The 61,214-nt window shown below is 38.9% G+C and overlaps 2 protein-coding genes across 4 annotated transcripts; one reads left to right on the top strand and one right to left on the bottom strand.

The window, feature by feature from the left end:
• The first annotated feature begins 1,941 nt into the window (after positions 1 to 1,941).
• Positions 1,942 to 9,681, top strand: LOC140241577 (uncharacterized). The gene is made up of 5 exons (XM_072321311.1): positions 1,942 to 2,516; positions 4,379 to 5,532; positions 5,922 to 6,620; positions 7,072 to 7,166; positions 7,907 to 9,681. The coding sequence occupies exons 1-5, from the start codon at positions 2,203 to 2,205 to the stop codon at positions 8,540 to 8,542; spliced, it is 2,898 nt and encodes a 965-aa protein (XP_072177412.1). The 5' UTR covers positions 1,942 to 2,202; the 3' UTR covers positions 8,543 to 9,681.
• A 386-nt stretch (positions 9,682 to 10,067) lies between these two features.
• Positions 10,068 to 41,141, bottom strand: LOC140242119 (probable ATP-dependent RNA helicase DHX34). 3 transcript variants are annotated; one of them, XM_072321883.1, is made up of 28 exons: positions 41,031 to 41,141; positions 38,906 to 39,412; positions 37,529 to 37,668; positions 36,358 to 36,449; positions 35,608 to 35,754; positions 34,406 to 34,491; positions 31,992 to 32,129; positions 31,033 to 31,222; positions 29,981 to 30,198; positions 29,376 to 29,429; positions 28,585 to 28,812; positions 27,615 to 27,722; positions 27,079 to 27,175; positions 26,176 to 26,323; positions 24,735 to 24,909; positions 24,308 to 24,394; positions 23,449 to 23,523; positions 22,954 to 23,067; positions 22,012 to 22,164; positions 21,279 to 21,377; positions 19,189 to 19,335; positions 18,757 to 18,902; positions 18,072 to 18,182; positions 16,394 to 16,515; positions 15,311 to 15,472; positions 13,803 to 13,914; positions 12,785 to 12,939; positions 10,068 to 12,334 (listed from the first exon to the last, which is right to left on the bottom strand). In XM_072321883.1, the coding sequence occupies exons 2-28, from the start codon at positions 39,368 to 39,370 to the stop codon at positions 12,159 to 12,161; spliced, it is 3,945 nt and encodes a 1,314-aa protein (XP_072177984.1). In that variant the 5' UTR covers positions 39,371 to 39,412; positions 41,031 to 41,141; the 3' UTR covers positions 10,068 to 12,158. The 3 variants fall into 3 exon arrangements, with proteins under 3 accessions (XP_072177984.1, XP_072177983.1, XP_072177985.1); XM_072321882.1 differs by having other exon boundaries at positions 38,906 to 39,415; positions 41,010 to 41,100; XM_072321884.1 differs by having other exon boundaries at positions 41,010 to 41,059.
• Positions 41,142 to 61,214: the final 20,073 nt, after the last annotated feature.

Genomic DNA, 61,214 nt, shown 5'->3' with positions numbered 1-61,214 from the left:
ACGTTTTGTAACGTCCATTGACGTTTTTAAAACGTTTCCCAAATAACATGTGCTTTGCGGTAAATGCTAAGTCCCAACTTTGACGTTGTATGTAAGTTTTAAAAACGTCCACTTTATATGTAGACGTACGGACCTCAAAAACGTTTAGGAAACGTTCTGAAAACGTTATATGTTTGCTAGGAAAATATGGTAAAACCTACGAATTAAAGGTGAGGTTGATTACAGTGAATCTCTCGACAAACCACACCAGCTGTCGTTGACTCAGTGGACACGTTTTGTTCGGCTATAAAAATTCAGGACTCTATATTGTTTCGGGGCATAAGACTTAGACAAGAAATGCAATCTTTGAGTGGGAAAATGAAAGTCTTCCTTTAGTTCCAAGGAACTTCTGAAGTTCCTACTCCAACTTAGCTCTGAAGTTCAGAGCATACTAGTTGGAGTAGAAACGACAACCTTGGTTATTTTTAGAAATAAAGTGAAAACAAGTTATTGCATATGAAACATAAAATAAATCGAATCTTTTATGTTTCATATAGAATTGTTTCATTCTTATTTCAGCACGTGCCTAAGTACAGAAAATTATACAATAGTTACAGGTGTGAATCATTTATGAGTGTGATCGTACATACAATTAACATACACACACACACACACACAAACACACTCATGCTTGATGTTGTGAGTATTTATTATAAGTCTGTAATATAGGAGAGAGTGGGGTGACTGGGACACGGGAGAAGTGGGATACCTCTCATATCTCAAAAAGTTTTGAAGTAGTCGGATTTCAAGTCTTATCGCCTATAGGCATTTAGCATCACAGAAGGCCTACAAGCACATGGTAACTGCTTTTCAAGAACTCTGCGGGAAAGTTTAATTTCAAATTATATATATATATATATATTTTTTTTTTTTTTTTGTCGGACACTTTTTTGTATTTTTTTTTTGCATTTAGTGTAATGTAGTTTCTGAATTCATCGTACGGCTTTAGCAGGCATTTTTAGCATGGTAGGCCTTGAGTTCCAATAATTTGCATTAAAAGATTTTGCGAAAATTAGCTAAACTGTGATGTTACCATCACAATAATTGTGACCATCAATGGATATATCACGTTTTGAGATGAAACTTTTCATGTGTAAATATTCAAACACACACACACACACACACTTTATTATATGATATGTTTGTATTGTGTCTAGCCTATAGGCATAGTTACTGTTTGTACCTCTTCACCACAACCAATGTCCCACTTCTCCCCGTTCAGTGGGGGTTGTTTCATACAGCTGTTCGTAAAGTTACGAACGACTTACGAGCGACTGGTGATCAGTTCTTGTGCTGAATTATGGAAATTCTGATAAGTATAGCACATCAGAACTGATCACCAGTCGCTCGTAAGTTGTTCGTAACTTTACGAACAGCTTTATGAAACACCCCCCTGAAGCCTTATTTTAAATCAATTAGGTAGCCTACGACACAAAATAGGCCTTTCAGGAATATGAGGTATAATAACAACCCATCATGACTGGCCTAGACATCGGTAATCTTTGGGTCCGAGACATGAGTGCCCCATTCTTAATATCAGAAAATTCATACGACAAAATGCATCAAATTACAATTTTTGTTCCACTTCTCCCCACTCTATCCCCCACCACCCCCCCCCCCCGCCCTGCTCTCCCATAACAATTTGTGTTCAGTATACTATAAGGCTCATCCTGCTAACGATACGTACTCGACATGAAACTGACCCCATACTCAAGTACAATGGTGGTTATTTACATAGATGTGATGGAAATGTAGGTTAGGTCAATAATGCGTCAGTCATGGGTTGTACGCGTTGGTCAACAACCTAACTACGCGCATGCTTTTGTTGCTCCATTATTGCTGTGATCCCTACGTAGGTACCTTTGCGCGTATTCTATTGTTGCCATTGTATGGAAACGCAGACAACGACATGCATTTCATTATTTTGCTCACAATCTATCCGCAGCGAGTTGTAGGTCACTTGTAGACCTCGGTGTTACGGTGATCCAGATTCGGATGGCGACGGAAAAAGCTATAAAACGCACATCTTCCAAACCCATCAGCCGATAACATTGTTGGTCAAGATGAACTAACGATTTGTTAGAACTTCCAGTTCCGATTATCTTTATCAAAGCGCGTTCGCTTTGTAATCTTTGCTTTCAACTGACGTCCATAACTAACGTTATGCCTAACCGGAATATTGGATCGGCGAACGAGTCTCTGAAATCAAAAATCCTCAGAAGGGTTCAGGAAGAAAATGCACGAAGCCAGAGAGAGAGGATGAGGGCACGACAACGACTACGTCAGACGAATGTCGAGAACGTATCAAAATTAGACGTTGCTTCGCGGTCACTGCGACGTAACGTTAGAATTGCAACAACAAAATCACTGCCAACACTGGCAACAGCCAGAAAGAGATCTAACATTAGAAACCCACGGAAACGAAAGCTGAAGACAGTGAAGGGAAGCAATGAAGAGAACAGCGAGACTTGGTCGAGGTGAGTTTTACATTAGATCTAATGATTCTAACGTTTATAAAAACCTGTTAGTAAGATAAGCCTAACCGTTAGTAGAATATAGGCTAATAATAGGATTCTACCAGTGAAGGGTCATTAACGTCTTTCAAGATTTCGTAGAAGCGGGTCTCTGGAACTATTGTTAACGTTAGAAACACTAGGCCTATTGCCTAACTGTAGTTAGATCTAACGTTAACTGTTAATGTTAGACAGTGTAAGCGTTCTAGATCTAACGTTAGGGTATTTCTAACGTTACTGGGTCCTTCACAAAAATTCGGTTAGTGTTAGGATTTCTAGTTTACAGATGTTTTATGTTACGTTCAACAGGTCTAACGTTATACAGTAAAAAGATTGTAATTTCCAAATTGCATGTGCACGCAAAATTTCTTGGTTTATCGAAGACGTCTAATTTTTCTAAATTCTACATCGTATCAAATCTTTGGTCTGTAAGAAAATATTTTGAAGGGGATTTTGATCTGAACACCAAACAAACATTAAAACGAACAAGCCCAGATCAGATACGAGTAGGCCCTCTATCTAAACAGTTAGATCTATTTTTCTATAAGATTGTTCTAACGTTAGAACACATTTTGGGATGCCCTACTCAAATAATAACGCAAAGCACTCTAAGACTTTCAAATTATCGTATGGGCCGAGAACGAGAGTCATGTGCATATACTACTACTGTACTAGTAACATATAGAATCTAGACGCCCTCTAATTTCATCCGCTTTCAAAGGCAAGATAAGGGACGGTAATCGATATGATTTAGTTTACCCTTGTACTAAAGTTGTAGGGTCTATAAATCAGTCGATCCAATGGCAATAGCAACACGACGCCTAGACGGGCTATTTTCTTTCAAGTTGCATGGGTATCCCGAACATCTGGTTAACCTGAATAATCTGAATAAATTTAACTGAACTGAGCGCTCTTGGAACTGTGCGACTTGCATTGTAAAAGTCTCAAAACCTAAATTTACTTGTTTACGTATTGGAGTGATTGAGCCTTGCCCTAAAAAAAAAAAATAATAATAATAATGATAATAATAACAATAAAAAAAATCATTGTGTATCAGTGAGAGATATCTTAACTTTGGAAAGATCTGCTATGACCGCACAATGATAAAAATGATGGTATATCAATCGAACAGGCAGTACTATAAAGTGCTTCGGCCTAATGAGCAATTAACGTTTTTAAGATCCTAGTCGAAAATGTAGAGCAATAAAGAAGATAAGTATGATTTATTTAACAAAATACTATCAAAACACTTACTTTCATTTCCTGTTAGTCATCTTCTGACTCCTTCTGTTAATTCGCCCGTTGATTTCTTCTTTCTTCCTTTCCTTCTTTTTCTTGTGTAACCTTTTTTTATCCTCCCCTACCCTTTTCGTCTATGTCATCTTCAGGGATGCCAGTTTTCAGGCCCTGGTAGTGTCAAAGTTCAGGCCGCTTTCGTGTTCAAAGTACATGTAGCTTCATTTAAATGAATTTCAGGTCCTTCTCTTTCATTCTTACTAGCATCTCTACATTCTTTCGCTTCTACCTTTTCCTTTCAACTTAATCAAAAACTTTCACCTTTGAGAACTCCCAAAGTGATCTGAATCCACGCACTTCTGCACTGCGCTCTTTTGTTTTCATGTTGCCATGTGTATGCGTCTGCAATACAACAGAAACTCTTCATAATTTGATATTTTCACAAAAATGTTAATATCAGAGTAAAATCATACAGTAATTTCATATTCTCAGTTTTAAATTAGCTGATGTTCCTGGAATCACACACAAAAAGTCCAGACCGCTGTTACCTGAATTGATAACTCTTCTTTCACCTTTCACGTCTGTTAAAGGTCACAAGAGGAACGACCTTCTCCATTGCCTGCCAAGGTCTTCAAGACAAGAGACAGCTTGCCGAAAAGCTCTCGATCAAAAGAACACGAGCGATCTGTTCTGCCCACTAAACGCCGCCTGCGATCGGCAACTGCAGGGGTCCCATGCCGCCAACATCTTAAGAAAAGCGACAGTAAGAAAAAAATTCCGAAGAAGAAAGTAGATGCGGAAAAGGTTGCCATAGCATCCACCCCACCTAACGCATTACAGAAGGATATGACAGAGACGTCAAATAGCCCTAGTCGTTTGGTCATTAACGAAGAATTGCCCACCTTATCACCTGCAGTGATTGTGCCTGAACGAATTACCCAAGTAGCACGGGTGCAGAGTCGAAACGATGGGCCAAAGAAAATAGTCAAAGAATCTGCTAAAGAGACTCCTTCATGCAGCAAGATTTCGTCCGACGGGGCTGGTAGAGAGTCTGGCGCGCCGGTGCGTGAGCTACTCAACAAAAATGTCAAGGCAAAACTCAGGGAATCCCTACTCGGAAGAGATACCCTCGCGACTGTGACACAATCTTCTGGGACAGACGCTGCTCCAAATGAAGTCAGGATTGTCACAACACAAACAAAATCCTCATCGTTGGAAGAAACACCAAAACCTAAAGTTCAGGTGTCAGCCTGCGTCGCTCCCCTATCTGCGCCGATGACTGTGACCACGGGGGAAGCCGCACCAACCGCGAAAGCTGCTGTCGGAGTGGAGGCGTGCCAGGTTACTCCAGTTTCTGTTGCATCTGTCACAGTACTACCGCAACCTTCGGCAAGTATTACATCCACCTTGCCAACTTCTGTAACCTCTACGAAGCAGAATACACGAGTGACAGTATCTCAGGCAGCGACGGACGTAATCGAGGTGCCACCAACGCCTACCACCTCGTCGCAATGCGACAAAGAACCCGTAGGAGAGGGCGAGAAGATCAAGCGGCCGATGAATGCCTTCATGATCTGGTCGCGCGAGCAGCGCCTCATTCTCTCACGGCAGAACACGGGGATGACGAATGCAGAGATCAGCATCCAACTGGGGCACATGTGGAACGACCTTAGTTATGATGTCAAACAGAGATATTTTGACGAGGCAAACAAGCTGAAGGCCCAGCACAAGAAAGACTACCCAGGTAAGTGGAACATTTCTATATTCTATGCGTATTTGTCGTATACATCTGTTTTCGTTGTGTTTTGAATGTGTTCTCTGTGTATCGCTGTTATCATCGCTCTACTCGACACAGAACTTTTAATGGCAGTATTTTGCTTATATCACATTCAAGTATTTTTTTTTTTTTTTTTGCATACGCGATTCATAGTATGTGTGGCCATCCTTAAAGGCTTCGATATGTCTCATTTTCAGCAACATCATCATGCGTGTTCTGCCATGACAATGTACACTTTCGCTTATGTTGCTAAACGTGACCTGTACGTTTCTTGTATTATTCAGACATATATGATGGTGCTGAAGATTGCTTTATCATCCTTCGCCCATCTTTTATTTGTATTTTGTAAACCACAGATTGGACTTACCAGCCGCGACCAAACAAACGTCGCCACAAGCGAGAGACAACACTATCGACGTCACCACCAGGCCCCGCCACCCACATGCTGCTTGTGATGCCCGACGGCGAGCAGATACTGTGTCCTGCCATGCCCGTCACAAGCTGCCCAGCGATGTCCAATCCCAGTGGCCAATCAACGCTTATGCATACCAGCCAAACAATACCTACCCAGAATATCACGTCAGTTTCCGTCCAGAAAAACCAAGAAATTTCTCCCCAGAATAATCAAGCCATTTCTGACCAGAATAACCAGACCCTGTTTGCTCAAAATAACCGAGCAATTTCTGCCCAGGCGATGCCTGTCAAGAATGTCTCATTTGTATCACTCTTGAGTGACCAAGCGTTTCCTGTTCCGAATAATGCAGCTATGTCCGCCCAAAATGTCCAAACTATGTCGGCTGTAAAACTCCAGACGGTGCCAAGCCAAGATGTCCAGACGGTGTCGGCCCAGAGTGTCAAGACGGTTTCTGCCCTCAGTGACTCAACGATGCCCGGCCAAAGCAGCCAGACGACGCCTGTCCAGAGTGTCCAGACACTGTCCGCTACCAGCGGCCAAATGAAGTCTGTCGAAAAACAGAACGACTTAGCTAAGTCAGGGCAGAATCATCGAGCCAAGGCAAAAGTCAGCAAGAAAGCAACAACAGCACGCAAGACAGGTACAGTAATAAGAAAATCCCTCCCTGCTTCTATGTACAAAGCGTAGAAGACAGCTTTATCAACTGGTGGAGGGTTGTGTTTTGTTACCATGAAGCGTTCATATTATACACTTTACAAATGAATGTTACTTACATACGTCACTGATGAGTGGGGGAAACAACCCGAAACCATATTAAGATTTCAATACGAGGGTGTAAATTTGGTTAATGATGTACCGTTTAGGAATAAATATCAACGTCTAAAGAATCATAAAGTCGTCAAAATGCTCCAAAGTAGAAATCAAGGCCACCATTTTTCTTCTAATGCATGTAGAGCTGTCATGATGATGTTACCGATAAACTACACAATTGCCCATTACAGGCCCTATGTACACACATATAACAACACATACAACTCAAACGCCTTTCAATAGTTATCATAATTGTACGTTTGATGTCATTTTTCCCAAAGTCAAAGGGCAAAGACAGAACAGAACAGCTGTCGCTTCCACTGTGCCATCGATCAGTACACCACAAATTGGCATGGCGGGAAGCCCAGTAGAAACGGTAAGATTTCCGTCATTATTTCTACTTATCTGATCAAGTAATCCTTTTATTTTATTGTTAAAGTGACATTTCTTCTTGTCTTCAGGGGGGCATTTCATGAAGGAACTTGTCGGATAAAATGTCCGACAAGTCAATTATATCCGACAAGTCAATCAGACTAAAGAATTTCTCAAAACTTGTCGGATAAAAGAGACTTGTCAGATATTTTATCCGACAAGTTCCTTCATGAAATGCCCCCAGGTCGTTGATGAGGCTCGGTATGCAAGATCCAGTGACCAATTTTGAATAGTGTTTAAAACAGCATGCAGTACAACTGTGTCCTAGCAATTTGTTCTTGAACAGTATATGTTTTTCCAGGTTCGAAAATGGTACTTGACCATGTAGCGTGCAATGGGCCGTCAAGATTCAGTGACTGTTCTGAAACTAAAGATGGCCTACATTGTACACGTTTCCCATTCAAAGCCCTGCCACTTAAGATCTCATTGGTACATCCAGATGTGAACAGGCAGGATTCATAAGTGCAATTTGCCACGAGTGCGTCCCGATTCAGTAGCATTTTGGATGACTATTGAAACGCAGCCGAAAGAAATCGAATCTTTTTCTGGATATTGACATCAATTTCACGCCGTAAGATCTCACTGTATGGGATACACTGTACACACTACGTGTAGAGAACGTTACCTTCTAACTGCGTATGTATCACAAAGTGTCTATTTTTATGTTGATTACTGTGAACACAGGGTGGACAGATCTTGTATACCGTGAACCAGGTCCAGCAACAGGATGGAAGATACGTGTACCTCACGCCTGTCACCGTCGCACCACCAACGGCAATCATGCCTCAGCAGGTCTCTAGCCTTGCCTTGAACACCATCAACCTGCCGACTCAGTTCCAGCAGGCTTCCGGAGACAACGGCAAGACTCAGTCTACCATCACCACTCCTTCCCAGGGAGGGCAAATGGTGCAGCTGGATGGTAGTGTGATCAACACCTCCTTTCCGTTTTACTTCACCTCGATTCCATCCGCTCCGGAAGCGACCTCACGTCCACAGAGCGCGACGAGCTCTAAGAAGATGCAGGATGCAGCGCTGCTCAGCACCCCTGCCCCAACCTTTGGCGCACCCGGAGTGACCCCTGTCGACATTTCCCCGGCCGTCGGCGAGCCGCCAAAGGAGGCGCAGCATCATGCCGAAAAACAAGAAGCTTCCAAACCTCACGCCGAGCAGGCAGTGACAACGACGTGCGACATCAGCACGCCGGATCGACTCCTGGCGAGCTTGACGGTGCCGCCGTTGGACGACGACAGCGAGCGTCTGTTCGATCGAGTCATGAAGATTACGACTGAGCCGACACCTGTGAACTCCAACCCGTCCTAGAGAAATCTGAAGCGGGATAACATTCTGAAGTGGGATAACATAACAACCTGTAACTCGGCGTCTAGAACCTCTCCCTATACAGAAGCTTCTTGGCTGCCAATAGGATCACATGAATCAACCATGTTTGGCAGTCGTTATGCCAATTTGACACCTCTCATTCTAATGTTTGCCAAGCTGATTCCACGCGGCTGATTACAGCCAGCTTTGATTAGTATTTGCATTCCTTCTGACAAAATGTTGAAGCGTTACTTGTTGATGCTTGTTAATCACACATAATGATAATGCTGTTGTCTTTTTGTAAGATTTTTTCTTATTCTGTTGAAATGTATATACATTGTACCGTTTTTCTTGGAACTGAATTCCTCAGATGAAGTTCAAAGCTAGTCCAGTTTTTGAGTGCCTATATGGTTGCAAAGAAAAGTGCTGCTGCCAATCATTTTTTTTTCTTTTTTGAGTCCTCAAAGGACACATCTTGCATATTTGTGACCTTATGAGAATATTGTATAAGAATATGTAAATGTCTATATCATTAACAAGTTTATCTCCTTTACAAGAAGAAGAGTATGAAGTGCCAATGACGTTATCAATGTCAGGAAAAGGGGTGGGTAATAGGTGTAGTAAACAAAAAAAAAAAAGGCTTCTGACCATATACGTATGTAACTACACACATCAGCAGCAGAGTAATTTCAACTGGGGAAAGCGATGGCATAATATTATTATCCATTAGACTTGGAGAAAATAATATGTCCGACAGCGTGACGCAGGTGTTGGATAGCGCCGAATTATAAATCAATGCATTGTCTTTAAAAAAAGACTGTTGACTTTTGTTAAAGTTGACTGCATGTCAGTGAAAATAAGAAAGTTGAAATTTCTGTGTCTTTCATGCATTTCTCCTTTTATTTTGTTTTGCTAATTTGTTATTTTTCTCTTGATGTATACAAAATAATTCTTTGTGTTTGTGTTTTCCATGAAAAAAGGCATATTCAAACCTGATTTGCCAATGAAATACAAAATAATTGATTTGTGAACATTTAATCTTAATGTAATTGTAGCTGTGTTGCTTGAATAAATTGTACATGTTGTTGTTCAAACTTTGCATATGTACAATTGAAAATAAATGTTTTATTCCGATTCTCCCACATCTGGAAAAGTTTGTCATTCTTGCACTGAAAGCATACGCACTTAACTGTACTTTGGATGTTATAAGTAGCATTGGTAGGTTAAGGGAAGGGGATGCTTTGAACAATGCAAACTAGCAGAACAGCTGAAAAGAAATGTTTTTCACTTAGATTCTGTTGCATCTGGAAAGCTCTCTAGTCTTGAATTAGTTGTATACTTTGGCTGTAATAATTACTGTTGTAGATGAAGGAATGGGGCATTATAGATAACTATTCCCCCCCACCCCACATCATCAGCTAATAGCTAACATAATCATCTCAAACCTTCATGACAAATACAGACCCTGTACAAACAAAACAAAACATAACAGAAATCATTGAATTCCAGTATATTATTAAATAACTGAAGCTTTATTCAAGACGCATTTCATGTTTTTTATGCCTCCGCAACGAAGTGGCCGGAGGCATTATGTTTTCGGGTCGTCCGTCTGTCCGTATGTCCGTACGTATGTCCGTCCGTACGTCCGTCCGTCCGTCCCGTTTTGTTTTTGTCGATATCTCAAGAACCGTGTGGTGGTTTTACATCAAACTTGGTATGAGGGTATATCCTTGGGGGATAATACTTTGTGTGGATTTTAGGGTCACAGGGTCAAAGGTCAAAGGTCACAGGTTATTTTGTGAAAAAAAACATTGAAATTTCATGTTTTTCTCCATATCTCGCAAATGGTTCAAGGTATTCTCATGGAACTTAGTATATATGCTTGTACCGATGGGCAGTGATTATCTAGGGAAGTTGGGGGTCATGGGTCAAAGGTCAGGGGGTCAAAGGTCAAGGTCAACTCCTCAAAATATTACTACTTTCCTTCAAATGCAATATACCTGAAGGTTTTTTGTTTTTTAACTTGATGTATGGCATGTATTACCCAATATATATTTTTGGGGAAGTTTCTTGCCAAAACGTCAAAGGTCAAAAGGTAAAAGGTCAAGTGAAAGTGCTAAATTGCACTTTTTCCTCCATATCTCGAAAGTAACTCAAGGTATCATCATGAAACTTACATATTTATGCATGTTTAACCTAACAGTGATTCTCTTTGGAACTGTGAGGTCAAAGGTCAAAGGTCAGGTTTAGATAATGCTATTTTCCCATTTGATACTGAAATTATACTTTTTCTCAATACCTTGAAAATTACTCAATGCATAAACTTATAAAAGGGTCAAAAGTCAAGTAAAAATCATCAGTTCCCAAAAAATCTGCACTCTGACATTTTAATCATTCATCCAATTGAACCTAGTTCTAGGAAAGTGAACATTCAGCACATCTGTGTCAAACCTGTCATTTTAATACTTTGCCAATTGTGTGAAACTGTCATCACACATTGTCAAGATATTGTACTATAGACCTATTAGGAGAACCATGCATTATGGCGGAGGCATATCAGTAGCCGTAGCGATATATCTAGTTTTTCTATACAACGGTTACCACCTTTGAAGATCCCCCGAAAGAGCTGTATCCCATGGACTAATGAATGCAACAGTTGTTGTAATTCAGTGTATTCCATTGGACGGAGAGTGAAGTTTACATCACATGGTGTTCAAGTTAGGCTCTTTGAATCACTTTACTCATATTTTCTTAGTGTTTGAATGTGTGAGAACATTTTGCAAGCTGCACTGCAACTTCTTCATACTCTAGTACTGGTAAACTGATGTAGATCATGATTCATCCATTCGAAGCATAACCCCCAAAATTCTTTAAATGAATCAGAAAATTGGATCTGAACTTCCGTCATGTGATGCTTTGTTGAAAAAATAACAATCGGCTTCTTCTGGGGTCCTTCCATTGGAAGAATGGTCCTTGTATGCGAAATGTCGCATGATGTGAGTTCAGATCCAGTTTTTGATTCATAAGATTTTACTATAGGGTGTTCATCTGAACTAGTATCTTCTGTGAGACATATCTGTTATCGTAAACCTAGTTTCTCAAGATAGGCTGTCTCACATAATGTGAAGCTAGCTAGTGAGGTTTGTTTGAGGGGTGCACTTGAGGAAGAAGCGAGGCAGTGTCACATTACCATGGTAATTTTTTTCACATGTGAGGACACCAAGATATGCATACATTTGCTGTTGTTTTTACATATGATTGACATATTTTTTTAGCTTTAAAAATTGCACTTGAGAGATTAATACAATCGATCATACATCACTAAAACAGACTTCTAGGGAAGATTGCATTTGTGATTGTTAGCGCCATTACTACATGTATTTGGGGAAAATATGGAACTTCACAAATTCCACATATCTACATTTCCATTTTTTGATCAATTTTAACAAAACTTTTGCTGTCCTGATGGGTTCATTGCACTCTTATCAATGTCACTGTTAACAAGGGGTGGAGTCTCTTCCTTTTGTCAAGGTCAACTCAAACATGGAATGAGCCCCTCCTATGTCGACGTCAACTTGGTAAACATGTGCAGAGCCTCTCTTTTTTTTTTTCATGTCTCTCAGTCTGGTTCCTTTGTCTTCTCTTTGGCATGTGCTCTCCTGTGCTTCATGATCTCCGACGACGTGAAGGAGAACGTCTCGTTGCAGTCGGGACAGTCGTATTGTCGGCGCAGCGACTCCATCCCGACTTTGTTGCTGCTGCTGGGAGTGGCAAGCTGGAGTAGATTCTCTGAGTCTTTGTAATCACAGAACAGAGAGAAGAAGATAAAGACAAAAATTGTGGTTAATTGCTTGGAAATATTAGTCCTAAATAAATGTGCAAGACAGTTTAAAATAGAACTACTACCCATCAACAGGCAAATACCACACATCAGAGGGTCTCTCATCCCACATTTGGCATGTGTTACTTTTCACTCTGATCCTAAACCAGAGACCACACTGCTTTAGATTACCCCATCCCTCCACCCCCACCCCACCCCCCTCATTTAACTAGGCTTGACAAACAAATCCACTCTCATCAAATTTAACTCTGCAGGGTGGGATGCAGCAAGATTCCCATGACCTTCTTTGTGGAAAGTTACCGAGAGCCAATTGGGTGTGACACATTCACTTTCATCAACTCTCCACTTAAAAGAGTCCAGGGAACCTCGCCGCACCCCACTCATCAGCATCCTCCCTTCATCACCTTCTGCCGAGATGCCAGCCGAGCACTCCGCCTCATGCTGGAGTCGTTCTACCAGTGTGACCACCAGGCCCCTCTCACAGGTTGGACATGTCCAGTGCTTCCTCAGGACAGCCGTGTAGCTGGATTCCATACTTGATGCGACTGTCTCCATTAAGCTAGTTGGAGTAAGGGTGGTATGTTGGAGTGGTTATACACAGAGTGTTGATGTGAACAATACAGTAACAATATCAAAATAGATAATGAAACTTTTCACTCTTGAAGTCAGCTTTTAGATACAAGCATCAAAATGTACTGTAAAATATGATATATTCACGGCACGAAATTTTCTTGAATTGGAGCCAACAGCCTTCTTCTAGGCATGAAATTTTCGCAAATTGCCACTGGCATTCAATGCATATAGTGTAGACAAGAAATTTTGCTTGCATTTTGATTTCAAGAATCTTGGTGCTCACGAAATTAAAATGCACACGAACATTCCTTGTTTCACAGTATTCATCAATCATATCAACTATCCTGACAGACTCCTTTTGTAAGAAATTATATTTTTTCAATCTGTTGGCAATTAAATAGTAAAAAGGATGCATTTGCAGATTTGAAGTATTTCATCCTGTATCGTACAGAGTATACTTGCACAATTTACCTCAACTCCTCTTGTGGTATTCATGAACTTCACTGAGATCAGGGGCGGATCCAGGAATTCCGTAAAGGGGAGGCGCCTTTACAAAATTAAAGGGGGTTTGTGCGCCCCCCCATTTTTTCTTTTATTTCTTTTGTTTAAAAAATTGATAAATAAAGGGGGGCACATGCTCAGTGTGCCCCTCTCTGGATCCGTCACTGGAAATGAATCTTTTTTATAACCAATAAAAAATGTCAGAGGATATTTTTAGGCTCTTCCACCATGTTGGATTACATCAAACTACAATGTACTAACAAATAGGGAGACTGAAGATGCAGAATGAGAATGGTGGCATAAGAGATGGTGAAGGTATCTCAGTGGACACACCGAAGAAGAACTCACCATCCATATGTCATGAAATCTGTCACTTTCCAACCTCCTTTGGTAGGGTGGGGCTCGGAGTCTTTGCTGAAGGAGCCAAAGAACTCTTCATCAGACTTCCCTGCTGCTGGGACTGTATGTGCAGAATCACAGGAAGCAAAGGATGCAGTGAGAACTCATCTGCATGATGTTGACTGATAGCTCCCGACATCGATTGATTGATTGATTGATTGACAATCATCAATCAATCGATCGATTACCCATTGACAGATTGATTGATGGATTGATTGATGGATTAATTTATAGACTGATTGAGGTATTGATTGATGGAGTGATGGACGGAGTGATGGATGGATGGATGGATGGATGGATTGATTGATTGATTGATTGATTGATTGATTGATTGATTGACTGATTGATTTGATATGATTTGATAAAATGCTTAGTGTTCTTAGCAAAGTGTGAAAACAAATGGGAAACTAGAAATGTCGCCATGGCGACTGGTATGCCTCCGCCATGATGCATGGCTCTCTTAATAGGTCTATAGTACAATGTCTTGACAATGTGTGATGACAGTCTCACATTAAAAAAATATTAAAATGACAGATTCGCCACAAATGTGTTGAATGTTCACTTTCCTTGAGCTAGGTTTAATTGGATGAATGGCTATACTGTCTAAGAGTGCAGGTATTTGGGGATTTGATGATTTTTACCCGACTTTTGACCCTTTTGTAAGTTTATGGAAGAAGTGAAATTTAGCACTTCACTTGACCTTTTGGCAAGAAACTTCAAAGAGAATCTCAATTGGGTAATACATGCATACACTAAAGTTTCAAGAAAAATCCTGCAGGCATTGCATCTGATAAGAGGGAAATAGTGACATTTTAATGAGTTGACCTTGACCTTTGACCCATGACCCCTAAATTCCCTAGATGATCACTGCTAATTAGTACATGCATATGTACGAAGTTCCATGAAGATACCTTGAAATATTTGTGAGATATGGAGAAAAAAGTGAAGTTTTAACATTTTCACTTCGACCTTTGAACTTTCATCTCATGACCCAAAACTCTCTGGTTAATCTTTATTTGGTAGTTCATGTATACACCAGGTTTCAAGAAAATACCTTCAGGCATTGCATAGATATGGGGGAAATTGTGAGATTTTGAGCATTTGACCTTGACCTTTTGACCTTTGACCTTGAGCATGTGCACCCAAAAGCTGATAGGCACAACTTCGCCCACTCATACAAACACATGCCAAGTTTCATTTGGATACCTCAAATCGTTTTTCAGTTACACTGTCCACAAAAATTTAATACGAAAACATAAATGCCTCCGCCGACACTTCGTGGCAGAGGCATAAAAAGAGAGAAATACGGACACGAGAGAAATACATAAGATATTCAAGAGACAAAGCAGTATGCAAATACTGCACATAGATGTTGAATATGAAGCACCAGCAGTACGTAATAATGTCATTACTCCAGTGTGGTGAAGAAAAGGTATATAATACTCCGATGGATGTACCTGTTGGGCCAACATAGAGGTGTTGGAGGTCGGTGGCCCCAAGTCTTCTCACGGTGTACTCCACATGGCTGGAAAGGTATTCGGCGAGTTTCTTTGCCAAGAGCCGCTCCTGGTGGATGGTCTTCAGGTTGGGCCCTGCCAGGTCTCTGCCCATCTGGGATTCTGAACAGGTGGTAGAAGGGGAGGTCAAAATAAAGACCGCACCTTTCTCGGACCCGACAATTTTCTAAGTCATAATGCATGGAAGTGTGGCTGCTTTTAGGAGGCAGGAAAGACAGACAGACGTACAGATAGATAGAAATAGATATGCAGATGTATAGAAGTAAGGGGAAAAGAGACAGAGAGAGGTGTTGAGTCACTAGGTAGTACAAAATATAAGATAATCAAATGTGTCTACAGTTTGAGAGTGCTAAAATTATGATTGGAGGTTTATGCTTGTATATGTACATGTACTTTCAGTGCACATAAATCCACGTGTTTAAAGGGATTGTATAGTTCTGGATGAGACCTAACTTCAGGTTTCCGACATTTTTTTTTGAAGACCTAACTTCAGGTTTCCGACATTATGGTGAGAAAATCAGAAACCTCTTATGAATATAAAAGAACACGTAATTCCAAGAGGAATTCAATGTTTATTTGATGAAAATTGGCTTTGAAATTGCTGAGTTTTCCAAAACTGAGCGATCCTAATAAAAGGTGAGATCCACATTTTAGTGGGATCGCCTTGTTTTACTTTGTTTTTGGATATCTCAGCCATTCCAAAACCGATTTTCATCAAGTCAATGTTGAATTCCTCTTAGAATGGTATGCTTTGTACTATTTTATAAGTGGTTTTTTGGTATCTTGGAAAAAGTAAAAAGCCCAATCCTCATCTCTACCAAGACAATACTATCCCTTTAACATGTATATTTTTATCTAGCAAATGAATTGTTTATGACGAGCATGAAAGTTTATGAATGTCAAATACCCTGACATACAATTATCGTACACGCAATGTAATCAGCAACACAATATTCCTTCATTTTTTGTTTATTTATTCATTTATTTTCATTGCGTCAAAAAGGATAGAAGGTAAATTCTCACCTTTCAACCTCATCTCCAGAATTCTGATCCAGGCAGCCCGCAGGCTGAGAACAGCCGGTAGAATTTCCTCTGCAACCTCCGAATCTTGGAAGCAGAATTCTAGCCACTCATCTACCACAAGCCTGATAGGAAACACATATAGATACAAACACAAGCAAAAGCAATTAGGCCAAAACTTTCCTATTGGCAGATTGATTGACAGCAGACATAAACACTGAAATGAACATGGACATGCACAATTATAATCTGTACCTATATCCGGGCAAGCCTTGGGCTTGACTTGGCAGAGCCACCTGTGGGGGCAGTTTGTCTAAAAACTTATCCCAAGACCAAACATGCTTTAATGATGATAAGTTCAGGCTAAGTCTGGGCTCACTCTGGGCCTAAGATTTAAATTTTCAGTTCATGAGAGTAAGCATAATGCAATATTGCAGCCCACTTTGTTATTATATAAATGCAATTATAGTTACTATAGCCTTCATTTTTACTGAAATCTATGCTTGATCATCAAAGCTTTATGACATTGTTATATACATTCATTAGAGTCATGAAGTATCTCAAAGCTTAGCCTTGTGAGTTATGCACACATAAAACATTATTATCCATACACAGGATTTTAGAGCCTAAGTACAAGTGTTATTTTGTCGTCGCACCTCATAACCTCCGACCCACTTTGAAAGTTTGTTGAGCTCGACCAATATTTTCTGCCGAGGTGACCAATATCTAAAATATTTGACGGCAAGAGGGGGATTCCCCAAAGTTTTTATAAACTGCACCGTGATTGGTTGAGATATACGAGATGACCCAAAATATGAAGTAAAAACGTCTGTGATTGGTCAATCACGAATTAACTAATATATCGTTTTTTCTAAAATTCTGTGTTTATACAAACAAATATCATATATTAATTAGTTAATTTGACGTTGATCTAAGTTTCCTTTGGAATGTACATCAAAATACATAGATCACATAGATCTGGGAATGAAGTGGATTAACTTGCACTGAAGAGTGTACCATACCCCATGTCAGGATCAAGTACAGTAGGAGACCATACAGCACTAAGAGACAGAAAGGGTAAGTGAAAATATTCTTTGCTAAAATCCTCTGTAGGATAATAATGATAAGATTGGATGTCCTATTTTCGGTCAATACAAGGAAATATTGGACTCGCTAAGCAAAATATTGGACTCGTCTTCGACTCATCCAATATTTCCTTGTATTAACCTCAAGGCCATCCAATATTATATAACCATCATGAATGAGATCATGCATTGCTTACTAACACCCATCAAATATAACGCTCTATACACTGGGGCATATGACTACTTCTTCAGTCATATGGTATTTCTCACTGTTCTATCATACTTCTGATTGGCCAACGAGATTCAAAATGTTTTCGTCTGCCCTGCTAGTTTCACCCCGTAATCTCTCCTACAGATTCAGAATATCCAATTTGAGAGTCAGTTGTGGTGTATCATTGCACGTGCACAATCATCTTTGGCTATATTAAGTGTGCAACGGCAGAGCTTGTGTGGAGTTTAACCACTCCTGAGTCTGCTCTCAGGTTTGTGTCCAGTAAATACACTGTGAGCCTGGGCCACATCCTGCCCTCAGCCCTAGCTCGGCCTGAGCTCTAGCCAACGAGTGGCAGCTTGAAGGAATGTAACTGATGGGTCACCTTGTGCAGGCCTGGTTTGTGTCCAGACTCCTGGCATACAGTAGCACAGTCTGCAGAGCCGGGACCCTCATGGTGTTCACCAAGTATGGCTTGTTTGTCTCCAGCAGTGACCTGAAATGAACCAAAGACCATGACATAAGCATTCAAACCTAAAGGAACACCAATTGAAGGAAACTGAAACCCAAATACACATGTGGATTGAGTGAAAGCAGCAATCCTAGTAGAACACATCAGGGAAAGTTTGAGGAAAATTAGACAATCCATCCAAAAGTTATGAATTTTTAAAGTTTTGGTGCCGTCATCACTGGACATGGAAACTACTACACTTCATGATGTCATTACAAAATATGCGAAGAAAATTCAACATATTTTCTTTTCTTTTTTTGCATAATGAAAGAGCACTTGACTTTATACCTCTTTCAGAAAGCAAGAGATGATATTACTCTGAGCATATGTCAATACAAAGTAGATAAAAATCTGTTGTTTCCATGAAAAATGAAAGTTGTGGAATTCTCCCTGTGTTTCATGCCATGGTGATGGTATGTACTGTTATTGACAACTTAACAATGCACAATCGTAAATCTTCAAGAAATGGATGTGCCCAATAAGAAAACCTTCTTCTGAGTATTTCATCTCCCACTAATCCCCATATTCCTCACACCTTCCATCGACAATCGATACTCACACATACGCCAGCAGCTGATGTCGGGCACTGAGAACTCCTCTTTTCCCTGTGGTTTCATCTGGCAAGGTGTCCCCCTCTGGAGGTTCAAGCAAATCAGGGTGATTGGCAAATATTCCAGTGGGGTGAAGAACAACAAATGGCTTTGCCTGTACATGAGAGAGAGCAGTAAAGAAAAAAAGACTTTACATGCACGTAACATGTACATTACAATCATACAGTTTGTATCTATCAACTCAAAGTGCTTAATGCTCCAAGTGACACAGTGTTAATATATTGAAATTAATGTAATTACAGAATACTAATGCTAATATCTCTGATGACCTAAAGTCCACAACAGAATGAAATGAAACTGAGTTATGATATGGTTGTTGCTGACACTACCAAGGCTAATGCGACAGAGAATCTAAGAATGATGATGAATTGGTGGTATACCTTGGTGTGGAAGACCTGGTCTGACTCTCGCCGGTAGGAGTTGCAGTCATCAGCGATGGCCAGCTGGGGATAGAGGCCACTGCACAGAATGACCTTCAGCAGGTTGATCTCGCCCGTCACAAGACTTCGGTTCATGTTGGACGTGGCCTGAGGGGCAGGGCGGTCAACACAACAAACTTAAGGTGTGATTTCACGGAGCACGCGAACGATTTGCGAAGGACACGAATGGCAAAATCCAGCATTTGTATTTTAATCTGCAAAAGATCGCCAAATGAACGTGAGGGTTCGGAAGCGTCGTCAATTGTTCGCAAATGTTGTTGTTACTTCGGCAAGAATTTCAAAAAATTTTGAAATTTTTTGCGAACCTTCTTTGCACACTTGGTCGTGATTTACTCGTGATTTGTTCTCGGAAGTGTTTTTAAAGCCTCATCATATGCGCAAGACCTTCGCAAGACAAGTGCGATGTTCACAAAATTTTCGTGAAACCCCAAACACACCACGAAACTTTGGAGAATGTCTCGCGTATGTTTCGCGAAATCTGCGAAGTTTTTCCGGTCATTTTACGACGTAACCACAAACTGTTTGCGTACCTTTTGAGACATTCTCACAAACATTTAGCGCATGTTTGGGGTATGTATGACCTACGTTTTCTACAAGTAAAAATCGTTGCATACATCTAAACATCACTCAATTATTAACAACTATAATAGTAAAAAAAAGAAAGTAAAGACCAGCAAAGAGAAAGCTTAATGTTTGATGTACAAAAAATACACTTAAAATGAATCTAAAGTATGCCAAAATTACATTTGAAACTAGAGATTATTGTTTGAGAAACTGAAAAAAAAATCAAATGCTTTACTAGTGGAGATAGGTCCTAAGAAAAAACTCCAGGCACGCACACAATAAAGACATGATAGAAAAAGAAAGGAGAAATACAGGAAAAAAAAAAAAAACTTCAACTCAAGACAGCTCCCACCTCTCCTTGGGTACATTTTCTCCCATGATGAAAAATTTGCATTGTTCCATTTCCGTCGCGTGTTCTTCGTGTACGTAACGTGCTGTACTTTAGCAATGATACACACGACATTCGCACATACATCGTGAGAACTTCGCACAAATTGCGCAAGAATGGTTTTCAGCTTCATTGTCGGAACACATTTGGCGAAAAACTTTTCCGAATGTTGGATTTTGTCATTCGCGTCCTTCGCAAATCATTCGCGTGCTCCGTGAAATCATACCCTTAAGAATAATCCTGTGACAAAGATTCTGGGGTTTAATTCATGAAAGTATGATGAGAGACTTTTTCTTTTTTTGCTCATAAGACATACTTATAAGCAACTTCATGAAATGGATTTTATATTCTTCTCTTTGAAAGTCTTTCTTGGCTACATATGAGCAACTTTGGCCATTCCAAGATTTATGTAAAGACTTTTATGTGAAGACTTCATGAAATGGACCCCTGATATACCCAGTCACTACATTGTGGTCAATAGTAGGTAAGGCCATAGCATAGGGCAGGCAAAAAACAAATATATCACTGACCCTGAGAAAATGAGACTCAGGTCACTGGTTGCAACTAAGATATGTTTTTTCCATGTTGGATGTAGTCTCAGAGTAGAGACATCCATCACAAACCTAGCCATGATCCTGAGACAGTGACCCTAGACTAACTGGTCACTACATTGAGGTTTATAAAATACATGATCCAAGCACTGATGGGCATGTGATATGAAATATCTATCAATAACCCTGAGAAAATGACCCAAGTCTCATTGGTCACTACACTGTGCACCTCACCTCAATCTATTTCACTGCTGGATATATTAGGCTCATACCATACCTGTCATGAGCAAGCTGAAGTGAACCAGTTACAATAATACATTTTATGAAAATGTGTGGTTTCCTTTAGATACTACAAAGTAATAGCATCTGCAGTATTTTAAAGAGTGCTACTGCTGCTTAGAGAGACATAGCAAAACACTTATTTGGGACAAACAAACCTGACCATCAAATTTAAACAGGGCATGAGAGTGAGAATAGAAAAAATCAGAAAAATCCTGGTTGTCAAGCAGAGATAGATATCAACTGACCTGCAGCTCTGAGAGATCATGTGACAGCTTGAACTGGATGTCCGCCAGACTAGCGGCATCGTCATCGCCTTCATCCTCCTCATCGCTCATGTCTGCATCCTGCATGTGATAACCAGATCATCGGATCAGATTGACACAATAGTATCATCAAGGTTGAGATCCAGGCATGACAGTTTTTCAATCACAGCTCACAGTTTATGATGCATACCTTCTTTAAATCACAGCCAATAAACCAGATTGATGCAATAACAGAATACATAGCCAGATACAGACATGAACATTTCAATTGTTACAATACGCACAAATCTATATAGTATTATGTGCTCTCTAACATACCTACAGTAAAATCGAAATGAATTGAATTGAAAAGGGGAAATTTTCGCAGTGTTGAAATGGTCGCGCATATCGCACAACCAGAAACTATCATGAAAATAAAAGCACGCTAATATTTTTGCTTGCCATATATTCCTATACGTGATGTCTTGGTTCTGCGGAATTAAAAAAACACAAAACTCTTCTTACCCGGCAAAGCACGTAAAATTAGTCTCGTGAAAATATTCACATTTACAGTATATACATATAATCACTGTATTTCATATTAGTTTGAAGATTGCCATTCATCTAAAATTTACGTCATGGTCTTAGCAATGAGCCCCATAGTTTGGTATCAAATGGTGAGTATAATTGTAAACAGCAGTTTCTGACATCATTAATCAATGAACTTTGTACTTACATCTGCTTCCAGCTTGAGAAGTTTCCTCCGCTTGGTGGCATTCTGGGTCTTTCTCCTCAGCTCCTTCAGCTTGTACCTCTCTCTGTTCCTGGACTGACGCTCCAAGCTGCTGTATTCTCTCTTCTCATTCTTGAAGCCCAGTAAGTTGTTGCCCTGCAAACAAAAATTTGCTGAGGTTACAATATAAATTTGACAGGCATAGTTGTGATGTGTGTTGGGGCTATACAATTCCATGTGTACTGGTTGTAACATCAGCGGCTTGCACTGCTGCAACTACATGGACAAAACACTACAAGTATGCAGTATTTCTATACAGCATGTCTATTACAGACAACTTATAATTTGGTGAAGAATGCAAATCTGAACTCTATCTGATTTAACCCTACTTACCATTTATCAACATTCGACTACTGAAATCAAAGTAACTCCAATGCAGCTTCACAAACTTCATGTACGTATTGCTGCTGGCTTTGCAACAGAAAATTCATCATGACCCAATCCTGCTATGTATTTGAATGCAACTTTTGATTATTGCAGCCTATCGTGGTGACACTTAGCATGTGGCCATGATGCATGACTACTGAACCCAGTGCATGTTGCATAAATTCAATACACAGAAAAATGATCTGTGAATTTGCAACTGGCTATATGCTTTTGAACCTGCCTGACTTTAATAGAAAGTGTCATGATTTCATGTTTGACTTATCTACATTAAAATGTCACAGGATACATTCTAGATTCAGGATGATAATTTCTGTGCTTTGATCTCCATTGGCAATTGGTTAGATTCTTGAACCTGTCTTACATACAAAGTCTTGTGATTTCATATCAGCCTCATGAAGGTCAGACATTAAAATCTGGGATGAGAATTGTTGTGTTTAAAAATATTGCGCTATCCATGTTCCCATTTGTAGTTATAGTTGTGAAAGAAATGAAACATACATCCAGGAGCTCCTTGAACTGTCTCTTGAGTTTAGACATCTCATAGAACCGCTGCTCCTCCAGTCCTCGCTTCTTGCACCATTTCCTGGAAGATGAGTTCCTGGATGCTTTCACCTGAAATGACAGGAAAAAATGGGGAGGGGGGGAGACAGGGAGGGGGTGTATTCATAAATGACGAGTTAAATCCCTGTCCTCTTTTTGGCATAAGATCCACAGCTTCTGAAATATTCTCATGTATATTCATGTCTACTCCCAAAAAATGAAAGGGCTACTGTGGGTGAAACATGAAGTGCAAAATAAGTATCCACAAATCCTTGAGACAGTAAAGAGGCTTATACAGGAGAAACAAACAGGAAATGTCATGAATATTCATAACTATCTTCAATAGCTTAAAGGGCTTGTGTGGCCAAAGCAGAAGTAGTGTGCACAAAAGACCTTGTCTGTCACTACAATGTGATGGCAGGTTTGGTTGGAAGTGAACTGATTCAGTCATACCTGAATCCACTCGTCATAGGCATTGAGGAGTGTGAATGGATCCCCATGGTCCGACTCCAAGGCTCTTCTAGCACTCTGAAATGCAAAATCACACCAAATAAGGCTTTAGATCATCCTTGCCTATACCACTGAAAATGAACATGAATGTATTGGTTGATGTGCACGTACAAGGTGTTACTTCTATCAAAATTGAAAGTGATGTAGAATGCAGTAGTTTTGAGCATAACTACTAGTAGTGATGAACAGCAAGTATGTTGTCACATCGTACCGTATCCGGGCAATTACCCCCGAGGGCAATTACCCCCCGGCTAAATACTGGTTAGTGGTAAGGTTAGAGTTAAGATTAGGGTTAGGGTAGGGTTTAGTGTTGGGAGTTTGGGTTATGGTTAGGATTAGTTTCAGGATTCGGATTAGGATTAGGGACAGGGGAAGGGTTTGGGGTAATTGCCCAGGGGGTAATTGTCCTAGACCCTGTCACATTTACCAGTGAGCATTATCAAAAGAAATGTTGATGTGCAGCACAAACCATAGAATGAGACCAATCAAAACTCTTCACATTGAATTGAATAAGAACACTGAGTTGACAGCGGATGCAAATTTACAGACCCTTCATATCATTTTATCAAAATGCCTGTTGCTCCCATCCAATGCAAAGAAAGTTACATGCATATATGTTTCCCTGAACATTCTGTTAACTGGCTGAGAATAAAGCATCATCATGAACGTTAGTCAAATTATGTAATATAAGACCAGTATCTCTGGATAATATTGATGCACAAGTATCACTCTGTACGGGATTCTATAGGAAGTTCCAGAAAAATTTCCATGAACAAGTTTTGCTGACATCTGCGTGGCTCACCATTGCATCATGATCCCTGTGCGCTCTGCTGGTGAATGGTGACTGGACACTGAGGGCAGCAGCTATAGACAGGACAGGGTCAATCATCTGGAGATGACATATCAATAGAAAAAACACTTAAAAACTAGAAACAAAATATGGAACAGTCTGTGTGCATGGTACCACTCACCCTCGAACATATTCACAATGCATTGGTTATCACATTTTGGGTGTCTATTAAGCAGTTCTAAGTTTTCAATAGCAAGTATCAAACACTATTTAATATTGTAGTGGCTCAAATTCAGATATATATGACCACCATATAATTACGAAGTTCGGGGGAGGGGGAGGGGGAGGGGGAAGGAGAGGGGGATCTGAGGTGCAATAAGCCCAAAGCTCATTTTGAAATGGGTTTGCAATAATCAACAACACGAGAAATGCACCACACCTTGAAGATGGTGCCCATAATGAGCATCTTGCCAATGACAACGTCCACCGGGAGCTGTGATAGCATCCGGCCTGCCGGGGTCAGGGTCTCCTTCTCTGTGAGGGCGCCCTGCTCCTTAAGAAATGTAATGGAATTCTCCACGCTGGCAGGCGGGGGAGGCTCAATGAAAGGAAATCTGGGAAAGGTACACAAAAAGGCAAACAAACAAACAAAGAGTGAATGAAAAACAACAGCAGAATCATGACTGAGAGTTGTGGTCCAGGGGCGGATCCAGGAATTCCGTAAAGAGGGGGCGTGTTTACAAAATTAAAGGGGGGGGGGCGCACGCACCCCTCCCCCCATTTTTTCTTTTTATTTCTTTTGTTTCAACAAAAAATAAAGGGGGGGGGGGGGCGTGCGCCGGTTGCGGTCCTCCCTGGATCCGCCCCTGTGGTCTGCTACCACATCACGCCAATATACCTCGAAAAACATCCTAATTTCATAACCACGCGGGTGATTATGTCCCATTTTGGAAAGTATGGTATTAAAATGCATTATTAAGCTGTGAACTTGTGCCCAAGGGAAAACAAGGCAAGTGCCAAATGTGTCTCGCCCATTTGTGTAGAAGAAATTAATGTTTTTCTAAATCCCAGAAGTTCATTGACCCCGCCTATGACTTTTGACCTTGCTGTGACCTTCAACTCCCTAAGGGACATCTACCATCCAAGTTTGGTGACAAACGGACATAGGGATCAAAAGTTATGAGCCATAATCGAAACGCGCCTTAAAAACTTAACATTGGGCCCTTGTTGACACCTGTTGTGACCTTTGACCTTGTGGTGACCTTCAACTCCCAAGGGAGATCTACCATCCAAGTTTGGTAACAAATGAACATATACATCAAAAGTTATGAGCCATAATCGAAATGTGCTGTAAAAACTTAACATTGGGCCTTAAAGTTCATTGACCCCTGCCTGTGATCTTTGACCTTGAGGTGACCTTCATGTTTGGTAAAATGTGTAACTTTGTATAACCACTCTTCCCTCCAAGTTTGATTGAAATTAAAGTCCTCAGCAGAGAGTTATTCAAGTTTTTGTAGCGTTACGGATGGACGACAGACGGACGGACGACGAAGGACAGACGCCTCAGGCGATCCTTAGTCTCCCCGCACTTTCGGTGGGCTCGACAAAAATGAGGCTTAGGTTAGGTAAAAAAAGACAATCCAGTGCTCCAATCAGGAACAAAGCCATATAAGCACCTTACAGTGGATGCCTCCCTCACTTGCTGCTACAAGTTTGAATATAGCCAGGAGTAACATGCATCAAAATAAGTAAACAAAAATTGAGAATTAACAGCATTACGACCATTTCCTTTTCCAACTTTGGACAGTGTGTACAATGCTATGGGGTTTTCTGTGTCAATTGGCTTTCAAAGCATACAAAGGGTTAAATGACCCACTTACTGCCGTGGGTCCTTGAGTCCAAGGGCCACCATCTGCAGAAGGAGGGAGTCGAGAGGAACTCGCTGGATCTCTGGGGTGGAGTAAGCCTGGAAGGAGTCGTAGTCTGACTCTGCATAGAGACGGAAACATACCCCTGGCCCTGTGCGACCTGTACAAGGGGAAAATATTACTAAATATCATTCTATCTCTATTACCTGATGACTCCAAGAACCAGGTGTGTTGTGTATTACAAACACACAAAGTTACCAGAACTAAGAGGAAATGGCTTTAATACCTATGATGAAAAATTCCTTACCGCTTGTTTCTTACTTATGAACACTGTGGAATTGACAGACATTTTTTTTGTTTTGTTTAAGAGAAAATAAATATGTAACAGCCTTGTTTACTCCATCATAATGGTCCAACAGCAGGTCTAACAAAAATAAACTATTAAAGCAAAATGAGCTGGTTTTGAGAAACCTACAGTAATTCAACTTACATTTGTAAAATGTAGACTAGCTAATCATAGAATCGAGATAAAAAGGTCAAATTTCGATGAAAATACCTCAAAATGCAAATAGTAATTTTCTTTATCAGGATTAGAGGAGAAACAGCAACAAGCAAAAAAAGAAAAAAGAAAAAGAGGAAAATTTATATTCTATAAGTAAATAACAAAAACTAGAGGAAAACACAAACTATAATTTCAAGTCCACAGGTCTTCTTCTTAGTAAGGTATTTCATTGAACATCATATCCAGACCTTAAAACTGTGAGCAATTTCACCATGTCATGTCATCAATGACAACTGGTATTCTCACACGATTGTGAGTTCACAAGCTTCCTCTGCACACTAATCAGAAATTTATTTTCTCCTGCTCTCAATTACTGAAATACAGAAAAAAAAAAAAGAAGCAAAGGACACTACCTGCTCTTCCTTTGCGCTGCTCTGCGCTGGCTCTACTGATCCAGAACTCCTGCAGCTGTTGCATCATCGCCTGCGAGTTGAAGTTCATCTCCTTCACCTGGGGGCATAAAGACAAGGAAATCTTGCTTGAAGCCAAAGAAAAACATTGACAAGACAAAATGACAATGTTACAGGAAAGGTAAAAAGGTCAACTCCTGTATATTCTAGACTAGCTGGACATGCAAAATCTGCACAACAATTCTGTCAAAGACATACTACACTTCTGTCGAACACTGTGCACACTTAAAATATACCCACAAAGATGTAATTATGTGGAACATGTAACATTATCACTATTTCTTCATCAACGTACAAAGAAAGAGTTTTATACTGCTGAAGTTTGATCCTGCAGGACTTTGGTTGGTGTAGCTTTTCTGTAAGACATAATGATATGACACCAATATCATGATTCAATGCACGCAAAAACACCAAATTGTACACCCTACAGAGGATCAAATTGCTTTAATATCTTGTAGTTAATAGCTGACAGGCCTTACCTTGCCCGAGTCTACAATGAACCTGACACCATCAATAGTGACTGAAGTTTCAGCTATGTTGGTAGACACAATGCACTTCCGCACTCCGTCGGGGGCTATATCAAATGCCTGCATCAGAGAAAATGCAAAATATTTTATCAGTTTTGTAATCATTCAGTGGAAAACGGGTGGTGTTAAATCAACTTTTCTCACCAATGAAAATGATCACAGTGTTCTTTTTTCTGACAATGAAATGTTGTGACACAAACAGAGAAGGTATTCCACAGTGGCACATAAAGTAGTGTATCTATTCCAAGCTCATCTGCTCTGTTGGACTGATTATCTGCGTGAATCCCCCAGAGTGTTATAATATGTATACTGACTGACTGAGATTATTTCCAAACATCCCATCTAATATCTAATACATGGGCATGACTACATTGCAAATTTGAAGTTGGCAGAAAGCAACAAATTTTCAACAGGCAAATGCCCTGGCAGGGGCCTTGCATTTGTGTACTCATTAGAGGCAGAATGCAGATTTTGCAAGTGCCAAGCCTTCAAAAAGTCACTGAAGTGCAGCCTTGAACACATCACTTAAACATGTAAAATTTCAAGACTGAGTGATGCATATCAGGACATAAGCCATTGCATGGCTCATACTGTTGCTTTTTACAACACTTCACACTAAAATGTTCTTATTTTTTTCAATCACTACCTTACACCAACTAATGTTGCTTGGCAGCTTGTGTTTCATAGTTACCATCACATTATAATACAGAGTTAGGTTTATCACAAGTGACATGAAGGAGGCAAAAAAAAAACACAAAAAAGCAAAAACCACAACAACAATTGCAAAGCATGCACTTGATCATGTTATCATGTGCAAAATTATTGCATAACTAACTGCAGGAGCGTGCTACTTTGAAGATTGGTTTGAGCACAGCCAGAGCGAACAGTCATGCACGACTAGTAGGATGGATGCCCAAATCACCTTGTCCTGTTCGGCGACTGACAAGGAACTGTGGAGGGGCAGCACAATCCAACGCTTGGTCTGGCTGGCGTACAGCCTGGCCGCCTCGACGACGCTGGAAATCTCAGACATTCCGCTGAGGAAGATCAGCAGGTCTCCCCTCTCTGTCTCGGGGTACTTGTGGTCGATGCGCTGCATGATGCGGAGATAGGGTCGGGGGTCCAGTCTCTCTGAACGGCTGCTTTGCTCCTGAATGACAGACATTTAGTACATCACATATTGTCGGTGGGGTGACAAGATTTTGTATCTCAAATTTTGGTGAAACTTATTTGTTTGGATTAATTGTCAGATAATCAGTTACGTGATGTCCTTTCCAAATCCTAGTCGTCTTACCCCAAAAATGAAGCCACTCTGGCATGCCAAAGGAAAGGCAATCCCATCTATTATATTGCTTCGGTGCTCCAACAGCGACATATTGCTTTACTATGCTCAAATTTAATCTGGATGCAAACTTCAGATTTATCTTATAGGATACATGGGAACAAGGTAAGTTTCAGGAGATATTTACAGGTGAAGTTATTGACAAGGTTATATGCAATTTGTTCAAATTCTGTATTTCCAATATATTAGTGTGTCACTTCTCTCTCTCTCTCTTTTGCCTCTATATTATTCTGCTCATGCAAACATTTCCAATAAGTTATTTTCCTTCCCTCTCCCCTCCACCACATGATTAACTTCTACAAATGTCCCCGCTTCTTACTTACTCAACCCCTACAGAATGATTCCCTCCTGATAAAATACTGGCTACTTACCGCCTCACTTATTGGGACATATTCAACCTGGATGGGATACAGCCGTCCAGGAACCTGTAGCAATCATAAAGACAGAATTTATATGGAAATACAGCAAAGGAAAACAAATAACAAAAACGAAAGTCATAATCAGATACTCCTTGAAACACATAAGATGGCCTCTTGCAACTGTAACACACACACACACACTATTTTTGCACAAAGAAAAATCTATCAATGATAAAAAAAAGTGACATCTAAACTGCAGCACACAAACAAATACACAATCAAACTTAGCATTACTCTGTGACAAATGTCAAGAAGGGTCTAGGGCAATTACCCCTTGGGCAATTACCCCGTCCCTTTCCCTGACCCTAACCCTAATCCTAATCCTGAACCTAATCCTAACCCTAACCCAAAGTCTAGACTCTAAACCTAACCCAACCCTAATCTTTACTCTAACCTTATCACTAACCAGTATTTAGCCGGGGGTAATTGCACTCGGGGGGTAATTGCCCTGATACAAAGTAACATGTCCCCACATCATTTTAGGAAATCACGTTTTGAAGTATGTGAAATATTTCGGAAGAAGTTGAGTGATGGAAAAACCAGCAGCTCTGTCTCACCTGGATGACGGGTGCCTTCTCAAAATACTTGGAGAAGAGGTTGATGTTGATGGTTGCCGACATGAGCACCAGTTTCAGGTCCTCCCGCTGCTCCATCATGCACCGGAGGACACCCAGGAGGAAGTCGCCATGGAGATGCCTCTCGTGCACCTCGTCCAGGATGATGACGTTGTACTGGGAGAGCACCGGGTCCACCTGTAGCTGTCGCAGCAGCAGTCCTGAAATCACAGCACATGGACCGCCCCTTGGCATGTATCATCATTGTTTAACACCACTTTAAGAACAGGTGCATGGGAATTATCTACCAGTTAAAGGCGCTGTTTACTTTTGGGAACAGTGATTTAAAAAATGTTCAAGATATCACTTTTGATGCATATGTGTAGGCAGGTCAGTCTTATCACAAAACATCCTACCATATAAAATTTTTGCAATAAATTCTAAAATATAAGGAGATAATACTATTTTTCTTATTAAACCACAACTGTAGATAGTTTAGTCTGCAAACATTTTATTATAACTATCGTTCACATTTTGTATATTTAACAATACTTAATATTGATTATACTGTTTCAAATTTTTACAATGGTTGTTTCTATCCTTAACTCACATTTTAGAACTATTTTGAAGCACTAATGCTGGATTTTTGTTTCATCTGTAAATGGTAAATTATGCCTTTAATATGCTTGACACTGCACTCATACCTTTCCACTTCTAAGTTCACAAGGTAGTCAAATGAGAACTATACTCTTCCCCTTTGAAGACCCTGTTGAATTGATGTCTCCATTGCCCCTATAAAGTCCCTTTGAATACATTTGTCTAGTTTATGTCTGAAGGCCCATATACATGCAATGTGTGCAAATACAATGTATGCCTTGTGTCTGTGTGTGTGTTGTATGTGTGTGTGTGTTTGTGGGCACATGTAAGAACAATATATGAAAGCTCGATTGTCAAAGTGGACACAGGCTGTAATTGTGAAGAACAACAACAAAAACAGACAGATATACGATTGTGCCAGGACCAAACAAACAAACAAAGAAACAAACAAACTGTACCTTCTGTGAGAAAGAGGAGCTTCGTCGCCTGCGTCCTTGTGGTCTCAAATCTGATCTGATAGCCCACCTGAGAGCCGTATTCATGGAGAGTCTCGTAGCCAACCCTCTTGGCCAGAGAGATACAGGCGATCCGTCTGGGCTGGGTGACCGCTAAGGAGCTGAACCCTGCACTCAACAGGTACTGGGGCACCTGAATATGAGAGGAAAACAAACCTATAGTGAAATAAGGATGTTGCACAAACACAGTTTATATTCTACATTTCTGACAGGTTTTCATACAGACAAGTTACAGTGCAGCTATCAGATACCATCATAACAGTATCTTTTGGCAGTCTATCCTGTTACTAACACACAAACATGTGTGACCAATCCTTTACATCATCAGCTCCAGCACTCTGAAATTCATTACCCCTAATGATTAGGAGATCATATCCCCTTGATTCTTTTATGGAAGCTCTGAAAACTAACCTGTTAGGACATAACAATTTCTTATATGTATGACAAGCACATACAGAATGATGATTATTATGTACTTTATAAATGCAAAATATTACAATCAGTATCAAATGCATGAAAAAGGTCGAGTCTAGTTTGTTGGAGTTCTTCCTGCCAGAGATTCTGCATCTCATTGATCAGGGTCGTTAAAGCAGGAGAGAAGCATCCTATGACTTTTGCATTCATACATTAACAGCATTTTGCACGGTGCATCTTTTACAAATACCAAGTGCTAGAGTCAAGCCTGTCTATAGCGGCCACCTGTCTATCATGGTTATCTTTTATGCTTCCCTTATAAGGTCATTAAGACACAAATTTGATTGTCTGCATCATCTCTTTCAAACTTCAAATTCCTGCTGCATATATCAAATTGTGTGAAGGAACTTACGCGCAGGGACGATTACACTTTTTACAGTGCAAAGCTAGTCATGAATGCTTTGCCTCAAAGGGAAGGACTCACAAACCTGAGTTGACTTTCCACATCCAGTGTCTCCGGCTACGATGACCACGCTGTTATTGTGGACTGCATCCACTATCACATCACGGTACCGCGCTATGGGCAGGTTGGCCTGGTCTTTGCGTAGCTTGACCAACTTGGCAAACTGCCCAAGATAATGTCAAGAAGGTGGGTAGTCAATGTCCGTGTAATGGATTAAAGGGATAGTATAGTATTGGTTGAGGTGGGAATTCAGCTTTTAACTTTTTGCGAGATACTTAGAAACTATTTTATGAAATATACAATTCTAAGAGGTATTAAACGTTTATTTGAGGAAAATCAGTTTGGAAATGGCTGAGATATCAAAACAAAGTAAAACAAGGAAAAGTAGAAATTACGCGGTGCGTAACATATGTCCCCGCCGGAAGTAGCATTTTGTAACAAAATGTGCAATATAGGTAAAAAATGAAGGTCAAAGGTCAAAGAAGTCAAAGGTCAAAATTCTGTGTAGAAGTTTTGAAGCCCTCACCTAGTGCCATCACATAAAGCAAATGGAATCGAAATTGGGTTAGAAATGGCGAAGGAGTAGCATTTTGTAGCCAATGTACAATATAGGTCAAAAATTAAGGTCAAAGGTCAAAGAAGACAAAGGTCAAAATTCTGTGTAGAAGTTTTGAAGCCCTCACCTAGTGCTATCACATAAAGCAAACGGAATCGAAATCGGGTTAGAAATGGCGAAGGAGTAGCATTCTGTAGCAAAATGCACAATATAGGTCAAAAATCAAGGTCAAAGGTCAAAGAAGTCAAAGGTCAAAATTCTGTGTAGAAGTTTTGAAGCCCTCAACTAGTGCCATCACATAAAGCAAACGGAATTGAAATCGGGTTAAAAATGGCGAAGGAGTAGCATTTCGTAGCAAAATGTACAATATAGGTCAAAAATCAAGGTCAAAGGTCAAAGAAGTCAAAGGTCAAAATTCTGTGTAGAAGTTTTGAAGCCCTCACCTAGTGCCATCACATAAAGCAAACGGAATCGAAATCGGGTTAGAAATGGCGAAGGAGTAGCATTTTGTAGCAAAATGTACAATATAGGTCAAAAAATCAAGGTCAAAGGTCAAAGAAGTCAAAGGTCAAAATTCTGTGTAGAAGTTTTGAAGCCCTCACCTAGTGCCATCACATAAAGCAAACGGAATCGAAATCGGGTTAGAAATGGCGAAGGAGTAGCATTTTGTAGCAAAATGTACAATATAGGTCAAAGGTCAAGGTCAAAGGTCACGACTGAAATTCTGTGTAGAAGTTTCAAAGCTCCCATGTAGTGCTATCATATAAAGCAAACAGAATCAAAATTGGCTCATAAATGACAGAGAAGTAGCAAATTGAAGATTTTGATCACACACGGACGCACACACGGACACACGGACGGACGGACGGACACACGGACGGACGGACGGACGGACGGACGGACGGACACACGGACACACACACGTACGGAGCCCGTTTCATAGTCCCCTGCTCGAACTCGTTCGGCGGGGACAACAAAGCAATCTTATAAGAGGTGGGTCCCATCTTTTATAAGGAACACTTTGTTTGCGATATCTCAGCCATTTCAAGATAAATTTTCATCGAATAAACTTTGAATTCCACCTATAACTATATGCTCTTTTATATTTCATAAGAGGAATGTCATTATCTCAAAAAGTCATCATCAAAAAAAGTTGGGAACCTCAAACCCCATCCCAACCATAACTGTACAACCCCTTTAATGGATTTGTGTCTACTCTTGGAGGCAGACTTGTTCTTTCAAGCACTTAAGTACATGTATTCACTGAATTTGAGTACGATCTAGTTTTACATGGCCACAAAGAAAACAACAAAGGCTTGTAACCAAGCAACCGGCATGGGACGGAACACTTGAAGTCCTTTCAGGAGGACAAGGCAATGAGGAGCAACTGCTGAAGGGTACATCTGCTGCTACCATCACAGATCTCACAAATGATAGTCCCTTATCCAATCTGCTGAGCCATAACAGCTCAGAGGTGTTTCTGCACCTATTACAGTGGACTCCCAATATAGCAAAGTCCTCGGGACTGGCAGTTTTCTTTCGTTATATCTAAATTTTTTATAACCGAACAAGCAAACAATGAAAATAATATATAACAGGAGTGCACTGTTTCTTCCTTCTGCATTGCTTTTTAGTATTTCGGTTTCTGGTATATCTGAATTTCTCTGATTATTTTCAGCATGATCTGTCAGATGTTTTACTATTTTTTTTTTTAAAAACACACTTTACAGATTTTGTGTGTTATCCTGACTTGACAGGATATCACTGTATACTAGTAATACATGTAGACAGTTGCCTTAATACACAAAGGGTTAACATATGAGAGCCACCACACTTGGTAGAAACCATTTGAGTTTCTGTCATTTACAAACATGTCAGCATACCTGTTGCTTCTGGTTGAAATCCTTGTAGTGGAGCAGCACTTTCTGGAATTCCAGAATGCGTTCAGATGTCAGCTCATCCTTCTCCTCTGAACGCGGGATAAAAAGAGATTATAACAGCTTATGTCGGTACTGTTCATTTAGTCACAAACCTCTGTATACTCGTTTCAACATAACACATGGATGTCATTTCAGTCAGTTTTTATCATGACTGACACAAGTGTTTACAGAATACATGCAAAACAAACAAACAAACAAACAAACAAACAAATAAACAAACAAACAAAAGGACTGTGTCTATGATATAAACAACAGAAATGAGACTGACTCATCAAACAAAATGCATGTATTGCACAATACATACCTGCCAACATTCCAAGATGAAATATCTTACTTGTGGATTGCAAAAATCTTATTTTATATGCAAACTGAAGTTAAAAATCTTAATTTCGGTCAAATCTTCAGAAAATACACATGAAAGGTATATCTAAATATTTTTTAAAAATCTGATTTCTCTGACAGAAAATCTGATTTTGCTATTTTTAACGTAAAAAATCTTACTGAATCTGATAAAACCTTACAAGTTGGCAAGTATGACAATATCTTCTTAAGGATCTGCTAGACAAACATTGTACATTCTTGTTTTTCATTTCAAATTGCATAAAAAGAATTCCGCGAAACATTATTATTCTTTTCAGAGAACATAACATCTCAATATGAAAAAGAATGTAAAATCGGATGCTGGGTTCATTGCTTATATGTACAAACAGTCATATTTTCTTTTTTCCTAAGTTATATTGTTGTAAATATCTTTATTTACTACTAGGAAGGGAAAAATAGAAAACTGTGTGCTTCTGAAAGACATGTTTAAGAATACAAAGCAACATGTTCTCTTGTGACACTAGAAGTTAATGATCACATATAGCACATCAATAAATGATTTGAAATTTTGACATACCCACCAAACATCAAAACAAATGCAAAACCAAACAAAACATTTATCATAAGCCTGACAAAGTCATTATTATGGAAGGCACTACTGTCATGTAAAAATCAGGTCTATCAGTATCAACTTTTCATGATAAATCTAACCCTATTGATTTGAATAACAGATCAGCAATTTTAACAAATTACTTAGGTGCCTTACATTTATCAAACTGGGGTTCCTCTATAATACTAATTTCTATAGCTGTAGTAACAATTACCTCCACTGGCAGCTACATGGCTGTAATGTTTCAGAGTGTGTTTACTAGGAACCCTCAGCTCCATGTTGATGCCATGTTTCTTGTCATACTTCAGGGGGAGTCCAAACTTTCCAGATCGCTGCTCATCTACGTCCGGTTTCTTTTTTTCTGTGGAGAACAAGGTGATGTAGAACATGAATCAAGTATTCCTGTTACCAGGTGCAGGCAGCACACAGAGAATTATATTCCTTTCACTAGCATTTTTGCAAAGCTATTCCTCCTTACTCAGGCATTTCTAGTACTACCACTGATATAGTTGCTAAAAAAGTATGAATGGATTCATCGCCAGAGTTAAAAAAAGAAAAGAAAAAAAAAAGAAGAAATCAAGCAAGACCAAACTTCACAAGAGTTCAGAATATATTTTTGTGTCAATAATTTTTGCACTACACTGCAAAAAATATCTTTTCAAAAAAAAAGAAAATAATAATAATTTTTGGTGTGTGTGTTCTGCTACAGTGCATAGGTATGTACATATCACACATTTATCATCATACCAAAAGCATATAAGGTGCTTTGAGTTTGACACTGTGACTGCACAGCAACTTTAACCCATTGAGGATGGGTTGATTTTGCTACAGCACGCATTCCCCATAGACACTTGCCCGAGTATACTCGGGACTTGTCCTCAACGGGTTAAAGAGTGAAGTTGCAGTACATCACATTTAGCTCTACTTGCAGACATGAAAGCAACTTTTTAAAGATGTATCTCACCTTGCTGTTGGCCCTGTCGACCGCCCAGCTTACTTTGGAATGCTTGGTACCGCTCAAAGAAAGACATAAAATCAGCATAATCCTGACTTCCCCTGTGGAGGAAAAGACACACATACATGTACATGCTGATTTACCCAATGAGATAGAAGTTTGGTTTTATTCAAGTTATGCTCACATCTAGTACAGAGAAGGTCTATGAAACACAATCATGACAAGTTCGAAGAGGAGCTTGATAAACACCTGTGATAAAATTGGCAGAGTTAAATGGAAAATAAAGTAGAAAGTCTGACAAATTAAAGGTGGTTCAAGAGATAGAGTCACAACAGTCTTTTCCCTTTGGGACCCAGGTTTGATGCCGCAACTCATAAATATTTGAAGTATGTGACAAACTGGACCTGCCGCCCTGATGAATAATTAGAAAAGTGATAAAATTGGCTTTCCAGGACTGGTTTCACACACTTTCACTACATACAGCTCTCATTTTAAATTTTGTGCATATTTCTGGACAGAGATTGACTTTTTTGTTAATATGTTTTATCAACAGGTAAAGATTCAAGTCAAAATTCATTTCATTTAATGAATAAGCAAAATATACCCAACATTATGTTAGAGTTTATGATGAATCTTCAGATTGCCCAGAAAGATAGCGGGATTAAACTCTTATCATCAAAGACACAAATACACCTGTGGAATTTTTTGTGCATTCTGAGGAAACTAACAGATCTATTTAAATAATTATAGCCAGTTGGAACTCCACCTCTTGAACCTCCTTCAAGTGACAAACCACTGTGTATGGTTTTGGAAGTGACATTTAATATTTGTACAATGGACTATTTATTGAAGTAAAGATCTAATGAATTAACCATCTGCTTTTTCTAGCATCTTACCTTGCTACCATCAAATAAAAAGAAAAGAAAAGAAGAATCTGTTAAGTATTAAATCTTGTATACTGTCCTGGTCGATTGAATTTCTGACCTAAAAAATCCAAGTTCTGCTGCAACAAGTTTATCCCCGTCTATTTTCTACATCATCTAATTCCTTCAGTCTTACTCAGCAAAACACCACTGAATGTTCACATGTATCATATTTATCAAACACTTGAAAGAATGTGGGATCGATTCACACACGAAGAACAAGCAATTGGGACTTTGTGAAGAAAAGAATCGCTTACTTTTTAAAGACACCATCAACATCGAAAAAGAGTCTATCAAGTTCATAGCGATGGGCACCCCAGTCAAAAAGTTGGTTCGATGATGAAGTGGTCCCTGAGGTATTTGCTCCTTCTCCTGTCTTCTCCCTGCTAGATTCTCTCTGATTTTTAAATTGACCAAAGACAGAGATTATTGTACAAAATTATTATGAGTCATGCATTTCTGTTCATGACACTGCATGACTATGGACAGCACTGCAAACTTTGCGATTCCCCTAGTTGTCTTTGAAAACCTAAGATGTTGGTTAATCCCTGTAAGAATGTGAACATGTTTTATTCAGAAATATTAAACCATGGAAGTAGCTCCATGATTATAATATTCCAGGGGAAAATACATGGAAAGGGAAAGTCTGATGTTTGATTGTCTCACTGACACAGAAAAGATAGAAATCAACATTCATTAGCCTACTGGCCCATGAATAACACACTGAATAAAAGTAAACACAAGTGATTCCAAATACTGCTGAACCAATTTGACATAATGCTCTAATTCACCTGACTAGTTATAGATACTGTCAGAGGGTATGCATAACCCTCAGTACGTGCAGTGCATTATAATATAAACTGATAATTTTCATATTCCCTCCAACATTTTTTCAGAGCTCTAGGAAATTTATAAAACATAATTGTAATAATAGTAAAAAACAGAATAATTTGTCATATTGACATTAGACATGATACCAAACCTTTGTACCAGTTGAGTAATGAAAGTTCACAATATTAAGAAGTACTCTTTAGCTAAGCTCGAGAATTTGCAAGAATCAACATTTGAATCAAGCAAGAATCAACATTTCCTTATAAAAGTATCAGAGCAGAAAAACGTTAGTTTATTACAGTTGAACCTCTCGTATCCGGACAAGTCGGGACCGGGGCTCATCCGGATAAGGGATTTGGCCGGATACGGGAGACTCAATGCTTTATACACGTACATATACATACACATGTACTGATGTAGCGAATTGTAGTACCACATGTAGTAATGTGTATACTGCAACCTTTCGTTGTTACATTTGGGGATGTTTGGGGATGTTAAAATGTCTGAAGGTAAGCAATTTGGAAGGAAATTTGATGTAATGTATGCTAATCATGTTCGAAGTAATATGTAATTCATGTGTGTTTGTGTAGGAGTTCTCAAGGAGTTAGGAATCCCCCTTTCCTCCCGTAATTATTAAAACAAAAATCACGGCGAGATTGCGTCCGTATAATAGAGAGATCCGGATAAAGGGAGGCCGGATAAGAGAGGTTCAACTGTATATTACAATACTATTACACAGAAAAGAAAAATCCCAAAAGTTGACAAGACAAAATCATTTGATAGATCAAAGCTACATAACTTACATGAGGTTGACCAAGATACTCCACGCTTCTCTGGGATACCGTCTGTGGTGGTGATGATGCAACCTCCCTCTCCAACTTTGGATGTTCACCACATTCTGTCCTGCTCTTAGAGACTTTCTCGGTAGGTTCTACTGGCAGGTCATCCACAGTGTAGCCATAGTAATTCCACGAATCTTTCCTGTCCCTACTCGAGTGACTTCGCTTCCTGTCTCCATCATACTTGGAACGGGACCTATCCCTCTTGCGTTGAGATCTTTCCTCCTCCCGATAGCAGTCTTTGTTTCTGGATGAGGAAGAGTGATGACTGTCTGAGTGTTTGGTATCGTCCCACCTGCTCTCCCGGCTGTATCTCTGCTCTCTTTCATGGTGATATCTATCCTCCCGTCTCCTGTGGTCTGAAGAGGTGTGGCCTCTGCTTTCCCTTCTGTGTTGAGATCTTTCTGATGACTGCTTGGACCGATTCATTTTATCTCTTTTTCCAACTTAGGCATTCTAATCTGCTCCTCTCTTCTGAGTGAACATAGTGTGAGGGTGAGAATTGCATGCAAGAATGAAAACAAATGTCAATATTGATTTCTCCAAGTTTGTAACTCATCTTCTACAAATGTCAAGTAATTGTACAACAGTAATTTCACAGTCATATACTACTACTACTAGATTGGAAAGCAAAGTGTGATTTCAAAGCTTCATTCAATACCAATCTGCATTCTTGAGTCTCAACATACAGTGTCACAGGTTGTAAAGTTTTATTCAAAGCAGCAAAAGAGCTAAAATTCTGTTCAAAAATTAACAATAAACACTCTGTAATGACCCTGTTAGTGTTAGTCATCATTATTATCATCATCTGGGTACAAGGAGAGGTAGATCCTGTATTGGCTGTAATCCTTTGTCAATTCTTCAGATTATCTGTGAATTTACAATAAATATTGTGACTAGACCCTAGTAATTTGTTAGTGACAAAATTTACTTATTCTAGTCTACACGCAATACTAGATGACTTGTCTAGTCTAGACTCCTTGTGTCTATAATGTTACTAATACTTAGACATCTTTACGCCCAGATCTAAACAAAAAACAACAATTTCTCTGCGTGCATTTATAGTAGCCCTACTACATATCGACCACCCTTATTGAAACCGACCGCGTATAATTCGCGCACTGAACACTTAGTACGCACTTCTCTGCGCGCAAAGCACATAAAAATGGATTGGCTTTGAATGTAGATGAGGATGGTGTGGGAAAACGCGATAATTCACTGTTCATTAATGGTTTTAATCAAGGACAAAATTTCGAATGAATATTTTCACCGAATCGTAATGACAGCACAATGTAATGTCTATGGAAGTTTCTAAAAGGCTGCTAAAAAGCTTCGTACAACACGGTGTTCAATACAACTCGGTTTGCGTGCATTGTCAATGCAAAAACAGCGGTCGATCCTAATAACGCGATTTACTGCGAGGAGCTGAAACGAGGCCACGCAAGTTCGTCGGCGATATTTTTGCACTGAAACTTCGAATCGAAAAGGGAACAACGGCATTTGATAGAGCTGGATTTTCTCAATCACGTAGGTCAAGTTTTTTACGTGAATTTCAGTGTTAAATATTCTTCTCAAGCAAATAAACATTAGGCGGTCGATAAGAAGTAGGTCCAACTATACTACAGACCAAGTACAGTAGGCCTACAGTCACACGTAACACAATACAGGGCTCACCTGCTCAGCTCACAACACTTAAATGTATTTTAGAAAATAAGATACTTTATTAATATTTAACCATAATGCCATTACTGACATCAACGAGTCGTCTAATTCCGTACCACATGTGAAGTGATATGATGTGATTTGTAGAGCTAGTTAGCAGAGGGGAGGATCTTCGCGATTGTTCATTGCGAACTGCAGGCACTGGGACATGTCATTGGGATTGTCATTACCTTCATCTCACTCATTACCATCATTAAAGTGAACGAGTGGGACTGGGATGCACAACTCTAAGTAAAGGCAGTGTTGTCCACCTTTACTTATGATTATCATGACAACTTAAAAAGACAAGAATCATCATCTTTATATCTAATACTTCAGAACTGCATTAATCAGCACTATCACTCACTCTTTTCTTGTGAGAACTTACGATCTCACTCTCCGGGCAGTTTGTCCATCTCTCGATCCTCGTCGTAGACTGGCATGCATGGAAGACAGGGTCTGTGTTGTTGTTGTTGTTGTTGTTGTTGTTGTTGTTGTTGTTGTTGTTGTTGTTGTTGTTGTTGTTGTTGTTGTTGTTGTTGTTGTTGTTGTTGTTGTTGTTGTTGTTGTTGTTGTTGTTGGTGGTGGTGTTGTTGTTGTTGTTGTTGTTGTTGTTGTTGTTGTTGTTGTTGTTGTTGTTGTTGTTGTTGTTGTTGTTGTTCGTGTTCATTTATCAGCGCTTTTCACTCAGTCTGATTACTGGTATCTGTGCCACAAGAGGTATGCTAGTCCATCCAAGAGTCTGAGCTCAGTTCGGTTGATCACGTCACATTCACTCTGGTTTCGGCCATAGAGCTGGATACAGCTCTATGGTTTCGGCTTACCTGTCAAGTCAAGAGGCAGTGAGCACCATGAGAATTTCCCTCCACCGTTAATAGTGCAGTATGTGCAGTGCATCTATATACAATATAAGTATACTTTTTTTTTATCTATATACTTAAAATATTATCATTATAAACTGTGTGTATTTTAACAAAACATATATGATAAGCACACAAAGTGTGCGTATTGCTAATAAATACTATAACAATATCAATAATCAATCTTTATTGCGTCATTTATAAACGCTTTGTATTTTTGAAATACACACACAAAGGCCTAAAATTATCTTCTATACTAACCTTCATTATACTTCTAATGTTCAATGAATCTATTTTCATCATTTTTCATCAATTTTCTTTCATTTTTATACCGTTTACGATCCAATAAATGATATTCTGTTGTTTCTAACACTGAATTGGCATGAATCACATAATCCATTTTCGTGACAATTAATATCGTAAAGACAATAATTCAGCCTACATTTTCCCAGACGAATTTGATGCACGAACACTTCTTCCTTTTTACTCATTCCTTGTAACTGTATTCCCTTAGACACCTGCGATTGTATTCTGAAGAAATCTCTTCCTCTCTCAGATGTTTCCCATTCTGTTTGCCAAATATCTTTATGATACATTTGGTAAATTCTTGTCTCGTATGAGCAATATCAACATCTATATTTTCTTTTAAAAGACCCCTTTTTGCTAAATTATCAGCAATTTCATTACCTTTCACTCCTCTATTAGACGGTATCCATTCAAAATATACATCTATATCCTGCAATTGTAAACGTTTCAATTTCTCTAAAATTTCTACAACTAAAGCACTAATAACAGAAGAAAAAATTTCTAGCGCCTGTATAATGCAGCAAGAGAATTGGTTAAAATAACAACCGAAATACTACGAAAACGAAAACTACTACATGTTGTTGTTCTTATCAGTATTTGATTTTTATACAGAGGACCATTTTGTTGTTGTTGTGTTGTTTGTGACGCGTCACATATTATGAATGTTTGCGCCTTCATCGTCATAATATCTTTACTTTGTCACCACCAAGTTTAGTTATTTTTTTCAAATCTTCTCGTTACTTATGTATCAGGAGGTCAGTGACACAAGTATGAAAGATAATCTCATAAACACATTCGTTCATTATTTTTTCTTTTTTTCTGGGGGGGAGGGGGGTTCAGAGCTTTACTGTTAATCTTTCGGATTTGAAAGTAATTGTGCAATGTTTGTTTTTGTGTGTTTAATAGCATTACTACGCTTAAAGAAGTACAATTTTTCACTGCATGGTTTTTGTTCAGGTGTCCTGTTCCTTGCACAATATAGATTGCTGCCGAAAATATTAAAAGGGATAGTGAAATGCTGCTCTCTTGGTCTGTCCAAGGAGGTTTAAGAGTTGGAGTTCCAACTGGCTGTAATTATTCAAACAGTCATCAGATTTCTATTGATGTACAAAAGAATTTCACAGGTGCATTTACATTGATTATGCCTTTGATGATCGATGTTCGAAGCCGCCGTCTTGCTAAGCAATCTGAAGATTCATTTTGAACGTTAACATAATATTGGCCATATTTTGCTTATCTATTTATTAAATGAAATGAAATTTCCCTTAATGATAAAGCATGTAAAACAAAAGTCAATCCCGTGCAGAAATTTGTGCAAAAGTGTAAATCAGAGCTGTATCATGTGAAAATGTTTAAAACTGTACCATCCTGGAAAGCCAGTTTTATCACTTTTCCGCTTAATTCCGACAAATAAAACTAACATGGACTAATCTTCAAGTATAATTCTTTATTGATAGATATCAGATTAATGCCCGAGTATGCCCAGTCGAGTAATTTTCATCTTTATTTCAGCATTCTTTGCGCAATTTCTATTCGCACATCCTCGTGTCTGTACCACCTACCTTTATATGAAGGGATAGCGAAAAGTAATTACCATCACAAAGACATATCTTCCTTAGAAAGTGGCTGGTGATTATGCAATGAGACACGAGTCAATTGTCTTCCTATCTGCGTGGCAGATCCTGTTTGGCACATGCTTCAAATATTTTTTTAGCGGCGGCATCGAACATCAAGCAAAGGAAATAAGACAGTTGTGACTCCATTCTCTTGAACCTCCTTGGTCTGTCACCTGTTGAAGAATGACGCATACTTAAAACAGAAGTACCGTCTTTTGCCAATACATGTATACAAAATACTAATGCACAGGACAGAGTGGATTGGTGAGAATAAACCAGTTCGGGGTTTCACAAGTAGAAAAGGGTCATCTGTACCAGCAGAGCATGTTGATTTTCAAATCACTGAGAAAAGCATCTATGATGTAATGATTATTCATGTAATCTTTATAAGTGGTACAGGGGCGGATCCAGGAATTCTGTAAAGGGGGGGGGGGGCGTGACTGATATTGTATTTTCTGGTGCCACTTCCGGGTTTCATTTCATTGTTTTTCTTTTTATTTCTTTTGTTTTTTACGAAAAATAAAGGGGGGGGGGGGCGTGCGCCGGTTGCGCCCCCCTCTGGATCCGCCACTGTGGTAGGCCTAACCTGCCAACACATCCATCTGTCAGCAAAAATGGTATTTGGCAATATCAATAGAAAGAGATTGTTAATATATTCAATGCAAAATACTGAAACGGATGTTTTCCAAAATGCCAATGGAAGGATCATCTGGTCTACGCAAGTTCATCCTTTGTTTGAACATATGACTGATAAATTCCATAAATTGTTACGATGGGCAAGCTTATTATATGCATTCTGTCGCTTGAAACTAGTGGAGTGCCTACTCAATTGAGAAAGAAGAAAGGTCACTTGTACCTATGTGCCCATGAGCTAAATCCGAATTGGCTCATTGGATGTGCGAGTTTAACTTTGGAACTTGGTATATGCGCTCGTGGGTTTTAAACTGTTTCTAAAGTTATAAATGAGAGCATTCAATTCTCACTGATCCACAAAATAGGACTGTGCATCGTTCCTATGAAATTCAACCTTTTTCCCATCACGCGTCCGGTGCACCTACAATACTATACAAGGCTTTTCGGGCACGGAAAAAGAAAGATTTTCCTTCCTTCTCCTTTTTTGTAAAACTTCCATGCTAACCCACGGACCTGGCTAACGAATGGAATTCCAACGAATCCAACCACTCTGACGTACGAGATCCGCAGCCAACTGATTATGTGCATCTTAATGAGTAGGCTACATACAAGGCGTTTTCACATTCATCAGCCCGATGTTTCGAAATAGCGCGCTATTTTCTGAAAGGGGGAATTAAAAAATATCTCGAGCTTGGATTTTTATCGGGCTGATGTGAAAACGCCTACAGATGTCTCGAAAATGATGATTGCATAATCAACCATGGTCACTGACAAAAGAACTGTTTCCCTGTTTTATTTAGCTGATGCGCCTTTTCAGACGGAAACGTCTTTGAATAAATGCCAATGTTGAGATGCAGCAAACCTCAGGACATGACTGCTTTCGTGTTTTCGGCTTGGAAATTATGGCTTTTTGAATTCCTCGCTGTCGCTCACACATTGTGACCTTGCCTAAGAGTGAGACATATATATAATTATCGTCTTCCCTTACTATTTGTTTTACCCTGGAAAAAATGTGCGGAAAAGGTGGAAAATGAGATCAGAAATCGTTATTCATGGCTAAAAAGTTAGCTTTCTCTTGAAACGTACGTGCATTTCGCTAATGAAAATGCCTGAGCGGTGATATACCAATACCTACCACAACTGCATATGCATTTTTCCTTGAATTATGACAGTTATTATCTTTTACGCCTTTAATTGATAAATTTTTCAAAATTCAAAGGTGCGTTATGTTTTGATTTGGCTTACCGGTGGCGGAAATCATAAGATTAAAGCAGAGAAGAATGTTTAGAATGTTTTGTAACACTTTTGACAATAGCTGTGTTCAGACGAGGGCAGTTTTTGTCGGAGTAACTTCGGAGGAGATGTCGGAGTAGTACCCGTCTGAACAAGGTCGTGGTAACTTCCTCCGGTCGGAGGAACTTACCACGACCTCTTCCTCCGACCAAGACACTCCGGAGTTTTCTCAGGAGTATCTCGCTACCACGACTAGCCGGTGTGGTACAGGTAGTCGAATAAAAATAGGTCCAAAGAGAAACCTCGGGATAAAGGCATGGAAAAATAATAGTTGCCTGTGGTCAAATCTCGAAGTTTTATTGGCTGAGCACTGATGTCAATCAAAACACACCGCAGACCCATCAGGAACGATAGTCTATATTCCTACACCCAACATATTTCCTTTTAAAGGGGAAGTTTCTACAAAATACATAATGTGGATTCAGCAAGTGCAGCACTATCAGCAGAACACATCTGTGAAAATATGAGGAAAATTCGAGAATCCGTTCAAAAGTTATGAATTTCTAAAGTCGGAGTGCCGCCATTGCTGGATGAGAAGACTACAACAGTTGGTGACGTCACTGCAGAACAACTATTAGAGAAAAATCCAATATAAGGAAATTCCACAAAATTTCCTTTTCCTATCATAATGAAGGAGTAATTGACTTATCTCTCTTAAAAGCAGGGAAATGATTATACGTCAACAACAAGTCAAAGGAACGTCACTTTTTTTTTAAAATCAAATTTTATGAAATTCTCTTTCTATCTTCTTTATATCGTTCTGCAGTGATATCAAAAGCTGTTGTAGCCTTCTCATCCAGCAGTAGCGGCACTAAAACTTAAAAAATATATATCTCTTGAACGGATTATCCGATTTTCCTCAAGCTTTCACTGATGTGTTCTATTGATAATGCTGCATTCACTCAATCCACATGGTTATTTGATGAAACTTTCCCTTCAATGAACAGTAGAATTTGCCCATTCTGTTTCTCATTTTAAAGTGTTTTCAAGATGTACTTTATCCCGATTTACATCAAATGAAAAAATGAATGACGTTAACACAATTCTGACTTAAACTTAACAGGTTTTGGATATATTATACACTACTACAAAATTCCTGCCGAAGGTAAACCCTTCAATATTAACATTAAATGCAAAATGTTTTTCATCAAATTGCCCGCTTTTGCATTAACATAATTATATTACTCCCATTTAGTGTTTTCCATTCGAGATGTTTTATCATTTCAATCTTGATATTAATCAAAAGTGTCTCACTTGAATCGATGCTGAATTACTTGCACATTTTACCCAAAACTTTGGTGTTCAACGCCGAACTCAAACAAGAAAGGTGTTTATTATTAGATCAGTATAGCCAGGGAGGTGCTAGAGAAGGAGAGGCAACTAAAGCTCTCCTTTGAAGTCATGCTCGGCACCGCCGAGAAGTTATGCGTTCAACTACAGGTGTTACCCATGTGCTTTGACAAAAGAGAGCATCAATAATCGGGACTAGCGCTCTCACATCTAGAAATATATGCTCCTACTGCAATTCGCTCTCTCTTTCAATGTAATAGCAACAATGAATTTGTGTACCTTGAATTGGAGCAGCGAATCAAAATGCAGTGTAAAACTCACAATTTCAACAGCAAATAGTTTAAAAACACGCTGGAACACGCTTTAACGGAGTACTTTATTTGAAAGATCAAAATATCCCCTTATTAACAGATAGAAAATTAACATGCGGAAATGTGCGCATTATAGAAAAAAATAGGTTTTTAAGAGGGCCTAATTTTCATTTCCTTTCGATTTGCGAATTACGAAGAAACTAGAAACACATGTTAATAATATTGAATTCTTTCCTAAACTATTCTAAATCAATTCGAGTATTTCATTTAAATTTTTGCGGTGAAATAAAGCTTGTAATTCAACGAAAGGTGAAATGCGTTCTTCGTCTCCGAACTTTATCTTTCAACTAGAGCGGTGCCAAGCATGACTTCAAAGCGTAATGGAATGCTAGACATCCCATTGTAACGCCTTAAACCCAAACATGTGTTTGCATGAATTACGAAGAGTTGCCACTCCATCTCTGTAACACCTCCCTGGTATAGCCATGGGGTGAGCTGGTTTTTTCGCTTGTTTCGTTCCGACAACTGCGGCACTAAAATTTCTCCACAGCTACGTGTAAACAAATAACCAAAAAGGCTACAGGAAAAAGTTCGACACAAACCCTCCTGCAGTATTTTGGTAATTTAGGGGGAAACAGTGAACTTTTTTGTCACTGAGGAGCTGAATATGTACACTTTGCCGTGTACGATATTCATTCGCGAACGATCATGTGATGTATGTTATCCAATCCGAATCGAGAATTATTGTTTACGAGTCAAAATGGCCGCCCCCTGTGAGCCTGTCGACGCGTCTACGTCGTCTGCTCTGCCGAAAATTAAGATAGACGAAACCTATTTTGTGTGCCAAAGAGTGGATCAAATTGAGTGGGGGAGACCGTGAAATCGCATACCAGAACGAAGTGATTCAGCTGCTCAGGGGGACTGCTGCAACCTACATGTACATAGGATAATTTACAGGTTAGTTTACGTGCGTACAGTCGTAGCAGTCGACACTGCAGTGCAGTCTCATATATGCGTACTATACAACGTTAGCTATGTTATGAACGTTGCTTGTGTACTAGTATGTTATAATGGACGCTAATGTTGTAGCTTAGCCGTTAGCGTGTCTGTTACATTTTCGATAAATTATCTTGAATTTCACCTTGGCATGGCATAGCGCCGTTATAATGTAGCCTAGATGAATTTTACATGTTGTTCTATGTACAGCCCAGGTTAGGTTGATGTAGCTGATCGGTGATATTGTTTTGTAAAAATCTTGACACACAGCACAGGACTGGATTGAAAAAGGTCTAAACTGCATGTAAATTTATATTTTCATAATCATGGCCATGGAGTATTAATATTAAAAATCCATCCTGTCTCTCTCACCCCGAAATCGGCGAATCCCTCCTCAAAACACATATTTAGCATCTCATTAAATTAACTTATTAATATTTGATATAAATAGGTCTAAAAACCAACAATGACAATAATGACATAATTTCAACAATTAAACTCCCTAAAACATATGATTACCATTATGTTGTGCCAAATTATAAAGCAGTGGCACTGGGTGGCGGTGATAGTGAAAGGCCAAGGATTACTAGTATTAATGATGATAAGGCAGTTGTATTCATAATTATGATAATTGATATTGCATGTGATCAGGTGCTGAAAGCTGTAGATGTCATTTAAAATCAGTAATTGCACTGCAAGTACAAGTTGAAGTAGTTAATGATGACAATGATCATGAGGTGTTAATGATTACCTGGCATAGTACTAGGGCCTATTGGTAATTACAAGATTCAAATATTGGCAGTCAATAGTCTACCGTACATTTAATGATATATTGAGTGTAATGTTCAACCCCTCCCCCTAGCGTTTAGCCTTTTTTTCCCCCTAACAAAATCCAACGGCTAATCATTGCTGTTCATTTCTCCATTGTATTAAATAGGATTCCATGAAACGTGCTACAAGAGGTTTATAGATAGCAAACGCCTGAATCTCGCTAGGAAACGAAAGCTGAAGGAGGAGCCTGGTCCGTCAGCAGGAGCATCTGTTTCCTCCCCTAAGACGCTCACATCAAGATCAAGATTTTCTTCTGGAAGCTCTTCAGGTTCTGCTGTGTTGCCTGTAAAATGCATCATTTGCAACAGAGTCAACCTGCTCATTACTTGCCAAGGGAAATAGGTCAATATGATTAATATTGAAGCATGAAAACATTGTCATGTTACTATAAGTTGTCCTTGATAAAATGGAGCAATATGTATACACCACTGAAACATTCACACACATACACAAAGAACTTCAGTGCAAAGTTCAGAAACAACAGAATGTACTGTATATGCACCAATGCTTTGGTCAATGTGATTAATGTTCAAGAATTGACATCTTACCAAAGTTGTGCATGATAAAATGTCTTTGTAATACAGATTGCTTCCTGTATTTTGAATGCTAATGTTTATGCAACATGTTTTGACTCCTTGCCTCAGTATGTGATTGTTCACCCTTTAGCAAACATTTCTGCCCACTATTATGATTTGATTAGGGTTGAATTATTCTAAGAACAAAGATGTTTTCCTAAGTGTGTTTTTTTTTCATAAAACTGAATGACTACGATTAAAATTTGTTTCTCCCACTCTGGGGGAAAAAAATATGTAACTATTATTAATACTGAAACAGAATGTTCATGTAGAAAGGTCAGTACCATGTAGGTGTGAGTACAAAATCAGCCAAATACCAGCCAAATGAAAATTGTGCATAAGTTGAGTCAGGTTTGCACAGATCCTCTGATATTGGAAGTTAATGGCAATGTTATCATAATTTTTAATGCCAAACCTGTTTTACTCTCTCCAAGATTTTCAGGTACACATTGCCTCTAAAACAGAATCCAGCAGTTTTCACTCATGAATGGGTAAACTATAATATTGCCTTTATTTTATATATTGGCATTTTTCAAAACTTTTACACCCTTTCAAGGATATTTGGACCATGGAATGTTCCAGAAAATTTATTAAAACTAGAAAATTTGACTGATTATCATTTTGAGCTATCTTACATGAAAGGAGGTAGTGTCCCACCAACCTAATGATAGCAATGAAAACTTCAGGAAATCTTATGAAGATTAAATTTTCTAAAGTACTGTAATATTTCATGAACAACGTGATTGCTATGTGATCTAAATATATTAAAGCTTCTTAAGAAGAAGAAAAGAAAAACATGTATACTGATAAACAATATGATCTGTTTAATATTAATGTCTCATGTGTGTAAATGAGTTTGTATGTGTGCGTGTGAGTGTATATAATATGTCAGCGTTTTTATGCACCTGTGTATGTGTAATGCACTGATCAATACATGTATTGTATCATTGTGTGTGTTCATGTTTATGATGATCTTTTTTATGATGCTGATGTGATAAATGGCCAAGGCATGTAGAATAATATTGAAATACACTTGGGTATCTTCATAACTATGTGTGTGCGTATGTGTGTGTGCATGTGAGGGTGTGTGTGTGTGTGTGTGTACAATAAGATTCTCCCACATGCACGCGGACACACACACAAACAAACGCTCTGATTTTTTTTTTTTTTTTTTTTGCCTTGAATGATTAGTCATTTGATTAATAACATGTCTTTGAACAGAATACAGGCATTTGCCTTGACCTCTGATACACATCAGGAAAAGCTGAAACATGAGATATAATGCAACTATTAAACCAAAACTTCACTTTTTTTTTCTAGGTACTATATGGCTAAAAGCAGTGCTTTACAAATGTGTATATGTATTTCAGCTTAGAAACACTATGGGAACTATACAGCGGCTAGCAGCCCCATACGCATAACTGCGGCCAGCAGCCCCATACGCATAGCGTCATGGGGCTGTGAACTGTAGCATACAGGATCATGACAGATATTTTATTGCGGACAAATATCAACTTAAAATCGGGAAAAATCTTCAATTTGAAGACTTATTAATAAATTTGAAGTATTGATAACAGAGTTCGTACAAGGTTTGCTTCTGCAAATAGTTCCTTTCTGTTCAAATTGATGACTAAATGTGACTCGGTCGAGAGGAAACTGGGAGAGCTACACTGAATTGACGGCCAGCGCATGCGCACACAGACATCATATCCAGTCAATGGATTCGAAATTTGTGCGCAGTGATGTGTGCGCCTGCGCTGACCGTCAATTCAGCGTAGCTCTCCCAGATTCCTCTCGACCTAGTCATATTAAGTCATCAATTTGAACAGAAAATGACTATTTGTAGAACCAAACCTTGCACGAACCCTGTTGTCAATACTTCAACCTTACTTGTAAGTCTTCAAATTGAAAAATTTATGTTCGATTTAAGGTTGACGTTTGACCGCAATACTAGCCTGTCATGATCCTAGATGCTACAATCCGCAGCCCCATTACGATATGTGTATTGGGCTGCTGGTCGCAGTTTATAAAATATGGATTTTCGCAAAAACTGCAGGATATTTCGAGGAGAACTTTTTACTGTATATTTAGGATGTACAAAACATCACATTTCCGCATTCAAAAAGTAGTGCCAGTGTTGCTGGAACGAAACCCATTTTCTAAGCCTCTTTTTCCGCTTCACCCCATGGCCTACAGGGAGGTGTGAGAGAAGGAAATGCAACTCCTGCTCTCCTTTGAAGTCATGCTCGTCAAAGTCGAGAAGTTATTCGCTTAACTTATATACAGGTGGAACCAAAGTGCTTGCCGAAAGAGAGCATCAATAATCGGGACTGGCGCCCCCCGACCAGGAAATATTTCCCCTCACTGCAGTTCGCTCTCTCTTTCAATGTGATGGCAACAATGAATTTGTGTGCCTTGAATTGGAGCAGCGAATCAAAATGCAGTGGAAAACCAAGGAGGTTTAATACATTGAAGTTCCAACTGGCTGCAGTTATTCAAACAGTTGTCAGATTTCTATTGATGTACAAAAGAATTCCACAGGTGCACTTGTGCCTTTGATGATCGATGTTCCAAGCCGCCGTCTTGCTGAGCAATCTGAAGGTTCATTTTGAACGTTATCATTATGTTGGCCATATTTTGCTTATTTATTTATTAAATGAAATGAAATTTTACGTAATGATAAAGCATGTAAAACAAAAGTCAATTCCGTCCAGAAATTTGCGCAAAAGTGTAAATCAGAGCTGTGATCATGTGAAAATGTTTAAAACTGTACCATCCTGGAAAGCTGCTTTTATCACTTTTCCGCTTAATTTCCAAAAATGAAACTAATATGAAATAATCTTCAAGTATGATTATTTATTGATAGATATATCAGATTAGTGCCCGGTATGCCCAGTCGAGTAATTTTTATCTTTATTTCAGCATTTTTGGCTCAATTTCTATTCGCGCATCCTCGTGTCTGTACCACCTACCTTTTATAAGAAGGGATCGCGAAAAGTAATTACCATCACACAGACATATCTTCCTTTGAAAGTGGCTGGTGATTATGCAATGAGAGACGAGTCAATTGTCTTCCTATCTGCGTGGCAGATCCTGTTTGGCACATGCTTCAAATATTTCTGAGCGGCGGCATCGAACATCTAGTAAAGGAAATAAGACAGTCCATTCTCTAGAACCTCCTTGGTAAACCACTGACCTGTAGGTCAGTGTGTAAAACTGACAATTTGAACAGCACAAAGTTTAAAAGCACGCTGGAACACGCTTTAGCGGAGGACTTTATTTGAAAGATCAAACTATCACAGATTGAGAGATTAAAAAATAACATGCGCAAATGTGCGCATCATTGAAAAATATTAGGATTTTAAGAGGATCTAATAATCATATCCTGTCAATTTGCGCATTACGTACAAACTATAGATACATGTACACATGTATAATGTCGAATTCTTTCCTAAACTCTTCTTTATCAATTCGAGCATTTCACTTAAGATTTTACAGTTAAATAAAGCTCATAATTGAATGAAAAGTGAAATGCATTCGTTGTCTCCAAACTTCGTCTTGCAACTATCTAGAGCGGTGTCCAGCGTATAGTGGAATGTTAGACATCCCATTGTCACGCGTTGAACCCAAACACGACTGATTTGTGTTTGCATAAATTACGAAGAGTTGCCACTCTTGTGTAACACATCCCTGATTATAAATGCTCTCCTCTGAAGTCAGGAGCGACACGGCCGTGGAGTTATGCGCTCAACTGCAAGTGGTACCCAGGTGTTTTGACAAAAGAAAAGGTGTTTTGACAAAAGAGCGCATCAGTAATCGGGACTAACGCTCTCACAGCAGAAAAGACCTCCCCCTGCTGCAGTTTGCTTTCTCTATGTGCTGGCAACAATGAATGTGTGTGCTTTTAATTGGAGTAGCCATCAAAATACAATATAAAATTGCCTTGTTAACTGCAAAAAGTAGAAAAATACACTGGAACACCCTTTATCAAAGCACTTTGTTTCAAAGATCAAATATGCCAAATTAAAAGATAAGAAACTAACATGCTGAAATGTGCGCATCATAGTAATATCAAGTGTTTAAGATCAACTAATTTTAATTTCTTTTAGATTTGGCCATTACGAAGAGAACAGAAATGCAGGTGTATAACTTTAGATTCTTTCCTAAATTGTTCTAAACAAATTATATAATATTTCATTCAAAAATATTACACTGAAATGCATCTTGTGATCCAATGAAGTGTTTCGTCTATAGGAGATGAGGGGCATCGAGGTTATGGCTTGAAAGCGTAGAGGAATGTTAGACATCCTGTTGAAATGCTTTAGAATCCAAACATGTGTTTGTAGGATTACGAAGAGTTGTTACCCCATCAATAGGCCTTTTCGGTTTGGGTGCTGTGTTGTAGTGTTTGTTTTTTAATGTTAACGTGTATTTCAACCAATCCTGGTGGGCTTTAGTAAGTATGCCCAACAAAAGTTGGTTTATGCACTGACATAGCAACGCACCTGACTCTTGCATAACCTATTGAAGCATCTCTTCATATTATCTTAGCAGCACCCGTGGTATGTGGCAGACATAAGCTACAGTGTTGGAACTGAATAAATCTACAACACATCCAACACATCCCGGCTCAAACAATCGATGGTGTACAAAATGTACCGTGAAACAATATCTACTGATGTATGCTGGATTGTTGTTGTTTTACACCCTTGTGTGGTTTACATGGTATGATAGATGTATTTAAAGACTTAAACTAGACATAATAGGCCTACTTTCACAAGTCATTCTTTACCCTCCATTAGAGAGTAAAGAGCTGCAAATTGTTGGATGTTGTCTGGTCACGTTATAGCAACATCACGTTTATAATGTGCACATGAAATGAACAAACTTACCATTTATCCATAGCAATTCTTCAAATTTGTAACAATATTGTACTAAGTAAAGTACCGACATGGTATGCGTCAAGAAAGAGGTATCAAAATCCGATCAGATTTAGAAATGAGAGCGGTATTTTTTTTTTCTCTGCGAAATGTCTAGTTTACATTGAATTGTATGCCTCTGCCCTGCCACTGGTGCTAAATGCATCACGTGTCTTGGGGTTATTCTGTTTAGTCGTCCAGTCCCAATAAAATGATAGTACTATGACGGTCACTCTATTTTGATTGGAACTCCTTTTCTTAGGCCATAACTTCATCCAATGTCCTATATCAAGATAGTAATATGAGTTGATGAAAATAACAGCCATTAATTGGCAAACTTTTACATGAGATTTTTATAGGGGTGATTATAGGGTGAAGGTAAAATCACCATAAATGACTGAAAATACTCTTTCCAGCAATAATTTCAGCTTAAAATGATATTGTCAAATGTTGATATTGCTTGGTTTTGGATTACAATTCTAAAAAAACTTTCGAATTACCATGGGGTGATAAGTGAAAGTTAAAGGGAAGCATTTTCCAAGAACTGCCCAGTGTTAACTGGGAAATGAGCTTTATTCAATCCAGAATTATCATAGCTATCAGATGTCAAAATAAAGAAAGGAATACAAGTATATTGATACGCTTAACAGCTTACTTCAGAGCATTACCATTAGTCGTCCCATGCTTTGAAGCACCAGACCAACTATAATCAGAGAGGTGTTGTCTATAGATAGAGTGGCAACTCGTTGTAATTCATGCAAATCGTTTGGGTTCTAAAGCATGCATTACAAGATTCCCCTGCGCTTCAAATCATAAATATACAATAATGTTGTGCAGTACGTGCATGTGTAATAATGATTTAATCAGGGAGGTGTTACAGAGATGGAGTGGCAACTCTTCGTAATTCATGCAAACACATGTTTGGGTTCAAGGCGTTACAATGGGATGTCTAGCATTCCATTACGCTTTGAAGTCATGCTCGGCACCGCTCTAGTTGCAAGACGAAGTTCGGAGACGAAGAACGCATTTCACCTTTTGTTGAATTACAAGCTTTATTTCACCGCAAAATTTTATATGAAATATTCCAATTGATTTAGAATAGTTTAGGAAAGAATTCAATATTATTAACATGTATTTCTAGTTTCTTCGTAATTCGCAGATCGAAAGGAAATGAAAATTAGGCCCTCTTAAAAACTTAATTTTTTCTATAATGCGCACATTTCCGCATGTTAATTTTCTATCTTTTAATAAGGGACATTTTGATCTTTCAAATAAAGTACTCCGTTAAAGCGTGTTCCAGCGTGTTTTTAAACTATTTGCTGTTAAAATTGTGGGTTTTACACTGCATTTTGATTCGCTACTCCAATTCAAGGTACACAAATTCATTGTTGCCATCACATTGAAAGCACATCCCTGATTTAATCATCCGATGATGTAATAATTATATACATGAACACATTAATCAGGGAGGTGCTAGAGAAGGAGATGCAACTAAAGCTCTCCTTTGAAGTTATGCGCGGCACCGCCGAGAAGTTATGCGTTCAACTACAGGTGTTACCCATGTGCTTTGACAAAAGAGAGCATCAATAATCGGGACTAGCGCTCTCACATCTAGAAATATTTTGCTCCAACTGCAATTCGCTCTCTCTTTCAATGTGATGGCAACAATGAATTTGTGTACCTTGAATTGGAGCAGCGAATCAAAATGCAGTGTAAAACTCACAATTTTAACAGCAAATAGTTTAAAAACACGCTGGAACACGCTTTAACCCTAACTAGGCCGGGCTATTTAGGTAGTTGATAGAGCCGGGGGGGGGGGGGGGAGCCTCCCAGGCCCCCCCTCCAGATCTCGGCCGTCGACCGTGCGATCGCGACGAAAATTGGCACACACATTGCCTATGATGTAATCTAAAATACCTTGAAGTTAGTTTTTCAAAAAATTATCATGAATATGCTAAATTATGCTAATTTATGCATAATGATGCATGAAATCAGACTATTTGGTATAAATCACAAAATAAAGCTCAAAGCAGGCACATTTTTTGTGTAAATATTCTTTTCAGTGTCCTTAGCAAATGTAATAAAAAAAATTGTGACATCAGAAAAATTCTTAAGTATTTTATTGTTTTTTTGAATTTCTTATGTATTTCTATGTTTTTTCGACTTTATGTTTTTCATTGTTTTTTCGATGAAATTTGTCCGCGACATCGCTCCGAACAAGAAAATATTCATTGATTTTAATCAATAAAACACCAAAATAATCATGCTTTTATGAAATTTGCCTGTAAGCACAGTTTGCATTGAAATTGTACACGAATTCACGTTTTTCAGCAATTTTTGGTCTGACATGCATGTACATATTTATGCGTAATTTCAGAACCACGCGCCCGGGCGTCGCAAATTTGGTGTCAAAAGATGCGGGAGACTCGAAAGAAAAAAGTCATGAAACGTCGCGGCGATAGCTTTTTGCGATTGCGATACATCGCGCGGAACGTCGAGGGGGGGGGGGGCTCGGAGGCCCCCCCCCCCCCCCGGCCTAGTTAGGGTTAACGGAGTACTTTATTTGAAAGATCAAAATATCCCTTATTAAAAGAAAGAAAATTAACATGCGGAAATGTGCGCATTATAGAAAAAAAATAGGTTTTTAAGAGGGCCTAATTTTCATTTCCTTTCGATTTGCGAATTACGAAGAAACTAGAAATACATGTTAATGATATTGAATTCTTTCCTAAACTATTCTAAATCAATTGGAGTATTTCATATAAAATTTTGCGGTGAAATAAAGCTTGTAATTCAACGAAAGGTGAAATGCGTTCTTCGTCTCCGAACTTCGTCTTGTAACTAGAGCGGTGCCGAGCATGACTTTAAAGCGTAATGGAATGCTAGACATCCCATTGTAACGCCTTGAACCCAAACATTGTGTTTGCATGAACTACGAAGAGTTGCCACTCCATCTCTGTAACACCTCCCTGCATTAATTGCATCAGTTATACTTCAGCACATCCATTTACAATCTTTGTTCAAAAACTGTGGAGGCGTTGCATATTACAGGCAGTTGTCGTTTTGCAAAATTTTTGACTGATTCCTACGATGCCAACATATTGTAGAATGTACTTTTTTATTGTGCTGTTCACATTAATGATGATGATGATTGAAAACAACAATAACAATAATAGTAATTATAACATCAACAACAAAAACAACTAAGAACCGGCATGAGATCACTGTACTGACACAAAATCAGCAACCTGGGATCACTATCAAAAAGGATAGGGGTATGCCTCAGGACCATTGTCTGGGTCAACTACACACTCCCATACACACCAATTGACTTCTGTGTAAAGTTAAAGTTTTGTACAGAGGGTTGAATAGAGCAAAATCTGAAACCTAACTGAAAAATTAATGTTTCATTAAATGAAAATGAATTATGCTGTCATTTTAAAATTGCCTCCAACAAAATTGTACGCTATTCAGTTATTGCTCATATCAATGTTATTGTTATCTGATATATAGTTTTTGAACAATAAAAGGATCAAAAGTGGGAAATGTTTTTTGTAACACCTAGTACCTACTATATACTCAGGGAGGTGTCAGAGAAAGGATGAACTCTCTTCGCAATTTGTGCAGATTTTACGTAGGTTCTATAGCATGACAATTTGATGCTTAGCATTCCACTGGCTTTGATATTCCATGCGCCAAACCGCTCTTCCACAGAGTTTGGATATAGAGACAAAAAAAAAAAATGGTCCTTGATTTAAACAATTTTAAGCTGTATGCCAGAGGAAAAGGTGAACTCCCGTCTGGAACTTGATGGTAATCTTGTACGGAACAACTACTTTAAATTTTCTTCAAATCTCCTTGTAATTGACACCCCGGACTGGCAGATATAACCGTCTTGCGCACAATGTGCGTGTTCTTTACCAGGTTTTGCACTGAATGTTAAATCTTTCAAATCAAGTATTGACTAGTGCGTTTGTCTGCGTGTTTACTAGCAATTTACAGTTAAAGAAGTGCAATTTTTACTAATTTTCTTGTCGTGTCCTATATTCTTTGCACACAAAACAATTGCTGTCGAAAAAAAAAATGAAGGGACAGCGCATTGCTGCTGGCTAGGAATGTGTATTTTAGGCATGTGCATACCTAAACATAAGTGTTGTCTTTTGTATCAAAGCAATCTATTAACACAGGATCTGCGATAGAGCGCATAACTTCTCGGCAGCACGGAGCATGAGTACAAAGGAGAGATTCTTGTTTCTTCTTCTGTAACACCTCCCGGCTACTACCAGGGAGGTGTTAGGGAAGGAGTGGAATCTAAACTTTACCTATATGCGCTTAGGTTCTAAGCATGCCAACTGAATGTCTAGCATTTCACTGGCTTTGGTGTTCCATGCGCCAAGCTGCTCTTCCATAGAGCTTGGATATGGAGGCCAAAGAAAACGTTCTTGATTTTTGCAATGTTAAGGCTGTATTTCAGAGGGAGTGTTGAAATCCTGCATGGGACTTAGTGGTAATCTTGTACGGAACAGCTACTTTAAAGTTTTCTTAGAATTTCTTTGTTATTAGTACCCTGAACTGAAAAAGAAGTATTGATATCTTTCATAACAGACAGTTAACAAGTAGCCATCTTGCGAACATTTCGTGCACATATCGAGATATATTGGCTAATGCGTGTTTCTGCTGTTTAGTAGCATTTTAAAATTAAAGAAAACAATTTTTAACAATTTTCTTCGCGTGTCCTATATTCTTTGCATACTGAAAACAAATTCCTGCCGAAAATAGTGAAGGGGACAGCGAAGTGCTGCCGGCGAGGTATGTTGTATTCTAAGAATAATGCATACTTAAAGGGACTGTACAATTCTGCGGTTGAGGTGAGGATTTAGCTTTTAACGTTTTGCGAGATTTTCAGAAACCACTCAATGTGATGTCAAAGGGAATGCAATATTCTAGGGGGTATCAAAAGTTTATTTGATGAAAATCGGTTTTGAAATGCCTGAGATATCCAAAAACAAGGTGAAACAAAGAGATCCTAATAAAAGACGTGGCCTGCCGCCTCTTATTATTATCATTTTTTTTTTATATATCTCAGCTATTTCAAAACCAATTTTCATCAAATAAACGTTGAATCCTTCATAAAATTACATGCTCTTTCATATTTCATAAGAGGTTTCTCATTATCTCACTTAGGAATGTTATAAACCTGAATCCTCACCTCAACCAGTACTGTACAGTCCCTTTAAACAGAAGTGCCGTCTTTTGTCGCGAGAGCGCATAACTTCTCGGCGGCACGTAACTATACACAGCCCTGTTGCTGTACACCGTGAAGACAGTGTCGCTTCGCACGGCGTCTGGTCGGGCTAGGAGCATGGGTATATACGAAGAAGAGTTTCTTATTTCTTCTTCTTCTCTTTCTCTAACGCCTCCCTGCTACCACTAATAATGATAATGATATCGATAATAATAACAATAACAATTATAATAGTAATGATGATATTAATTCATCATAACTTAATTATTAAACTCCAGATCAACGTACGATGTACATCAGCTTGACAGAGTATGCACATTATAAATGCATTCTTAGCATTGGCACATCCCGGGAATGCCTAGGGAGCACACATCTACTCCTTAACTCTTCTTACTTTTGGTTTTTGTATAAAACCCATCTATTTCATTTCGGTCCATGAGAGTGACAAAAAGCACCCTCATTATGCATGGAGCCTAATAGGAGATGTGAGGCTATTATTTTAGATACTTTGTCGTTACCAAGAAACTGTTTGAAAGCTGCTGATAACTTGTTTAGTGTAAAATAGATTCTTGTTTTCTTTGAATGAGCACGTCCCGTGGAGATTGGGTAGATCCTTTTACCTCCATCCCCTCTAATCCCTATACACACACATTCACACACATTTTTACAAGGATTTACAAATTCATAAATTTTGACAGATTTTTTGAGCGATTTTCATAAACTTCCCTTTATCATAGGGCCTATATGTGTTCTACTGTTTCTGGATACTAAACGATTCACATTTATAAGCCTACATCATACGGATATGTAATGACAGTGATGACAATAATAGTAGTAATGATGATGTTAATATTAGGCCTATAACACTTGTCGTGCTCCTCCATGTTGCATATATGCATATAATACACAGCCTTTGACAGTGACAAACACACACACACACACACACACACACACACACACACACATACACATTATTTATGCCATGAGTGAAAGCTTTTACATGTTGGTTTGATCATCATTCTTTAATACTAAATAAAAGCTGAAGTTACCGATGAACTGCAATGTGTGAACAAAAAATAATAATGACTGCTAATATCTCTTGCATCGCCCCTAACCTTGTAAAACAAAACGAAACTAGAAATGTCGCTTTGGCGACTGGTATGCCTCCGCCATAATGCATGATTTTCCCAATAGGTCCAGATAGTACATGTGGACAATGTGTGATTACATTTTCACCAAAATTGGCAAAATATTGAAATGACAAGTTTGTCACAAATGTGTTGAATGTTCACCTTCCTTGACCTAGGTTTAATTGGATGAATAGGAGAGCATGTATCTAGGGATTTAAGGACTTTAACTCGACTTTGACCCATTCATACATTTAGGCGTTGAGTAATTTTCAAGGTACAGGTGTGGAGAAAAAGTGAAATTTTTGAATTGAATAGTAAATTGTTACCATTTTCATCAGGCCCTTGACCCTAAAATTCATAAGATAATCACTTTCAGGTAGAACATGCATAATATGTACTATTAAGTTTCAAGATAACTTGAGCCATTTCCGAGATATGGAGGAAAAAGTTAGTTCAGCACTTTCACTTGATCTTTGACCTTTTGACCTTTGAGGCAAAAAAATAAGAAAAAAAAAAACTTTCCAGAGAATTTCTATTAGGTTACACTGTCATGTATGCATACACCAA

This window comes from Diadema setosum, chromosome 18, assembly GCF_964275005.1.
Source record: "Diadema setosum chromosome 18, eeDiaSeto1, whole genome shotgun sequence".
NCBI classification, from domain to species: domain Eukaryota; kingdom Metazoa; phylum Echinodermata; class Echinoidea; order Diadematoida; family Diadematidae; genus Diadema; species Diadema setosum.
This window is presented reverse-complemented; position numbering and strand designations above follow the sequence as displayed.

Excerpts from the sequence above, each read along its gene's own strand:
- LOC140241577 (XM_072321311.1), top strand. The coding sequence starts at position 2,203 with ATGCCTAACCGGAATATTGGATCGGCGAACGAGTCTCTGAAATCAAAA. Across the intron at positions 2,517-4,378 it reads AACAGCGAGACTTGGTCGAG|GTCACAAGAGGAACGACCTT; the intron begins GTGAGTTTTACA and ends CGTCTGTTAAAG. Across the intron at positions 5,533-5,921 it reads GCACAAGAAAGACTACCCAG|ATTGGACTTACCAGCCGCGA; the intron begins GTAAGTGGAACA and ends TGTAAACCACAG.
- LOC140242119 (XM_072321883.1), bottom strand. The coding sequence starts at position 39,370 with ATGAATCGGTCCAAGCAGTCATCAGAAAGATCTCAACACAGAAGGGAA. Across the intron at positions 28,813-29,375 it reads ATGTCCCAATAAGTGAGGCG|GAGCAAAGCAGCCGTTCAGA; the intron begins GTAAGTAGCCAG and ends TCTGTCATTCAG. Across the intron at positions 23,068-23,448 it reads CCTATGACGAGTGGATTCAG|GTGAAAGCATCCAGGAACTC; the intron begins GTATGACTGAAT and ends CTGTCATTTCAG.